This window comes from Vicugna pacos, chromosome 5 (assembly GCF_048564905.1).
Source record: "Vicugna pacos chromosome 5, VicPac4, whole genome shotgun sequence".
NCBI classification, from domain to species: domain Eukaryota; kingdom Metazoa; phylum Chordata; class Mammalia; order Artiodactyla; family Camelidae; genus Vicugna; species Vicugna pacos.
This window is the reverse complement of record NC_132991.1, coordinates 8,742,167-8,803,114: the sequence shown is the minus strand read 5'-3', so window position 1 is coordinate 8,803,114 and position 60,948 is coordinate 8,742,167. Positions and strand designations below refer to the sequence as shown.

The following is a 60,948-nucleotide window of genomic DNA, read 5'->3' as shown; positions in this document are numbered from 1 at the left end:
CTGGTCCTTGTCCTCCAGGAGCCTGAAGCCTCACGCAGGAGACACACAGGTGAAGAGATAAACAGCCAGTCACTGGACTGAGGGGCTTAATCTGGCAAATAACTATTAAGGGCACAAGAAGGCCATGGAAGGCTTCACCAAAGAGAAGAGATTGGGTTGGGTCTTGAGGACTGAGAATGAATTTGTCCAGTAAGTTGGTGGCTGTGATGATGGAGAGAACCAGAAGACCAGCGCATGTGTTCCTGGTGGAAGATGCAAGCAAAACCAAAAAGGTGGGTCCAGTCTAGCTCAGGGCCACCATGCAGAAGGTGCTGGGCCAGGTTGCCCAGGAGACAGAAGTACCTTCTTTCTGCCCAGGGATCACAGGCTCTGGGAGAGGGCAAGGAGTAGAAACCCCAGGGCACAGAGTGCTGTGTATTTGAGAGTGGTCGAAAACTGGGATGTGGAGAAATCCCTATGGAGTCAGAAGGGCTGTCATCACGGAGACCCTCCTGGGCCCCTGCTTTTGACTTTGGGTTGGTAAACCCAGACCAGCCCCTATTTGCACCGCGGGAGCGGCCCTGCGCACCTTTGAGTCGGTTCCTCGGATTGGGAGGGAGGGGGCGCTCCGCCTCCAGACTTGCGGGCCTCAGTGAGGCTGCGGTCCGGGATGAGCTCCCACAGCAGCCCGCTAGCCCTGAGAAGCTCGCGATGAGGAGCTGCAGAGCTGCGTGGGGTGGGGGGAGCCTTGAGCCGGAGGCTGAGGTCCACCTATGTCGTCCTGGGTTCCCACAAGACCCTAAGAAAGCTAGAATGATCTCTCCTCCTGCTTTGCTTCGCAGTGCCACTGTTATGGGGTACGGTCACGGTGGGTGGAGGTCCGGGCAATTGCGGGGAGAGGGCAAGGCCATGTTCCCGGTCCGGATCGCTGCTCCTGGGGCGCACTGTCCTGCTTCACATCCAGGTGCGGGCATGAGAAGGGTCAGGGGGAACGGACTGCGCGCTCGCGGTTCCGGACGGGGCTCGGTTGGTTTCCTTTTGACAGCGTCTCTTGTCTTGGTGGTCTAAGAACAGCGGCTTCGGAATCATCATTTCCTGAGTTCTGCGAGGTGCTTGGTAGTTGTCTAGTTTGGGGTTCTCAACCAGCCCGTGTGAAAATAGGTGTTATTGTGCCTCATGTACAAATGAGAAAGCAGAGACTGGAGAGTGTGAAAGCTCTATCCGAAGTCACTACCACAAAGCTGGCAGTGGCTGGGCCTCGACTGGAACCCGGGTTTGTCTGAGGCCAATGTTTGCCAACTGGTGTGGGGGTTGGGGGTGGGGGGTGGAGGGTGATGGAGACCTCGCAACCCTGCCAAAGCCCCGGAACTCGGAGGCTTCTCGGCCTCGAGGCTGGTTCCCCACACAGTCGAGGAGTTCCTAAGGCTTGGACCGGCGGAGGCAGCGGCTCGACAGGCCTCCAGCCTGCAGGGCCCACGCCTCGCCCAGTGCGCTGGCGGCCCGGGGCGCTCGGCTAGGGCACTGCAGCCCGGGAGCGACATCCACCGGCGGAGCCAGCCCGCGGCGCCCGAGGCCGCATCGCCGCCCCCGCCTATCCGGGGCCCGCGAGGGAGCACCCCAGGAGGGCCGGGGGCGGCTGCGGCTGCGGCTGCGAGAGTTGCCTCTCCTGGTCCCGGAGGGCGGCGGCAGGGAGGAGGGCAGGGCCTGCGCGGCCGAGGGGAGGAGGCAAGCGCCGGGATCCTGAGCCGGGAGCCCGTCGGTGCCGCCCGCCGCCCAGCTGGGCGAGGGTCCGGGGCGCCCACGTGGTGAGAAAGTTTCGGGACCGCAAAAGTGGCCCGGCATTGCGGGGGTGGGGGGGAGGGGAGAGGACCTGCTCGCTCCTCCTTCTCGCGAAGGCAGAAAGGAAAGAAGCGGAGGGAAGCGGGGGTGGGCGGGGGGAGCGGGCAGCACCGACCTGAACAGATTCCGCCTCCCCCTCCCCCTGCCCCCCCTCCCGGGAAGCCGGAGCGGGGAGGCACGGACAGTCTCCTCCCGCAAGGCCAGGACGAGACTCGCCCCCCCTCCGCCTTTTTTTGCCAACCTCTATCTCAACGCGCGCGCACATACGGAGATTGTGCGGCTTTTTTTTTTAACCCCCTTGGGAGAAAAAACGAGGAGTAAAAGAAGAGAGGGCAAAGAGAAGAACTCCTCCTCGGCGGGCTCTGCACTCTGTCGTGGTCGGGCGCGGAGACGCGGCCGCCACCCGCCAGCTCTCTCCCGGCCCTGCGGCTTGTGCCAGTGGGAGAGAGAGCTAGGGCATCCGCACCGGGGACGCTGAGAGACTTTAAGGCGCTCGAGCCGACATCGCCGCCGCGGCGGCAGGCAAAGGAGACAGGGGCGAGAAGGGCCCTGCCTCCGCCTCGCCTTCCTCGCCAGGCGCCCCGCGCCCAGCCGGCCCGCGCAGGCGGGCGGAGGGAGGCAGGCAGAGAGGAGGCGGGCGGAGCAGAGGGCCCGGCGAAGCGCGCAGCGGCCGGCCCGCCCGCCGGTGGATGCGGCGCCCCGGGAGCCTGGAGACAACTTTGCGGTGTGACGCGCCGGGAGGACTGCAGGGCCCGCGGCCCGGGGCTCCGCGCCGCCTCTGAGCCGGCCCGTGCTCTCCGGCGCTCCCGGCACTGCGCTCGCTCCCCTCCGCCGCCCGCCCGCCGGCCCGCGGCGAGGACGAACCGCCCGTCACCGCCGCCAGCGGCCCTTCCTCGGCGCGAGGCGGCGAGGGCGAGGCGCTCAGGTGCGAGCGCGGGGCCCCGCCGCAGCGCCCGCCGCAGCGCCGCGCCAAGCCGCGCTCGGCTCCGCTCCGGGGGCTCCGGCTCCTTCGCTTCCGTCTCGGCCAAGTTGTGTCGACCGGCCGTTTCGCCACCTTCCCCGCCCGGCGGCCAAGCCGCCACTGCCACTGCTTTCGCTTCACCCGAGCGGGGGCTGCGGGGCCCCGACGCAGGGAGGATGTGGAGAAGGCTGCAGATGCCGAGGCGCCCCGAGACGCCCGTGCGGCAGTGACCCTCCAGCCCACGCCTCGCCCCGCGCCCCTCTCCAGCCCCCGCGCCCCTCGGCGCCCCTTTCCCTCCGCGCAGGAACCCCCGCGGCCCGGCCGGCCCCCTCCCCCTGTGAGCCGGCGGCGGCCCTCCCGGCGGGCGGGCGGAGGCCCGGGCGGGCGCGGGCGGGGGCGGGGCGGGGCGGCGCGCCGGGAGCCCGGAGCCCGGCCCTGCGCTCGGCTCAGCTCGCCTCGCGGCGGGCGCCCTCGTCGCCAGCGGCGCACCATGGACGGGCTGCCCGGTCGGGCGCTGGGGGCCGCCTGCCTTTTGCTGCTGGCGGCCGGCTGGCTGGGGCCCGAGGCCTGGGGCTCGCCCACGCCCCCACCGTCGCCCGCCGCACCGCCGCCACCCCCGCCACCCGGAGCCCCAGGCGGCTCGCAGGACACCTGCACGTCGTGCGGCAGCTTCCGGCGGCCGGAGGAGCTGGGCCGGGTGGACGGCGACTTCCTGGAGGCGGTGAAACGGCACATCTTGAACCGCCTGCAGATGCGGGGCCGGCCCAACATCACACACGCCGTGCCCAAGGCCGCCATGGTCACGGCCCTGCGCAAGCTGCACGCGGGCAAGGTGCGCGAGGACGGCCGGGTAGAGATCCCGCACCTCGACGGCCACGCCAGCCCGGGCGCTGACGGCCAGGAGCGCGTCTCCGAGATCATCAGCTTCGCTGAGACAGGTGGGTCGGTCCCTCGGGCGGCCAGCAGTGGCCCTCGCTCTGTCCTCCACCCCCTTCTTGCCCGCTCTGGCCGCCACCGCCACAGCAGCCAGCGCGCCCTGGGGGGAAACCCGGACTTCTCGACCCGCCGGCTCGCCTCTGGCCCTTTGCGCTCCGCCCTAGTTGCCGTCCTCTTCCCACAAGCAGCAACCCCTTCTTGCTCCCCCTACCCCCGCCGCGGTGCGCTTTGCCCTCCACCCTGCTCTCCGGAATCGGGCCCCAGTGCCTCTGGGAGCGCGTCCCCCTCCCGGCAGATGCGTGCGGCCCTGGCTCCGCGGGCACTTGCTTGGTGATTGCCTAATGTTTTTGTTTCCCACGATCGGAGTGTAGGCTTAGCAATGTGGATGGAGATGTGTGTGCTTGTTGATATCCGTGGGCCGGAGGAGTGTGTGTATGTGTGTGTGTGTCTGTGTGTGTGTGTGTGTGCGCGCGCGCCTCCGTGAGAGGCCCCTGGGGCCGCTTCCATAGCCGGGCGGCGTGGGCTTGCCAGGATTGCTGAAGCCTCACTGGGGAGAGCTAGGCAACCTCTCTTCCGATTGTGTGGGCACCGGAATCGGGCGGAAGGCAGGCTTCTCAACAGGTCCCATCATTTACGCAGAGAAAGACGCGGCTCGGGGGCAACCCCGTGCCCCTGGGCTCGCCTGGCAGCGACAGCAGCCCCCTCGCCTTAGAGCCGTAGAGTTCTTAGTTAACAAAGGGTCGGAGTTCTTTCTGGAATTTTCTCCCGATTCTGGATTGCAAATTTCTACCACTGTCTAAATATAAAAATCAAGAGAGAGAGAAAAAAATCTTTCAAACTTTAAAAGAAGAAAAATGTGCTCTCGCTGAAATGTTGCAAGTGCTTTCGACTCCGCTGTCCTTTTCAGGACTTGAATGAGCCAGGCTGGCTTTTGTGCCTGGAGCTCAGCCCCATTTGTGCCGAAGGGACTGCGGAGAAGGTCGCAGGGGGAAGCCCTGGTGCAGGCAGGGCGGGGTGGGCAGGGAGCCTGGTGGGGGTGTGCGTGCTAGCGGTGGCGGTTGTGTCCCCAGGCTCCAAATGTGCACCCTCCTTCACAAGGCTGCAGGCAGACTGTGCTGGTGCCGCTTGGGGATGAAAAGGGATGAAAAGTTTTGCATGGCCGGGTGTGGAGAAAAGCAGAGACAATCAGGGGCTGGTTTGTGCTTAGAAAGAAATGCATTGCTGTTTTAGCTGTCCGACAGAGTCAGGGAAAGCTCGCCATGCAATTAGAGGGCTTGGATTAAAAGGTGCTTTGGGGCCCAGAGTAGAAATATGATTCTGGAAGGTCGAGGAGGCCTTTTGGTCCCGGTGGCACAAAATGACAGCGGGGGCTGTTATATTTCTGGTCCGTTTCACGGAGCCAGCTCTTTGACTTATAAATAACAGATTCAGGTCACAGGCAGCTCGTCCAAGACCAGCTTTTAAGGCTGCACTTTCCCCCATTTCAAAGTCAGATGTCAGTGTTATTAGAGGAGCCAGGCGAGGCCTGGGGAGGGGGCTGGGGGGTGCATTGGTAGGAGGTTTGATAAAACCAGCCGAGGCTACACAGTTGCCTTATTTGTTCTTCCTGGAAGAAAGAAAGAAAAAAGTAGGGGTTGTCAGAGACAAGATTCACTGAAATGTAGGATGAGAGCGGAGTCCTCTCTCCGTTGGCATGGCCTCTCTTCTTGTGGAACTGAATTATTGAGAAAACTAACAAGCCAATTCTTCTTATCCGTGGAGATTTCGAACGTGCCGTTAATGGGGAGCCAGGGTCTCATGAAAGGGGTGGACCTCAAGTTTCAGGGCTGAGTGTCCTTTCCCCTGGAACAACTGGGAAACGAAGGCTGCACTTTGCAGTCTGCAAAGCACACGTTCCTGTGTCAGAAATTTGAGCAGAGCTGGCTTGTTTGCAGTGGAGGTTCCACTGGGGGTTGGATCAGATCATGCTTAGGTAAACACTGGAAAGAGGAGGTAGGTGGCTCAGCTGGATTTTGCAATGCCCTAAGTTAACCAAAAAAAAAAAAAAAAAAAAACCAACCCCCAAAATGCTGCTAAAACAACCCACCCCCAAAATCCTTGGTGAGATCCTGGTTTTGTTTTTCAGATTTCAGATACCCATAACAACTTGTTAAGATCTTGGCCTCCTGACAAGTTCCTCTGTTGAGCTTTGAGGCCTGACAGCCTGTCTCCAGGGAACCCTAGCCTGGGAGAGGTGAGGCTGGGTTTTATAGGCCTGGACCCTCCAGCTCCAACCTGGTCCGGGTTTCTCAATGGGAAAGGATTTGCTCTGCCTCTCCCAGGTTCCAGTCAGAGGCCCTGGCCCCAGGAACGGTATTTCTGGTCAGTAACGTCTTCCAGCTGCGTGGCGAGTGCGCATTCCAGCATCATGCAGCAGAGTCTTTTCCCCCCATTGCCTCGTGTTCTCCCTGCATTAACTTGGCCTGCTCTCCCACTTCTCTGCAGATGGCCTCGCCTCCTCCAGGGTCCGCCTGTACTTCTTCATCTCCAACGAAGGCAACCAGAACCTGTTTGTGGTACAGGCCAGCCTGTGGCTTTACCTAAAGCTGCTGCCTTACGTCCTGGAGAAGGGCAGCCGGCGGAAGGTGCGGGTCAAGGTGTACTTCCAGGAGCAGGGCCACGGTGACCGGTGGAACGTGGTGGAGAAGCGGGTGGACCTCAAGCGCAGCGGCTGGCACACCTTCCCGCTCACCGAGGCCATCCAGGCCTTGTTCGAGCGCGGCGAGCGGCGACTGAGCCTGGATGTGCAGTGCGATGGCTGCCAGGAGCTGGCCGTGGTGCCCGTGTTCGTGGACCCCGGCGAGGAGTCGCACCGGCCCTTTGTGGTCGTGCAAGCACGCCTGGGCGACAGCAGGCATCGCATTCGCAAGCGGGGCCTGGAGTGCGATGGCAGGACCAACCTCTGTTGCAGGCAACAGTTCTTCATCGACTTCCGCCTCATTGGCTGGAACGACTGGATCATCGCGCCCACCGGCTACTACGGGAACTACTGTGAGGGCAGCTGCCCAGCCTACCTGGCGGGGGTCCCTGGCTCTGCCTCCTCCTTCCATACGGCCGTGGTGAATCAGTACCGCATGCGGGGTCTGAATCCGGGCACGGTGAACTCCTGCTGCATCCCCACCAAGCTGAGCACCATGTCCATGCTCTACTTCGACGACGAGTACAACATCGTCAAGCGGGACGTGCCCAACATGATCGTGGAGGAGTGCGGCTGCGCCTGATGGCGGCAGCGCGTTGGCGGTGGGACTCGGGGCTGGCCCTGGTCGGGCTTCCTCCGGTCCCTGCGGGAATGGGGTGCATGAAGGTGGAGTCCAGTTGTGCCATTGGGCTGCCTGGGAGGTGCCAGGGGCAGGCCTGAGAGAGTTTCCTACTTCTTCATCAAGCAATCAGTCAAAACCAGAGGGAGAACCCTCCACGGATACGAAAGACTTTAAAATGCACACGTAGACACGCACAGCCAAACGCATCCTGCCACCCACACAGCAGCCTCCAGGATACCAGCAAATGGATGCGGTGACAAATGGCAGCTTAGCTACAAACGCCTGTCAGTCGGAGAGAATGGGGTGAGCAGCCACCATTCCCACCAGCTGGCCGGGCCACTCTGAATCGCGCCTTCCGAGCACACATAAAAGCACAAAGACAGAGACAGAGAGAGAGCCAGCACGGGAGCCCCGGAGTGGAGAAGCAGATGCGGGGGTGGGGAACGTGTGGGCAGGCGGAGGGCTGTGTGTCCCCCTTTGCTTGTGCAAGGCCCGCCATGCCCCAGCATCTCTTGGCTCCCACGTGTCGCCTTCCTCCCCCGCCTGGGATCCTTGCTGCTGTGGGACCAGGGCAGCCTGTCCTTTCCCGCCCTTGGAGAGGGAAGGAGACCCCAAAAGGACATCACCTGCCAGAGACCAGAGACCACAGAGCAGTGGCAATGACTGTTTGACTGTTGCTTGGGTCCCTGGTGTGACTTCTCCATGTGTTTGTTTTGGGGGTGGGGAGGGAGGGAGAGAAGGGTCTTAATTTGATGCTTTAACTGATCACTAGCAGTTGAATGATCATTCATTCCAGTTGTATCATTGAAAAGGGACTTTTCTACCAGGTGTGACCTTTTAAGTTAAAATCTGAATTGTTCTAAGTGGAAAGAAAAAAGTTGTAATTTGTGCCCTTCATGGGGATAGTCCTCTAGGACTGATTTGTGGGGAGGGGGGGAGAAAATGACTCTTTCCAAGGGGATGAGCTCCGAGGAGGAGGAAATAATGGGGTGGAGGCATTCTGGAAATGCTTAGGGGAGGGGAGGCGGTGGGGTTGCCCCCCTCAGCAGGGGGTGAGGGAGAGGAGCAGTTGAACTGGTCTTGGGGAAATAGGGGAGGATTTCAGCTGCTTTGCAGAAGTGGCCCACGCGGGCCCCAGCCACCAGGGCCGGCCACGGACGTGGCCCCCCGCCTGCTTGCCCGCCTGCCCGCCCCTCCTAGCACTTGCAGACCTGCCTGAACGCACATGATATAGCACTTGCCCATCCACGTGTGTCCAGAAGTGGCCCTTGGCAGAGCAGTGAACTTGCTCACCCCTAGATGTCTGAGCGCCACGTGAACTATGCAATTTAAAGGGTTGACCTACACTAGACGAAACTGGACTCGTACGACTCTTTTTATATTTTTTATACTTGAAATGAAATCCTTTGCTTCTTTTTTAAGCGAATGATTGCTTTTAATGTTTGCACTGATTTAGTTGCATGATTAGTCAGAAACTGCCATTTGAAAAAAAGAAGTTATTTTTATAGCAGCAAAAAAAAAATACAGTTAAATGTATTATACATAATTTTGGAACCAAAGAGGCCAAGAGATCAGTTTTAATTTTTATTAGATGGTGAGGCCATCTTATATGAGGTAGACGTTCTGAACAATCCCTTGAGTGGCCTGCCAACGTTTCAGGGTATAAATGGCTTTTGTTTATTCAGTTTGATGTGTCTTTTCTATCCTTACACACCCAGAAGGTAGAGTAAAAAAGACGATGGTAGAATGCAGGTGTGTATCCTTAAATCCTCATCTTTATGTTTATTTAATAAAGCTCCCCTTAGGTTCTGTTTCATAATAATTTAAAACCAAACAATTTTCCCATAGACTTGCTGTTAAAGTATTTTACATTTGTGTACAGTTTAAGAAAATAAAAGATTGAGTGCCACGGGCTTCCTGCTTGTGTGATGTCTGGGGTGGGGGCTTGGGGCTGGAGGTGGCCTCTGGGAGGAGGGCGGGTCCAGGTGTCCAGTTCTGATGCTGGTTGCTTTCATGTTCACCCCGGGCGCTCTGCGTCCTTACCACAAGCTCAGTGGCAGGAAGAGAGTCGAGGAAAAATGGCAGAAGATCAAAATGAAGGACAATGAGCAAATTCATGAATTACACATGTGTTTACCCTTCTAGTCCCCAGACTCATTATGTTTCACCAAGGCTGCATTTATTACCATTTGAAAGTACCGGTTAAGCCCCCATTCCCGGGATGAAATGAAAACCTGGGCGGTTGAAGCCCACCTGACCCCATGCCCATCTCCAGGTACAAACAGACACAGCTATCAGCAGAAGAGGTTAATATGTTGGGGTGGAAGCCAGATGTAAGGCCATGAGGATGCTGATTATCCTTTCCTGTGGGGATGTTAACTGGTGGTAGGTGGTGGTGGTGTTAGCAACGACAGTTGTCCAACCACAGCTGCAGGTAAGACTGGAGATGCCCACCCAGTGCCATTATCATGCAGCCTTTAGATCACGCCTTTGTGGGAAATGATTTCATCTTCGTTTCCCAGAGTTTGGAGTCTGAGGCTCAGAGAAGTTCAGGGCTTACCTGAGATCACACAGCCAGGATAGGTACCCTGGGCACTTGAGCCCAGGTGCCACGGCTGGTCCACCTGTTCCCCTGGGGGGCACTGCAACACGAAGGCCTTGCCTTCATCTGAGCCCCTACAGGGCCACTGGGGCTGCAACTTGGTTTTGGGGTCATGTGTGGTCTTCCCAGAAAATCTCAGGACATTTAAACAAGTGGGACCTTAGGGATCATCAAACCCCATTAAGACAACCATTGGGAAACTGAGGGAGGCTCTGGGCAGCTGGAAGGGTCTATCGCAATTCACATAGCTAGCTGGTGGCAGGGGCAGCCTCTGGCCTGTGTCTTTTCCCATTCTTTGCCTATCCAGGAGAGCTACCACCTGCCAGGCTTCCATCTGAGGGGAGGATTTGTTAACCGGTGAAGTCTTGGTAGAAAAATTAATGATGGCAAAGAAGACACTTTCATAAAGACAGGCCTGACCTGGGCATTTGGGGGTGGGGGGTTACGACTGAGTGGTCCCAGCCCTGCGGTGGGCTAAGCCCTCAAGCCAGCCCCTGCCTCAGCACAGAAATTTTTGCTGGCAGCCTTCAAGAAGGCCGGTGTGAGAGTCACCAGGGCACTTCTGCTGGCTGGATATTGAGCACCTGTAGGCACCCTCCTGGGGCAGAGCATCACACGCTGGTCCATGAGGCCCGTGCTAGCTTCAGGAAGGGCTTGAGACTACGAGGTCAGGAGGCCAGTGGCTGGCAGTCATGGTCCCTGTATGGCGCCCTGCTGCCCTGTGCTGGCCTGTGGCCCAGTGGGGTCAAACTCCCCTCCCCAGGGCAATGGTGGTTGTCACCTATTCTCTGGGCCTGCAGTGGGGGGCTCCTGGCGCATCCAGGGCTGGGTATGGCAGGGAGAGGGACCCCCTGTGCAGACAGTAGAGGTGCAGTGAGGCAGGCAGGCATGCCTGTCCTGGGGCTGGGAGCCATGCAGCTTCCTTCCTGTGCTGCTGCGGTCATTGGCTTCCTTGTTTTTCCTTTGCTCATTCAGTCCCCAGTCCTTTTCTTCCAATTGTTTTTTTTTCCCATTCGCTCCCCTTATCTTCCCAGTGGGCCTGGCCTAGGGTCCCACCTCTCCCCGGAGGCACCCCTGGAGCCCCGCCAATCCAGGCCCAGAGGCCAGGCCTCCCACACTGCCCACCAGGTCCAGTGCCTCTGACCCAGACCCCTCCTGCTCTCCTTCCCTCTGCCCCTCCCTTCCTTCTTGGGCTACAGGCCGGTAGCCTCTCACAGGACCAGTGGGTCAGGCCGGGCCAGCCGGAGCCAGAGGCTGCCGGCCCCACCCGCCTCTGATGTTTCCACCGCGCTGGATTTGTCCTTGTCTGACCTTCCTCAGAGACTCAGTGGAGTCTAAGGCTGGGGTGTGGCAGGAGAGGGGACCCTCCCGTGTGCAGACACTGCCATGCTCACTGCCTGTGGCTTTCCCCCATTCCCCAGACTCAGGATCCAGTAAGCCAAGGCTCCAGGAGTGTCCTGTGTCTGCTTTCCCCCCCACCCCCAGCTCTCTCAGGAGTGATACCATTGTGCCTGGTGCAGGCGCAGAGGGTCCCTACCACAGGGAGAGCCCCTTCCAGGCAGGGGCCGGGACGAGGGACTAGGACAGCTCTTGCACTTTGGCTGGGCCCCCGACCCACCTGGAACTCAGGCCGGCCCAGCATCATGCCTTCTGCAAAGCCCTGTGGGAGCTCTTGCTGAGGACCCCCCCAAGGGGCCTGGCAGGCTACCTGCCTTGGAGAGTCTGGCAGCTTCCTACGCCTCCTGTGAGGGCAGGAAGGGGGCGGGGAGGCCACAGGTTGCCGCCAAGCTTGGGAGACTGGTGGGCTGAAGAAAGTATGCCTTTGCAAGCAAAGAAGCAGAAACAAAACCCCCTTCCAGTGGGCAGAGGCCAGGGGAGCAACCCCAGCCCAGTTACCAGGCTTTCAATGGGATGTTGTGAGCAAATGACAAATTACCTACGAGCTTTGCAAGAAGGGCTGGGCCTGCCATATGTGAGGCCTGGGGCAGGAGTGGGGTGGGTGTGGCAGGCTCTGGGAGCCCCTGGGCGACATGAGGGCTATGGGTGAGCAGTCAGTGGTGTTCTTGGCTGCCTGGGGGGTGGGGATGGCTATTAGTGGGAGTGGATGGGGAACTGAGGGTGAGGTTGAGTGACGGGCCGCTTTGTGATTGTAGGTTTGACTTTCTGGATGCTGACCTGTGGGGAGTGTGAGACTGTGACTGTGGCCTTGTGTGATTGGCTGTGTGTGGGTCTGGGTGTGTGGTTGGCCGTCTCTGAGGTTGTGAAGGTGAGCGGGCATGTGTGTGGTTGAGTGTGAGACCACGTGGGTTTGCGACTGTGATTGTGGGGTGTGGTTGCATGGTTGGCTGTGTGTATTTCTGGTCATTTTGATTTTCTTCCTCATCGAGAGGTGATGCGCCAGACTGGTTATATACTTTGTGATTGGGGTAGTTATATTTTAAAATCTGGGCAATTGCTGGCAACCCCCGCTGCAGTTAGACTCTACGATCATCCTCTTGCCAGGCAGGTGCTGACGGCTGGACTTAGGAGGCAGGGGTTGTAGGCACCGTTTCTGTGGTCTCTGTGTTTGCCCTCAGTGTGGTTTCACAGCTCCCACTGCCTTGCCCTGGCCTCTCAGTGCCAGGGGAGTCACCACAGTATCCCTGTAGCCCCAAAGCCCTTTAAAATTAGAATGGCACCATCTGGTCAGTCCCTTAGTCACTCAACAAACATTTCCTGGGTGCCTGCTCTTCTGTGTTGGGGTCATGTATCATCTCAGTGTAGTCATTATTATCCCCATTTTAGAGATGAGAAAATTAAGGTTGAGAAAGCCATTCACTGAAGTTTGCACAGCTTGTAAGTTGCAGGGCTTAAAGTTGCTCCCAAGAGCTGTTTCCAAAATTACTCCTAGCCACTCAGCTGCCCAGGAGCAGGTATAAGGTGGGGGGACTTGGCCGTTCTGGGGCCTCCCTGGAGGAGAGGAGTGACTGGCGGTTTTCTCAGCTTCTAGCTGGGAGGGGACTGCTCCCTTACTCATGCCATGACTCCCGCCTGGGGTATCAGTGGCATCTGTGCACTGAACTGTTCCTCTCTGGCTGCAGGGACAGCTACCAGTGCACCAGCCCCACTCCCTCCCTGGTCAATTGGGTGGGATGGCTGCTGGGCCCTGTGGCTACAGGGGATGACCCGGACCATCTTCATGAAGAAGAGTCACTGGGACGCATGGGCTCAGGGCCAGCCCATCCAGTTCTGCGATCCTGGCTTACTTAACCTCTCAGTTTCCTCATCTGTAACATGGGAACCATGACACTGCCCAGCACCGGGCCCAAAGGCTCAGGAGGGTGTTGGGTGCAGTGAGGTGCTTGGAACAGGCCAGGCTGCGGTGAGTGTGGCTTCATTGTTGCTGTTTTCCATGTGTCAGGAGTGGTGGCCCTTCCAGAGTCCCTCCCTTCTGCCCAGAGGCCTTCCCTAGAGCACACCTCCTTCATTCTGTTATTCATTCAATGAATATTCACAGAGGCTAAGATGATAAAAAGGGGGTGGGGGAGGAGGAGGGTGGTGTTAGCTAACATTCATTGAGAACTTCCTGCCATCAAACAGAGGGCTTCTTTGTAACCTTCCTGCTGGGCAGGTGCGATGTGCCCATTTTACTGATGGGGAAGTTGAGGTTCAAGGAAGTTGAGTGTCCTGCTTGAGGTCTCACAGCTACTCAAGGGGAGGAACCGTGTCTGTGGCCTTCCAGATTCTGCCTCCTCTCCCTTCGATGTTCTCCAGGGAACTTCAGGGCCCTTGAACCCCAGGGGACTGGAGGAAACAGGAGGGAGCGGGGAGAGCTGCTGTAAAGCAGAGGGACTGGGGGCTGCTTCGTGGCTGCAGCTGGGTATGCCCAGAGGGGTCCTTTCGAAGTGCCTCGGCTGCCCTCCAGCCCTCCTCCTACCCCATCCTTTCCCCATGGGGGCTCCAGCAGGTCCACCTGTGGGGTGTTTACCACTTGCAGATCCTACCTGATGAGAAGTGTCACTCTGTCAGCAGGAATGGGGACCTGTCTGATGTATTGAAGACTCCTGAGAATCTGTTGGGCGTGAGGACTCATCGGGGTGCTGAAAAAATGCTGAGAAAAATACTGACCACGTTTGCAAATGGGATTTCAAGGATGTATTCTGAGACTCCTCATAGAGGCAGAGCAGGGAGGGGCAGGGGAGAAAACAGGGCTGGCAGGGATGGCAGAAGGATTCTTTGCTACCCGCCCACCCTTTACAGGGAGCTTCTTGTGCCCCGTGCATCTAGCAGGGTCCCACGACAGCGTTTTCAGACTTTGGAGGTGGTTGGGAAACTCATTAGATCCTGGTCTGCTCAGGATGCACAAGCAGATGGGGGTGCTTGCAGGAGGTGGAGCCCGGGTCAGCATACAGTGTTTTGCAGCCCTTGTCTGAAATGAGGGGTGTAGGGGGCTGGGTCTACCATCCTCCCCAACCCCCACTGCTGCTGAGCCTTTGGGTGGAGCACAAATCAGGTCCCAGGGGAGCCTCCTTGAGCCTACAGCCTGGTTTCTAGGGCACTGGGGAACCCTCTCACTCACCTGAGGGATATCTGGCTCTGAGCTGGACTTCAGGGCGATTTCACTTCTAAGGGAGGTAAGTCACTGGTATTAGCCCCACTGGGCAATGAGGCTCCCAGGGGGGCCACCTCTCCTTCCCAGGGCCACAGAGCTGCCATAGCACGTGAGTGGCTCTGAGGCAGCTTCCTAACTTCCCTGCCGTGGGAGGGGCTCCGAGGACGACCTGGGCTCCTTTGAGGCCTCCTCCTTCCCAGAGTGGGTCAAAGCACAAACAACACGAATGGCCTTGGCCGAGCAGTCCTGGAGGTGCTCCCTGAGGGCCGGAGGCAGCCTTTAGGTGCAGCTTTACCCCTGGGAGTTTTGGTAAGTCCTGCCTTTTGGGGACAGCTGGCAGTGGCAGTGGACAGGCAGTGGACAGCTGGCTGAAGGCTGGTCCTTTCACCTGTTTGATAGTGGCTGCTCTGCAGCTGGGGCATCACAGATCTTTTTCCAAAACACCCCCATGACCTTCTCCAGCTCCTCCTGGGTAGTTGAAGTAAACCTTGGCAGACCTCGTTACTCCCCTGTATAAGACTCATCCACAGCCCCACGGCTGCTGGAAGGAGTCTGGTGGGTAACAGGCTCCCCGGGGTCCCAGGCCTGGCTGCTCCCTCCCCACTTGAAGCCTGCAGTTTCCTACCCACAGCCCCCTGCTTTCACCTCTGTGCCTCCCAAATACCCTTTCTTGGCCAGAACACTTTCTCCTCCTTTTTACTTGGCTAATTGGGCTCCACCCTTCAGAGCTCTGGAGTAGGATCCCAGCTCCCAGCCTCACTTGTCACTTGTCACTGTCACTGATTAGGCACACACCCACCTCTCCCAGGAGGCTGCCAACCTAGATTCTAGGGGACCCAGGGTCTGCATTGTCCACCATGCCACCGTCCTGAGGCTGGGACAGAGTAAGTGCCCAACACACACTCGTTAAGTGAGTAAAGGAACAGCAGTCTCGGGGATGAGACATCTAGCTCCACTCACCCATTTCCCTGCTGGAACAACTGAGGCTGAAGGGGCCAGCAGGACCAGGGAGAGGCTCAGCCCTGGCTAAGACCAGAAGCTGGCATTCCTGCCTGTACCTTGTTATGTCTCTCCCTTTTAAGAGCACCCATGTCTCAGAGGGGATTCATGCAATAGCATTTTCCAAAATCTGTCATTTTCCCTGAATGTTCAGGCTTCATATTGAAGCTCAGCCTCATTTATTAGCTGCTGTGGGCAAAGGCAGTGCCAGCCCGACTGGGAGGTAACCCAGTGCCTGGGCTCCAATCAAGAGTCCGCGCTGGCATCCCAGTTCCTCCCTGGAACCTGTGGCACCTGAGCAGGCTTCCCTTCCTGCCTTGTCGTCCACCCCCAGAGGGTGCAATTTGCCACCCGAGGGTGTCTCATAAAAGCTCAGCTTTAATTAATCAATCACTGAGCCATGAATTGGTTAATGCGGGGCCCCACTCCCCCGTGGATGACCGGCACATTAATGAGTGTCAATTATCTCAGCATTAATAATTAATGCTCCGACCGAGCTGGGAAGGAGTGGAAAGTACACAAGGCCTGAGTCAGCTCCGCAGGCCGGTGCGCCACCCGGTGCCGCTCACTGACTCCCCGGAGGGTCTGAGCAAAGCCCATGGCGGTAAGTCCTCTGTGCTATTTCAGTGCGAGAAAGCGCCCTGGACTAGGATCAGGGGACAGGCCTCAGGAGCAGACTATAAGCCTCGTGAGGGCAAGGGCTCTGTCTGCTTGTGTCACTGTGTCCCCAGGCCCAGCACACAGCAGATGCTCAATAAACACTTGCTGATTGAAGCCCTTATCCAGGCCCTGCCATCAATTGTTGTGTGAACTCAGGCAAGCTTTTTGCCCTGTCTAGCCCATATTTTTCTCATTTGAAATTGGATTGGGCCAGACAGCTCACTCATTCATTCATTCATTCACTCATTCATTTCTCTAGTATTCTATTCATTTCTGATTTCATAAGTGCCTGTGTGAAGTCTGTTCCTACATAGAAGCCGGCATCCCTGCCTCTTTGAGGGCAGCTCCCTGCAGCCCCCATGGGTCCCTGCTGTGGCCAGTGGCCATTCTCATCCAAGAGGCAGGGCCCCTGGAGATTTCGATGGCATTTGGAGGGGCAGGTCATCCTGAGCTGACTTCATGTCAACTTCAGTTCCCAGGTAGAGACCCAGGCGTGCCTGCTGCCCTCCGCTCACAGGGTTATTCTATGTTCTTTGGTGGCTGGGGACACCAGGCCTCTAGCCGTGGTGGTTGGACAGAAAGTTGTCTTTGCATAAAGTTTTGCTCTTCTGAGCTCCAGGCTGGGATGCGCTCTCCCCTCCCATCTGTCCGGAGTGGGCAGGGGAAGATGGCTGCTGTGGGTAGTCAGTGGTGCACTGGGTTGGTGTTGGAAAGTCTGGTCTCCCCACTGGCGACATACCTCCCGGTAAAAGTTAAAAGAGAAAGTCCCTGTTCTGTTTTCTGCGAGTCGTGGGAAGGTAAGCCCTGGAGGCTTAGTGTTTTGGGGGTGGGGTGAGGGTGAGGCACCCGTTGCTGAAGCTGGTTGGATCACAAAACTGTAGAGGAGACCACCCAACCTCTCGTCTGCAGAAGGAAGCCGAGGTACAGGGAGGGGCTGTGACTTGCCTGGGGTCCCCCTGTTTATGGAGCCCAGACACTTGCCCAGGGCTCGCTCTGTGTGCAGGGCTAGGGGGTCCCTCCTAAGAAGAGTCAGGACCCCCAAGATGTGATCCTCACCCAGCACTGTGATCTCTATATATGAGTGCACACATGGCTCCTGAGGGCAAGAAGTAGGGCTGTGGGATCACAGAGAAAGATCTTCTGGAAGAGGCAGGTCCATCGAGGCTGGGTGGGCCCAGGGTGCCTTCCTACAGGGTCCATCCCGGGCCCAGGGCTCTGCTGCTGTGGCTCCCCAAGAGGGCCCGTGGACCACGGCCTGGGGATGGTCTCAGAGCATAGGGCTTGCAGGCGACTATGGCTTTCCAGACTCCAGCTCCACCCTGTCCTAGCTGTGTGCCCTGGGAGGACTTAACCTCTCTGTGTCCCCATTTCCTCATCATACATACTCCTAGTAATAGGAGCCAGCTCCTCGGCTTGTGGGGATGAGATGAGATGATGACAGCTGCCCCTGACTGACAGTTCATGGTGCGCCGAGAACTCTTCTAAGCCTTTGACATATTTTTAACCCAGTAGATCCAACATGCCTCTAGGGGCTATTTTTATTTCTTTTTCTGCAGAAACTGAAGTGCAGATAGCGCAGTGACTTGCCCAGGGTCACACGGTGTCACAGAGAGGAGCTGGTGTTAAACCTCAGGTCCTGGGAGTTGGGGAGGGTATAGCTCAGTGGTAGAGCGTATGCCTAGCAGGCACAAAGTCCTGGGATCAAGCCCCAGTGCCTCAAATAAATAAATAAAAATGAATACATGTATGCACATGTGCGAAGCATTATGCTGTACACCGGAAATTGACACAACATGTAAACTGACTACACTTCATTAAAAAAATTCAAAAATAAATAAATTTAATTACCCTCCCCAACAAAATTATAAAAATAAACAAAATAACATTTTAAAAAAAATCCTGGGACACTGTACTCTGGCGTGTGGGGTCTGCACTTTGCTGGCCTTGTGAAGTCTGCTGACCCAGGGGAGGGGGAGAGGGAGAAACTTCTCTGTCTTCTTGCCTGCCTCAGGGCTTGGAGAGCCCAGGCTCGCACTGTCAGGGCCCCCATGGTGGCTGTGACCCTGCTTCTCGGCCAAAGCTGAAATAGGGCTCTGCAGGTGTATTAGAAAATACTGAGGCAAGCAGCCCAGCACCCTGTGCCCCAGAGTTCCTGCTGTCTTATTCCTCATCTTAGTTCCAGCTCTTCTCCTTAGCAGATGCCCATGGATTCTCGCTGCCATCAACGGGGGCCACGGAGCAGTGCTCATGGGCATGGGCACCAGGGACACCTGCACCACTCACTTGTGTAGCCGTTTCATCTTGGAGTGTGATCCTCGGGGGTGTCTGGCCCCCTCGAGGCGCTCGGGCTGATGAGAGCTTGAGGAACATCCTGCCCTTGTTAGCGCAGCAGGACCCTGTGCCCTCCCAACGCCACTGCCATCAGTTCCAGGGCGAGGTCTGGTAAACTACGGCCAGGGGCCAAAGCCGCGGGCTGAGAATGATTTTCCATGTTTAAATTGTTGCAGGCAAATCAACAGAAGAATAATACGGCATGGCGTGAAAATTATATGAAATTCAAATTTAGTGCCTAATAAAGTTTTATGGAAATAGAGCTCCTCATTCGTTTATATATTAGTTGTGACACAGACCCATGTGGCCTGCAAAACCTAGAATATTGAACCTGAACTTCTACAGAAAAGGTTTGCTGACCATCCTTGGCTGGGCAGATGTCCCAAGAGACCACTGTAGTTGCCCCACACCCCAATCCTCCTTCTGGGAGCCCCTCCTTGGAGGCCACTGCACCCCCAGGACCTCCTAGTACTGATGTGGGCAGAGGTGGACGTGTGACTCCAGCCAAGACGATCATAGTCGACAGAACGTTGAAATTCATCTTGAGTGAGGTCGCTCCTGGACATTTAGAAGGTAAGGTCCTGGAGGGCAGAGGGTACACTTGTGGTCCCTCTGAGCCCGTGTAATGCCCAGCGCAGGGCAGGACTAACTAAATGATGGGAGCAGGCTGGTATTAAAACCAGCAACACCACCTCACACCCACTAGGATGGCTACTATCAAAAACCCCAGAAAATAACAGGTGTTGGTGAGGATATGGAGAAATTGGAACTCTTGTGCACTGTGTCTGGGAATGCAAAATGGTACAGCCACTGTGGGAAACAGTATGGAGGTTCCTCAAAAAATTAAAAATAGGTCCAGCAATTCTACATCTGGGTATATACCCTCAAGAAGAAAGTTGGGTCTCAAAGAGAGATTTGTACACCCGTATTCAGAGCAGCATTATTCACAATAGCCAAAAGGTGGAAGCAACCCAAGTGTCCATCAGCAGAGGAGTGAATAAACAAAATGTGGTGTATACAGACAGGGGAATATTATTCAGCCTTAAAGAGAAAGGAAAATCAGACACAGGCTACAACATGGAGGAACCTTGAGGACATTATGCTCAGGGAAATAAGCCAATCACCAAAAGACAAGTACTGGATGATTCTCCTACGTGAGGTCCTTAGAGTAGTCAATTTCAGTGAGACAGAAAGAAAGGTGGTTGCCAGGGGCTGGGAAAAGAGGAGGATGGGGAGTTGCTTAATGTACAGAGTTTCAGTTTTACAACATGAAAAAGATCTAGAGCTAATATAAAATAGATTTTAAAAAACAAATTTCTTCTGTATAATGCAGGGAACCATATCTTGTAGTAACCTATAATGAAAAATAATATAAAAATGAATATATGTATGTACATGTATGACTGAAACATGATGCTGTACACCAGAAACTGACACATTGTAACTGAATATACTTCAATGAATGAAAAAGATAAAAAAAGGTCTGGAGCTGGATGGTGGCGATGGTTGCACAATTCTATGAATGTACTTAATGCCACTGAATTGTACATTTAAAAATAGTATAGATGGTAAATTTTATGTTATATGTCTCTTTACCACAACTAAAAATTTAAAAAACTCAGTCACCCAGCAACTGAAGTGACTTCCCCCGCGCGCAGTGCTGCTTCTGGCCTTCCTGGCAGCAGACTTCCGTGTCCCCTAGCCCCACTGACTTTACCCCCTGCCTCAAGGGGGCCAGATGCTCAAGGCTCGCCTTGCCTCAGCCTCCCCCACCTGTGAGGTCTCTCTATGAGTGAGTGGGTGTGGAGAACTGCCCCTTCAGATTCTACGCCTCACCTGGCGCAGACTCCAGGAGCAGATGTCACAACCATCCCCAGAAACCCTGGAACTGGTGCCTGGGGTTCAAGGGTGGGCTCTGAAGGAGCAGGTTGTCTAAGGAGCCTCCCCAGAGAAGGCTGATGTTCCCATCGTGACTGCCAGGCCTGCCTAAGGCTGGGCCACCGCCAAGAAGAGCCTGGCCCAGCCTACCTGGTTGACTACAGCCCGCAGGACTCAGAGACTCACCTGGGCCCCATGTAGAACGGCCACCACTTTCTGCGTCTAAGCCAGGAGGGGGATGTAAACCTGTAGGCTCAGAGCGCGCTCTCTTTGCCAGGTACAGGATAGGCCTTTTCCCATCCCCTTTTTTCCTACAATAACCCAATGAGATGTGGGCGCTGTGAGTTCCTGCCCATCCTTGGGTTGCCTTGAGGCTCCAGACCAAGGGGCTTGATGGGGTTCGAAAAGGCCTGGAGGCTGGAGTCTTGCCAAGTGGGACTTTAAGACTAGGGGCCTCGGAGGGATCCATGAGCCCCAGAAATGCTTGGCATCCATCCCTAAATGCTTTTCGGAAATTGCCCTGATCGGGCCCTTGCTTGTAGGCCCTTAGCAGTTGATGGGTGGAGCAGTCATTGTTGACTGAGGGCTCTCTGTGCACTAGACATGGTCGCAGATGCGTGTGTGAAACATTTTCCATCACACCCTCATAGTCCTTTGGGACCCAAGAGGCTCCTGTGGGAACCCACAGAAGGGCAACTAATCCTGCCCACAGGCCTGGGGATGGAGATATCAGAGAGGTCTTCCTGGAGGAGGTGGTCCCTGAGCCAGGTCATGTAGGACAAATGGGAGTCGGCCAAGAAAGTAGGGCAGAGGGGAAGGTATTCTAGGAAGTAAATGCAGCAGGAGCAAAGGCCTCAGATTGAGTGGCCTTGGCCTTTAGGGCTCCCCACTCCCCAGGCTTCCCCCACCCCAAGCCAGGCCCCACAAGGCCAACCTGCCCAGGAGATGCCCACGACACCCTGGCCACTCACAACCTCTGTCAACCCCCTTCCTCCCACACTCCCTCCTCAGGGCCTTGCCTCAGGCGGTGTTCCCAAAACCCGATTTGTCAGGCCCTGTAGCAGAATAAATGATGTAAACTCTTCCAAGGGATAATCACGTTTTCTTTTTTAAAAAATTACATAATTAAAAAAATAGCACAATGGTTTCATTATCATTATTGTGAGGAATTTTCACTAAGAGAATTAGGAAAACACAGAAAACTAAAAGGAAGCATAAAAAAAAACCCTTAACCCCAGAAATCAGAGCATGCCCACTGGTAACGTGTTGAATGTGCACACACGTGGGCCTGTACTGAATACAATTGTGTCTGCAGGCCTAAGCTGGCCTAAGCTGGCCTTTCCCATTCATATGATAGTATAAGCTTTTCCCATGCAATCAAACATTCTGTTGAAAGAGCATTTTAATGGCTATCTCTTAATTTAGGACCTTTTCTTTTACTGTTGGATATTTAGGTTATTGCCAAAGTTTCTCCTTTGTAAGTAATGCTATCATGAAAACCTTGGAGTAACCGTGTTGTCAACAGGCGTGCTCAGGGGCTGCCAGGAATGGTGCTGCGATGGTGCGGAGAGACACTTCAGCAAGCAGACCGTTGGGGTGCCTGGGAGCAGGGCTTCCTCAGATCTAAAGTGAGACAGGGCTCCTGGGCTTTTTGTCAAAGCAGATCCTGGTAAGTGGGTCTGGGTGGGGCCAGAGCTTTTGCATTTCCAACAAGCTCGCAGATGAAGCCGATGCTGGGAGGAGGGCAGTTTGAGTAGCAGTCTCTTTGAAGTCCTCCGGGAGGCCACCGCCAGCCAGGGATGGGCTCTGGAGAAGGACCTTTAGACGGTTAGGATTATGTCCTCAGTCCTGGCACCCTGTGAAGCCCAGGCCCTTTGGGGGTTGCCTGAGGCTCCTGGGCATGTTTGCAGCTGTGATCTCCTCCCTGCGCCTCTGAAATGGCTCTCCCAGCTGCCAGGGTCCCTGACTCTCAGCCACCCTTGGGGGGTCCCAGAGGCCTCCATGTGGCCAGCCTTCTTTGGGTTCCATGGTCTGCCGTGGGCCGATGTTGGCTGTCCTGGTCACTCCTCTCCAGCCCCTTGGCCCACAGAGGTGTCTCATTTTCCCTGTTAGTAAAGTGTGTTAATACCAGGTCCTGTTTCTTGGGGGTTCAATAGGCCAGTCCACATATGACGGGGAGTACTGAGCAAGCACTCAGCCTTGTCAGCTTCTGAGCTGTGAGCAGAGGCAACCAAGGACAGGGGCACAGGCAGAGCCGGTCCACTCTGACTTTCCCTGTGTTGTCGCTGCATCTCCTCAAGGCGCATCCATGAATCTCTTCATTCATTTCACAGCTTCTGGAGTACCCTTGAAGCCTCCATGCTGGGGGAGAGGCCGGGGCTACAGGGGCCAAAAGACATGTCCTGTCTTCCTGGGGCCCATGGCTCAGTGAGGATGACAGATGTGACCAAGTAAATAACAACACTTACTAGAAAATCACACTAGTAACAAACCCTCACAGGCTGCAGCCAGGGACGTCTGCTTTAGATGAGGTAGCAGGGAAGCTGCCCTTCAGAGGGGACTGTTCAGCTGAGTGTTAAGGAAGGAACTAATAATCACAGAAGAGGTTGTGTCAGAGTGGGGTGGGCAGAGCATTCCAGACAGAGGGAATAGCATGTGCAAAGGCCCTGAGGCAGTACAAGTTTTGGCATTTTGGAGAAACTGAAAGATGTCTACCTAGTGGTGTCAAAGCGAAGTGATCAGGGAGGGGACACCACCACCAGCGCTCAGGGGTCAGGGCCCTGGCCAGGCTGGCTGGCATATGAGGGAGCACTGGGGAGTCTTTGGCAAGGGAATGGCATGACCTGACTCATGTTTTCAGAAGATCCTCCTCACTGCTGTGTGGAGAATTGGTCTTAGTAGAGTGAGAGAGGTGAACCGAGGCCAGCCAGGGCGTGGCAATGGACAAGGAAGGGCTTAGGACTATGAAGCTTGAGGCTTTGGTGTGGAGAGGGAGATGTGGGGACCCAAGCAGGAGGCCTGGCTGTTCTGGATGCTAAGCAGGGTCTCGGGGAGGCCTGGGATGGAGCCCCAAGGGCTGGGTGTGGGAGGTACGATTGCGGCTCTCCCGGTACCATGTGGGACCTGCCCTCACGGGCCTGACTTCTTTCCCTGCCTAGGCCACCCTGGAAGCCACACTGCAGACTAAGCTGAGGTGTCTCATCTTTGCAGGTGTAGACCTTCTGACCACGGGCTGGCAGGTGGGGGATGGGGGACAGTCAGTCAGGTCACCACATGAGCTCACAGGCTCCATCCCCAGCTCGCCCTCCCGTTGATGGAGGATAGAGCCTTCTGTGGGCCAGCAGTACAGGTACCAATGGCGCTGGTTCCCGTGAGAGACGAGGTTGGATGTGTGTGTGTGCAATGCTTTTGAGGGGCGCTGCGTGGTGGGTGGGCCGTACGCTGGGAGTGTTTGAAGGACGAGCAGTGGGCTGGTGGAAGGTTGAGCAGTGCTTCTGAGATTCCTTCCCTGGGTGAGGTCCCTACAGGCCTTGAGACAGCTCCCAGACTCACCAAATGATGAGAGTGGTTGAATTTTCTGTGCCTCATCCGTGATCAATGCGACAAAGTCTGCCTGACGGCAGCCTGGAACTCAATGGGAACGCCGTGCCAGGGACAGGGGGTGAGGGCCACTGGTCAGTATGGTTGGGAATGTGTAGAAACTGTGTGTTGTTGGAGGTGGGGCGGTGGTCTGGATGCAAACTGACTCTGATGGCCAGCTCCAGCCAAGTTCCCCTGAACGTTCCTGGGCCATGAAGGGTGTGTGTTCTCCAAGTCATTCTCCCAGAGGTTTGATTCTGTCTCTAGCCATCGCTGCCAGGTTTGTTCTGCCTGATTTACTTTGCAGAGAGCATTCCACGCAGCCCAAATGCAAGGCTAGGACCCAGGTAGGCGCTGATGAGTGAGGGGATGGGCTCTGGAGCTCCACCTGAGCCCCGCCCCAAACCCTGAGGAGGCCTTGCAAAGGCCCCATGCCTGGAATCACATCACAGCCATCTCAGGAGTTATGCAGCAGCCTGATCTTATTACCTTCTCACTGACTGCTGGTGGAAAGAGGCCCAGAGACAAGGCGTGACTTCCCCAAGGTCACACAGCTACAGAAAGACCAGCAAAAGTAAACCCAGCTGGCAAATTCAAGGACACTCACAAAACCAGGGGCCCCTAGAATCTCTCCTCCCTCCCTCCCTTCCTCTCTCCTTCCTTCCTTGTCACTCAAGGAACAAATTATTCGAATATCACTACAAGGCCGGCTGTGCCCTCAGAAATTCCTAACCCGTGAGCGTCTCCTCCTGGGGGTGGGGGCCCTCCACCTTCAGAAGGGCTTGTGGGTAAACGTGTGATGAGCTATTTCTAAGGTAGAAAAAGAGAAACTAGATCACAGAGCCCTGGGGAAGGGCTGCGGTTGGCACAGAAAAGAGCTGGTCCTGTCAGCAGGCGGGCAGGCTGGGGGCTCCTCCCCACAGCTAGGCTGGGGGAGCTGATCCGAGGGGCAGTTCTGGGGCCCCAGGGACAGGAGCAGGGCTTGTCCCAGGAACCTAGTTCTGGAGTGTGTGAGCTCAGACAGGTCCTCCAGAGGGCCCCAGGAGTCTACCTGCGGCCGGTGGGCCATGCGCACTAACCACAATGTTCTGTCTGTCTGTCTGTCTGTAGAGCTGAATGTCTGCCTTACTCATCAGGGCCTTGAGTCACCTTGTTTCAAAATGCTGCCCTGTTCCTGGAACAGAGCCGGGCATCAGTGAGTGGGCCTGAGTCATTTCTGCATGGGGACCCGCCTGCACTATGCACCCAGGAAGCACTGAGGATCTGAGTGGGCCAGCCTCTCGGGCTCCCAGAAGCCCGGGCAATTCAGGGGCTGTTTCAGCCTCCGAAGAGTCAGGGCATGGGTGTTGCCGGTCTGCAAGGGTGAGGGGAGAGAGAGGAGTGTGTAGGGGGTGAAGGGGGGTGGACATCCAGGGTGGGCACCAGAAAGAGGTGTTGTGCTGGGTGGGTCTGGAAGAGGTGTGGAGGGAGGAGGCAGGGAAGAGGTGGGGTGGGTAGCGGGGAAGGGGTGAGTCCAGCAGTCGATCTGAATTTGAGGACCCAGCCTAGTGTTTAAAGGTGAGGGTGCTAAAGCCGGCTGCCTGAGTTCTAATCCCAGCTCTACCCTTTCCCACAGCTGTGTGTTTTGGGGCTAGTGACTTCCCCATTTTGAGCCTCAGTGGCCTCACCTGTGAAATGGGGATAATAATAGTAGAGCTGGCCCCAGCAGGTTATGGTGAGAATTAAGATAATGCATATGAAGTGCTTAGCACATGATAAATGCCCAGTAAGAGTGAGAGCTGTCATCATCATTGTCGTCGTCATAAATGTCACTGTCATCATAACCAGGAGAGAAGGCCAGGGGTCTGGCACCTAGGAGCCCAGAAGAGAGCCCAGATAGAGGGGCAATTGGGAGCGCTGGGGGCATGTGCTGGGGAGTGGAGGCCCGGAGGGGCTGAGGTTACCCAGGATGACTGTGTGGAAAGGGCAGAGGGTGCTGGGGAGGGAACTCTATAAAAGGTGAACATTTCAGGATCAGAGAGAGTGAAAGGAGAGGGTTCAACTGAGGAGGTTTTGTGTCCACCCCTCCCCAGTGTCAGGCCCTTAGGAGACCATAGCCTCTTTTTTTTTTTTTAGTAATTATAAGAGCAGAATGGAGATAAAATTCACATACCATACAGTTCACCTATTTAAAGTGTACAGGTCAATGGTTTTTAGTAAACTCCTAGTGTTGTGCAACCATCCCCACGATCAATTTTAGAACATTTTTATCACCCCACAAACCCCACCCCATACCCATTAGCTATTATTTCCTTTTTCCTGTATTCCCACCCCCAGCCCTAGGCAATCACTAACCTCTTTTCCGTCTCCGTATTATGGCCATTTCACATAAGTGAACTCATGCAGTCCGTGACCTTTTGTAGCTGGCTTCTTGCACTCAGCATAATGTTTGCAAATTTCATCTGTGTTGTAGCACATGGCAGTATTTCATTTCTTTTTCTGGCTGAATAACATTCTATTGTATGGCTAAACCATGTTTTCTCTATCCATGAATTGTTTGATAGACATTTGGGTTGTTTCCACCTTGGGGCCAGTGGGATAAACGCTGCAGTGAACACTGGTGTGTAAGATTTTATGTGGACATGTGTTCTCAGTTTTCTTGCGTGTTTACCGAGGAATAAAGTTGCTGGGTCTCATGGGAACTCAACGTTTAACTTTTTGAGGCATTGCCAAACTGTCTTCCAAAATGGCTCTACCACTTACCCTCCTGCCAGCAACATATCAGGCTTCCATTTCTCTACGTCCTTGTCAATGCTTGTCATGGTCTCTCCTTCTGATGACAGTTACCCAAATGGATGAGAAATAGTATCTCATTGTGGTTCTGATTTGCATTCTCCTAATGGCTAGTCACATTGAGCTTCTTTTCAAGTGCTCACTGACCATCGGTATGTCTTCTTTGCAGAAATGTCTGTTTAGATCCTTTGCGCATTTAAAAAATTGGATTATTTGGCTTTTTATTTTGGAAGTGTGAGAGTTCTTTATATATTCTGGATATAAGTTCCTTACAAGACATGTGTTTTGCAAATATTTTCTCCCATTCTGTTTTTTCGCCCACTTTCTTGATGATGTTCCTTGAAGATGGAAGTTTCAAATTTGGGTGAAATCCAGTCTGTCTATGTATTCTTTTGTTACTTGTGTTTTTAGTGTCATGTCTAAGAATCCATTGCCTAATCCAAGATCATGAAGATTTTGACCTAAGTTTTCCTTATGAGTTTTATCGCTTTAGCTATGACGTTTAGGTCTTTGGGTTGATTTTTGTGTATAGTGTGAGGCAGGGGTCCAAGTTCATTCTTTTGCATGTAGACAGCCAGTCAGTCCCAGAGCAATTTGTTCAAAGCTTGTCTTTCCCCCATTGAATTGTCTTAGCACCCTTTTTTGAAAAATCAATTGGCCAAAAATGTAAGGATTTATTTCTGGACTGCCAACTCTATTTCATTGAACTATATGTTTATTCCTATGCCGGAAACAAACTTGTTTACCTTAGCTTTGTAGTAAGTTTTGAAATCCTCTAACTTTGTTTTGTTTTTTCTTGAAAATCCATATGAATTTTAGGATCAGCTTGTCATTTTCTGCAAAGAAGCCAGCTAAAATTTTGATGGGGATTGTATCAACTCTGTCCAACCCGTGGAGTATTGTCATCTTAACAATATTAAGTGTCCTGACCCATAGACATGGAATGTCTTTCCATTTGTCTAGACCTTCTTTTGCTTCTTTCAACAAAATTTTATAGTTTTCAGAGTATAAGTTTTCTACTTCTTTTGTTAAATTTATTCATAAGGATTTTACTTTTGATACTCTATTAAAAGTGGAATTGTTTTCTTAATTTTATTTTTGGAATGTTCATTGCAAGCATATAGAAATAGAATTAATTTTTGTATGTTGATCTTGCATTCTGCAACCTTGCCAAGCTCATTTTTTGGTTCTAATAGTGTTTAAATGGCTCCCTGAGGATTTTCTTTATAAAAGATCAGGTCATCTTCAGAGAGAGAGAGTTTTACTTTTTCCATTCTAATGTGGTTGCCTTTTATTTCATTCTTTTGCCTAAGCACCCTGGCTAGAACCTTCAGTGCATCTGCTTTTGCACAGAAAAGAGGTCCACCTGGGGCCACATGCCATCTGTCCCCAGAGTGTTGGGCTGCCCCACCCCACCCCTTGTACACCTGGAGAGCTCCAGCTCTTTGCCCCTCCCCCTTTCCTGACCTCTGACCTCACACTTCACCTGTCTCCCCCCATCCCTTTGCCTTTTGTTGCTGACCTGCGCTGATGCCTCCCCAGCTGCCTTGACTTCACTGCTGTCCTCAGTCTCCCAGATCCCGTTTCCTCCCAGTCCTCAGAAGGCTCCCCATTGGTTCAACCCAGTTCTTGCACCCTCCCACCCCAACCATGCCCTTGAGGGCAGCTGCCTCCTCTTCACTCGCCCTGGTGTCCCTGGGCTGAGCTGCTGGTCATGAGAACATGTGGTCACATTGGAAGGAATGAGCAGAGTCCCGAGGCCAGGCAAGGAGGCCATTCAAGTAGAGGTCTGCGGGGTCAAAGCTACCACGAAGTTGAGCAAGAGGCAGGTGCCAGGTGGGTCTGGGGCCCACCAGGGCTCGTCTTTCAGGGGCCCTGATGTGCCTAGTGGAGGATCAGCAGGGCAAGGGTGAGACTATTCTCAGCTGATCCTGATGGCAACTTACAAGGCAAGGCAGGTGTCAGGCCCCACCGCAGCCAATCGCCTCCTCCCGGGATGGGGAAGCCTGGCCCCGAAGGCTGCAGAAGCACTGCCAGGAAGCTCTGACGACTGCTTGAGGTCAGGAGTGTTGCCTGGAGAGTAGAGGCAGGCAAGAGTTCCGGGCTGGAATGAGGGGAATGATGCCAGAAACTACATGGCGGTAAAAGTCACATCAAGCTCTGGGCAATTCCAGTTCCCAGGTGAGGCCAGTGGTTTGGGAGCAGACAGGAGCTCGTACAGTGGTCAAGGGGAGCCAGCCAGCAGTTGCCAAGCACAAATCAGGTGGCCCAACTCTCATTGACTTTTTTGAGAAGTTAGCTCTGGAGACTGCCATGTGACTACTGCAAGGAGCTGCCATCAGGGCATGTGATAAATTCTCTCAAAGCACCTTTGTGAGCTTGATGGAGAAATGCGGAGTGTGGCGAAGTCAATTTAATGATGGTGGGTTCCTTTTTTTTTTTTTTTTAATTCAGAGAATGTGCTGGCTTCATGCTGACCTGGAAGGAACTCTCCAGGGCCATCAGTTGCTCCGCATGTAACTTGGCATGATGTAAATATCCCGAAGGCCTCCACGGTCTCCCAAGCCTGCCTCATCCTGGGTTCAGGGAAGTCAGTATGCTTCTTCCCTGCAGGGCTTTTCAGAGCCTTTATAGTATGATGTTCCCTGGGAGCTTTTAAGAGGGGGCTAACACGCTATGTTTCCCCATTCAGCCTGACTAGGGGATTGTGTTTCCCTTGGGGAATCTCCATCGCTCAGTGATCCCCATGTCTCATCTGTGGAAATACTGGCTTCACTGGAGGTCTCTGGGCTCAATTCTTATCTCCCAGTCCAGGAGAAGCCAAGCAAGGGCGAGGATCACATCTGCCATCCCAAGAAGCTCTAGCAGCCTGGAAAAGAGCAAGGAGTCAAAAAATTTTCCAACCAGATATCAACCTGGGCAGATGTCAAGTGAGATTCCTGGGGGAAAAGAGGAAGAGGAAGAAGGATGCCACTTGTGTGAGGGTGTACACACTCACACACACGTACACACACACACAGTTCCGAATGTTTCCTGTGGACACATATTTATGTATTAAAAAGAATAAACGAAGTCTGGCTGGTTCCACCTCCAATGCCTATGGTTATATCTGAGGAGGGAGCAGAAGGACCTCAGATGGCCTTGATTTCTAGGGGGATTTTAATCACATCCATGCTTCGGTTTTTTATGACAAGGAATGTATTCACAAATTCACTTGCAAAAAAAAAATAATTACAATGCAAACAGGAAAAGAAATTAAAGAAAAAGGAAAGATGTGCAGGGTCTGGCAGGCAGACTGCAATGACACAGAAACTCCCTCATGTGGGTCTAGAGAGATGCCAACTTTTCCTGGGACCCGATCCCTTCTAAGCCCGTGCTTAGCTCAACCCTTGGCCTGGGTGCTCCCAGGGCAGCAGAGGAGTTCTGCATGGAAACAGACTTTCTCTTGGACGTAGGGGAAAAACTGGCTGCCCAGAGGGAGGGGGACGGGATGGTCAAGCCTAGGGGTTGGGGAAGGTTGGGAGCTGGGGACGTCTAGTAAGATACGGCTTTATAGAAGAGGCAATGCCTGGGCCAGGTCCTGAAAGATGAGCAGGAGTTGTCCAGGTGAAGGAAGAGCATTTCAAAGCGAGAGAACAGCAGAAGCAAAGGCTCAGAGGTGCTAATAATAATAATAATAATAGAAAGTGCATAGAGTGCTTACTAAGTGCCAGTCTCTTCTCCAAGCTCTTTAAATGAGCTTCACAGCAATATAGTGTGGTATGTATGTTCTATAGTGTCCTATGATGAGAAAACTGAAGCACAGAGAGATTAAGCAACATGCCAAAGGTCACACAGCAGGCACCGACATCTGAACTCTTAACTACGCCTCTTGTAGGCGGCGGGACTTGTGTGAGAGGGTATGGGAGAGATGCCGTTTAAATAGTGACAAGGGGCACCAGATGGGAGCAGAGGAAGGGACAGCCCCTGGATGTAAAAATCCCCCTGGGGCCTGGAAGGGGAGGTGACCCTTCTCTTTGGGGTCTGCATTGTCTCAGAATGTGTGCCCTAACTAGGGGTACACTGAGACCCCGGGTCTTAGCACCTACCTGTCCCCAGCACAGAGTAGCCAGCAGGGAAGGCAGCCAGAAGTGAGGGAGGTATCAGAGGGGCTAGGGACAGAGAAGCCCCTGCAGGGGCAGCACCTGACAGACACGTAAAGTGGCAGGAGGCGCAATTGCCAGGTGACACACGCGGGGCCTGTGGGCCAAGCCACAAAGCACAGGAAGGCCAGACCTGCCCAGGCAGAGCCCCGGGCATGGGAGTGGTGGCCCTTTGTTGCAGAGAGAGTAGCAGCTTGGTGACTCTGGTGTCCTGGGCTGGCGTCACTGCCCAGGGCCAGGAGGTACAAACAGAAAGCTGCCGGTTCCCTCAGAGCCCCCTGGATCTCTGCCTGGAGGGGAGCCGGGTGGACGGCGGCCAAGGCCCAAGGAGCACACAGACCTGCGCTATCCCAGCCTCCCGGGCTTGTTTTCTCGTCTGGGAAATGGGAAGAGAAGCCTCTACCAGATCCCCCGCAGGGCTGCTGCACAGGCAGCCAGACTGTGACAGTGCTCGGAAAACACGCAGGGGCACAGGCGAGCCTGGGCCCAGGCAGAGCCCGGAGGCTGGCTTCTGGGACGGACAGACCCTGGGGGCTCGCAGGCAGGGAAGCGAGGAGGCCCCTTCTTAGGAATCACACCCGTCTCCTCTCCTGAGATCAAAAGGCACCCAGTCCTCGGCACCCTTGCTGCTCTGCCCCTTGGAACCCCGTCAGCAACCCTGCAAGTGATATGACTTTGTGAGGCTCTGACGGGGGAAGTGACCTGTCTGTGGTCATCAGGTTTGGCGAGTGGAGCTTGGATCCTGGGGGTGGGAGACCCCAGAGCTCCCCTGGGGAATTTCCCTGGCCTCCCAGTAAGGGATAGGGACGTCTTGGGGGACATCCCACTCCGGTCCAGGATTCTTCCTGGCTATAGCACCCCCACACTCCTAGGACATTTCTGAGGCTGAGGATGGACTTGGGGCTGATGCCCGTGTACCGTGGACGGCTCTTTCTCTTTGGCTGGGAGCTCACGGCCCTACCACCTAAGACACCCGCCCTCCAATGTCCAGACTGTGGCAAGCTTAGAATTTGGATGGTGCAAGAGTCTGGGCCACTACTTTGGGGGCATCTATTTCTAAAGGGGATGTCCCAAGATCACCCCCTCCTTGACTCAGCTACCCCAGGAGAAATTGCCCCCAAGTCCCTGGGCTCCTCGGGGAACTGGCAAGGCGGGGCCCCCCGGAGCCCGAGGAGGCAGCTGTGCGGGCTGCCTGCCCGTGCCCCCGCCGCCGCCGCAGATAGCGCCTTATTGCTGTTGTGTCCTGGTGCCGGCTGGGGGCTTCTCAGTCTCCAACTGCTGCTGTGAGCTGGCCAGGGCAGCCTCCAGCTCCCCTTTGCCCTAGCTCTTAGCCAGGCCCCTCTGCCCCTCTCACCGCCCTGCTCGATCCCGGGGGCGGGAGAACTAGCTCATGAATCTGATGAATGGTAAAGCCCTGGGCGCTGCCAAGGAGCGTGATGCCACCTGGAGCGGCACCCTAGACCCACTTTGCCACCACCGGGCTGCGAGACTGGGGCAAACCAGGTGTCTCCTATGCTTTCTTATCCGAGGCAGGGACACTGGGCTTCTTCCCGGCATGGAATGGGAGTGTGCGATGGGAAGGCGGGAGGTCCTTGCCTTCTGCCAGGGTCCCCCGAAGCCCTGCTGCTTCCCCTGCGGCTGTGTGGCTTTGGATGTCCTCCATGCTGGTTTCCACCCTGCCCCCTGAGGCACAGTGAACCCCTGATCCCTTCTGCAGCCCCCGGGGACGGGCAGGGCCAAGAGACCCGGTCCTGGGTGGGGCAGCCCCACCACTGCCCTGCTGTGTGTTCTCAGGCTGGAACCCCGCCCTCTAGGCTGCCCCCACCTTGGTTGGCTTCGGTTTGTAACAGCTGAGAAATGAGTAGGTCAGACTGGGTGGATTATGGAGCCTTTTCTGTGAGCTCCCCACAACCCCGACAATGACCTGCCCACCTCCCAGCTACACCCCTTCACACCCAACCCTTTATCCCAGGGTGCAGCCTCCAGGAGAAAGATCTGAGCTGCCGGCTCCCACCAGGCGAGATAGGAATGACAGAGTTGCCAAGCCCAGGGACCATCTTCCAGGTGGGCTCTTAAAGTGGGAGGGCTTTGGCTGGTGAGGGGTGATGGATAGTGGCTGAGCCCTGGGCTTCCGGGCAGGACCACCTGAGTGTGGATCCAGATTCCGCCTGTGGCTGCTTAAGCACTCGTGGAAGCTGAGGCATGAGTCAGACTGGTGGAACCATGGAGGAGCCGCTTTCCAGAGGGGTGAGGGGCTTCTGGTGCCCCTCCTCCTGGTCGTACCACAAAGGTGACTCAGCCCAGACTGCCAGGTCATATCTAGGTCTCTGGGTGGTCTCGGTGGCCCAGCCAGCCTAATCCTGGCGACCTTGGTGTTCCTCCCTTCTCTGGTCTCTAATCTCCCCTCTCAGTGCTGTGGCCCCACTTTCCCCTGCTCGTCGCCTCGGGGGAGCGCCCTCGCCTTCTCCCCTCACCTCCAGGGCCCCTGCCCTCCGCTCTGCTCCCTTCACCTGCTTCACTCTCCTAAAAATCAACCAACACAAAGAAATGGTCTCTTGGAGAGACTTGCCCCACAGGTGGGTGCTCCTGTCAGCCCAGAACGAGGACATAGCGCAGGCTGCAGGCCCATCACGTGGGCTGGGGCTACTAGGAGCTCACGGGCGCTGTGCTCAGGCGGCTTCCTGTGACCACATGGCAGTCTGAGCAGGGAGGGTTGTTAATCTTTTCACTTCCCAGGTAAGGAAATTAAAGCACAACTGTCCCATAAGATGAGCACCCCTGCTCCCTCCCCATGTGAGGGTCTTGCAGCTCCAGCCCCACCCACACCCTCAGCAGCAGACCCCTGAGGGTGGGGGGAGTGCTGCCCTGCACACCGTCCCCTCTCCTTCCAATGTGGCCCATGCCCAGCTGCCAGAGCCCTCTGTGGCCTCCATCCCTGCCCAGGAGTTGGTTTTTGGTTCCATCTGTTCTGAGGCTGGATAGGAGGAACCGAGTGCAGCGGGGAGGGGGAGGCCATGCCCTTGGAGACCTCCCACACCCCAGCACCACGCCCACCGTACTCCTCGCATCCCCTCTGCCTCCAGAGCCCCTCCCCAATGAGGTGCCCTCACTCTGGGAAGACCAGAGCCACTGGACGGCAATCACAAACTCTCTCTTCCCAAACCCCAGTTCACACACCTCCATCTGCTTCATCTCCTTCTGCAAGTGGGGAGGGGTCCCGCCTCTCCCAGGCCACCCCTTCCTCTTGGACTGTAGGCCCCCCTGCCTCCTGCCTTCTGGAAGACTTTGTGCTACATGGCCCCTCTCTCTGTCATTCCATGACATGATCCAGGAACCTCTAGCCATGGCCCCCTTTGCAGCCCATCAAGGCTGAACTTTTCCAAATGGATCCACGTCCTCTCAAACCTGACTTTTGCCCCCTAGCCTGGGTCAGACACCCCGCTGCAAGGCACCCAGGTCCAGTGGCTGCTTCTTTGCCCACATCTGGCTTCACCTCACTCCCTTGTGGCTCCAGCCTCCTCCAGGCAGGGTGTGGGCCCCAGTCCTGTCCTTGCTTTACAGGCACAGGGAGGTGAGCGCCGCCAGGCTTTACAGCTCAGCCTCTCCCCAGCTGTGATTCGACACCTCCACCGGGGTGTCTCCCAAGCACCCCAAACTCAACAGGAACCAAACGCGTTTCTCCCGAACCCTTCACCCCGCCAGTCTTTTCAGTAAATACTCCCCTGCCCCCAACTCTGTCACTTGTGCCAGAAATCCGGGCTGAACCTTGACTCCCTTGGCCACCTGCCCCACAACCAGCCCACCAGCCAGGCCCATGATTTCTCCCACTGACACCCACCATGTCTGTGCTGGTCTGCTGCCTGCCCGCCACCCCCACCTCCAGCCAGTACCTCATTACAGATCACTGTCTTCTGTCCCCTGGGCCTCCTCACTGGGGTCCCTGGTTTTCTGGTCCCCTCCAGCCAGTTCTCCTCCCAGTGAACAGAGGGAAGTTGTAAAATGATGAATGAAGTCACAGCACTCAGCCTCCGGGGGCTCCCATCCAACCAGGCCTGTGCGCGACCTGCCTGCATCCTGGGCTCTCCTTTCGGGCCTCACCTCACTTTTACTCTCACGTGGCTTAGAGGGTCTGGCCTCACTCCACTTACAGGCAGAACGAAGGAGGCCCCATGACAAAAGTCTCAAGAACCGAGGAGCCTCAGACCAGACCAGAGCCTGTTCTTTTGTCCCTGTTGGGGCTCCACTGTCTGGGGCACCCAAGGGTGGTCCTGTTGGGGAGAACGATAGGACGCCGTGCTGTGTGCTGGCGGCTTCCTTCAGCCGGTTCTTTCTCGTTGCCACGCTGTACAGAAAACCTCAGAACCACACAGGCCTGGGTTTGCCTCTGACCCTGCTGTATCTAGCTAGGGACTCTTGGCCACTTAGCCAAGCTCTCCAAGCCTTAGTTTTCTTGTCTGTAAAATGGGCTAGTGAGTACTTACAAGCAGAGCTGTGCGGATTAAGCCAGTTGGTATTTGTAAAATGCCTGATTCATGGTAGGCAGGCAACGAACGATCATTTTCATCATGACTGTGGAACCCTTGGTCAGGGAGGGGCCCCAACATGGGGAGTGTTTGGGCCTGGTGTGACCCAAGTGCCACATTACTTCGAGGTGATGCTAGGCAGTGATGTTGGCCTTTAATACTCGGCCAAGGGGAGAGGGAGGGAAGGGCAGAAGACCACAGCGGCCCTTTAACACACATAGTCTCCCCCACCCTGAGCAGAAGAGACCTTTACCACCAGTTATGATTAAGGAAATCAAGGCTCAGAGAGGTTAGGTGACTTGCCCAGGGACACACAGCTGTCCTCAGTTGTAGATTCCAGACTTAATCTGGAAAACAACAGAAATCTGAGATTTTCAGCTGTGGTGGGGCACGGAGAAAGCGGCCTGAGGTGGGCAGAGGTGAGGGTAGGTGGGCTGCAGAAGGCGGGGTGGGGGTGTTGGAGGGCTTGTGTGGGAGGGAGGGTGGGTAATTCTGGGAGAGGACTGGCCTCTGCAGCCCCAAAGAGGGCAGGTGACTCTGACTTCTTGGCTTTCGGCACCCCTAGCTCCAACTCTGTGGCCTGGGGGCTTTCTGCTCCTCCCAACCTGGAGCCGTGAAGCTAGGAGGAGCTGGGCCAGCCCTCGGGGCCCAAGGCTGATTTCTGGTCCAGACCCAGAGAACGAGGCCCAGGGCTGTGTGCTGGCGGCCGAGACTCTGGTTTCTTCACTTTTTCAGTGAATTCCTGTGGGTCCCAGGCTCGGCAGTGTGGCTGCGGGTCCTACTGCAGGCTGCGCGCAGACGGATCTGCTTCAAGGGGCCTCAAAAACTGTGCCTGCCTCAGGCAGCCTCCCAAACCTGCCACGGGGGTGGCTTCTGCCCTAGGAAGGTCACTGGCTTGTTGAACTTCACCCACGAGTTGGTTTGTAAAGAGAGAAGAGAGGCCGGGCCAGTGGCTGCCCTGCCTAATTCAGACACAACAATGAGCCCCCAAAAGCACATGGGTGGCAAAACTGGGGTGGAGCTCGGGGTAGGGGGATGCACACCAGGAAGAAGGCCAGTGATTCAGAGCAGAGGCCAGGCCCATCTCCTGGGTGGGCAGGGAAGTCAGGAGCCCACCACTGACCTCGTTTGCACCACTGGGCATGGGGCCGCAGGGCGAGAGCAAGAGCTGGTTAGGGCTGACGCCCTCCGGTCTCCAGTACCGTCAGCCCATCAGTGGAGCCGTCCTCCGGTAGGTCTGCGTCCATCCCTGGGCCAGAGGTCTCCCTGAGAAGCTGCCAGGGATGCATATGGACACTTAGACACCAAGGCTGGGAGAACCAGGCGCCCACACGGTGTCCACAGAAAGCACCTGCTGTGCGGGGTGTCCACATTCACAACAGAGGAGGAAGTAGCCATTCATTCATTCCAGAAACCTTTACTGAGCATTTGCTATATGCTAATGCATCCTCAGTACCGATGTTTAAGAAATAAAAAGGCAGAAGGAAAGAAACCCGTGTTTGGTGATCTTCCTGCTCTGCCCACAGGCGAAACATGTGCTTTCACGGCTCTGCACACAGCCCCGGTGCCAGCTCCTGTCCTCTGCGCCTTGGCTGATTTACCAGCTGAGTGGCCTCAGCCTGGTTGCTTCACTTCTCGGCAGCTTCCTTGCATGGTTGCACTGAGGATCAAGTGACTTGCTCTACATCCAGTCTCCAGCCCAGGGCCAGGCAGCAGGAAGGCTATTCGTGAAAGAAGAGCAGATAAAGAAACAGGTTCAGAGAGGTTAAGCTACTTGCCCAGGGAGTGGCAGAGCCTGGGTTTAAACCCAGGCCCAAGGAGTGTAAACCCTGGGAAACCTGAGCCCTCGCAGCTGCATCTCCATCTGGTGCCCTGGCCTGTCCATTTGGCCAAGCTGGTGGGCCTGGCTTTTGGGGGGCCATGCCCTGCGGCATCCAGCAATTTCTTCCGCCGTCCTGTTGCACCCTGATTGCTCCCCTGGCTGGCAGCTGGGTTTAACAGTGATGTTTGTTTTGAACTTGACTATGTTTGTCAGAGGAAAATGCTTTAAGGAGAAGGGCAGGTGAGGCAGTGAGTCGGGGAGAGGGACAGCCCGCCCAGTGCCACCTGTGTGCACAACACCCCCTGCAGGGCTCTCTCTACCTGGCGAGCCCCCCACTCCCAGCCACGTGCAGATCCTCTGCTGGCGCCACAGGGAACAGGTGTCGGGAGCAGCTGGCAGGTGAGCCGCCCCAGAAGGCAGGGAAGACGATTCAGGTACTGGCCAATTTCACTCTTGACTCGCTGGGCAATCTTAGGGGCAGACCATTTAACCTCTCCCCTTCAGCCCGAAGAGCTAAAACATACATGTCCAGTGCTTGTCATGGACGGTGACTGACTGTCCCTTTTTGACTGGGGCAGTCCCAGGTTTAGTACCAAAAGTCCTGCACCCTGAGGGACCCCTCAGACCTGGGCAAAGTGGGATATCTGGTCACCCTAGGAGTCTCATGTGTATTATCACCTAGGGCCCCAGAGCCCCATAAGGCTGGTTAAGTTGTGGGTCATGGTCCCATTTCATAGATGTGGAAAGCGAGTTTGGCAGAACTTCAGTTTTAGGGGGTGCGACATCCTCCTGTTGTTGTGAAGTAAAGTGCTTTGAAACACACAGAAAACCCATGGCAGAGTACAGAGCAGGCGCTGTGTGGTCCTGCTCACACCTTTCTGTGCCCTGCGGCCGCCTGAGGTGGAAGCAGGGACCCAGGAATGAAAGCTGGTTCCAAGCAGGCTATGGGCTGTGGGCTCTGGGCACCTGCCGTGCACTGAGCGCCTCAGGCCTGGACAGGTCAAGAAGTCCCGCAGAATGAGAGATCGCTCCCTCAGGCTCCCAGGACCCCCTGAAAATGTGCTCATGGTGGGTGCAGGAGCCCAGGAGCCCCACTTCCCAGAGAGCATGCTGCCTGAGCCCAGGGCAGCTCTGCGGCAGCACCAGGCTCAGTAATTTATTCATGAAACAAATACTCGGTGCCAGGCACTGTGCCAGGCTTTGGGGACTCGGTGAAGAGCAAGAGACACAGTCCCTGCCTTCACAGAGCTGGCACTCCAGCAGGAGAGCCAGAAGCAAACTGTCAAATAGAGACAGAGAGGTTTAATTGCAGTTGTGGTCAGTGCCATGAAGGAGAAAGGAAGTGTATGCTGGGGACCTCAGAGCTGGCTCTGGGGGGCAGGGGGGCCCCGAGAAGTACACTTGAGCTGAGATCCTGAGGATGAGCAGGGCGCCCTATGGGGTTGGGACGATGCTGGTCCCTTTTTGGCTGTGTGTTCTTGAGTAAGTTGCTTGGCCTCTCTGAGCCTTGGGTGCTTCCTTTGGAGATGTTCTGCACCTCCCAGTTGATAAGAGGCTCTGGTAGAGAATCAGCTGGCAGAGAGGGATACTTTATTAGAGGAACAATTACATTTAGTTAGCTACTTGTGTGCCTGGCTGTGCCTTGGGAAGGGAGACTCGGAGAGACCTGCTTTGACTCCCCCAACCCAAGGTCCTGGCCCAAGGGCAACTTCTACCCCAGAGAGGCACCTGGTGCCACTCCAGCCAACAACTGGGGACAGGGGACAATTACAATCCAGAGAGATAAGGCTAGTAAATGCTCAACTATTAACACAATTATTCGAGCACAACAGTTCAGGGAACAATTACGGACTTAATGATGCCCTTCTGCCTCTGGGCCTGCAAGGATCTCCCCACAGTTGTCTCCTCTGAGCCCTGCGGCCAGTGTTTCATTCTTGCCAATGGGGCTTTGTGTGAACTTTGTGAATTTCAAGTTCTGCACTGTGCACCGTGGTCCTTAAAGTGTGGACCCCAGACCAGCAGCCCCACCCAACTGGGAGCTTTCATAAATGCAGTTCCCACACCCCGCAACCTCCCTAGAGACAGTGAGCAGCTAAGATTTGAGAACCCCTGGGCTATGAGGTTTCTTATTTCCAAAGCTCCATTCAGTCTCTTTCCAGTAACAGTAATAGTAACAGCAGGAGCGGCTGTGCATTGAGTATTTTCTGGGTGCTGTCTGGTCCCAGACACCTTACATGCGTTGTCTCATAACAACCTGTGAGACTGTCATGGTCGTTCCCCCCATTTCGTAGACGATCACACTGGAACTTGGCAGGTCACGCATCTGGCGGTGTCAGAGCCGGAGTCTACACCCAGCCATTGGGCTCTGGGTTCACAGCTTGAGCCTCTAGGCCACCCTGAAGCTTAGCGGGCTGTGATGGCACGGCCAAAGTCATGGCTTGTGAGCTAACCAGGGCTTGAAGGTCCAGCTCTACCATTCACTTAGCATTGCGACCAAGGGCAAATGACTTCATTGGCCTCAGTTTTCCCATCTGTAGAATGGGGACGAGAGCAACTTCCACACAAGATCTCTGAGGATTCAGTGAGGTAATGAAGGAAAACAGTCGATAGTCAGGAGACGTACAACATGTGCTGGGACACCCCCTTCTTGGAGCTTGCAGAGAGAGGTAACTTGTCCCATTAGCACCAAGGGAAGGAAGTCCTCTAGACCAGGTTCTGTCTCCCCACAAGATGGATGAAACAGGTGTCGTGACTCGGCAAGGCAGTGGGGTGTGGTGGAGCATTCAGCCCTGAGGCCTGAGAGATGTGGTTTGAACCTCACTCTGCTGGTCCTACTGTGCAGCCCTCGGCAGGTGAATAAACCTCTCTGGGCTCAGTGTCCACGTTAGTCTAAAAGGGCTGAGCCCAGGTCTCCCTTTCCTCTCAGCAGGCTGTGGTGATGCACGGACCAACTGGCCTTCAGGCTTCATCTGGGTAACATTCCCCCACTTCATCTACCAAGAATCTGCAAAACTCCCAGGCATGAAACTGAATCTCTTGACTTCAGTTTCCCCATCTGAAAAATGAGCCTTATCATTAGCTCTTGAATATAGAGCCTAGAGGAGCGCCAGTCTGTATCGTGTGCTTGGCCTGGGACTCCCGGAGGCAGGCCTGTCTCTGGAGAGGGCACTGGGTTCCCAGGTCCTCTTGGGCGAACCTCGGGGCTCCTTCTCATCTCTCGTGGCCAGGTGGCCAGAAGGCAGAAGCTGGCTCCCCTGGGTCCTTCCCCGGCCCCTCCCCAGCCCTGACCAGAAGATGACAAGATAGCCAGTGGAGTCTACTCTGCCCTGGAAGACACAACAGAGGGGCCCAGCAGGGCAGGGTTGAGGTGAGGGGTGAGGAATCGCGCGCTGACCTCATCACGTCTATGGACTGATAAGGCCCGGCTGTGGTTTGGAGTGAACTATCTCTCCCCTCTCCGTACTCCCCGCCAAGCAGCTGGGTCTGGACTGGAGCGTGGCCTTGGCAGGGGTGGTGGGAGGGATTCTCTGCTAGGTCCTGGATCCATGCCTTCTCCTTTTCCTGAGGCATCAGGGCGGGGCAAGGCTGCAGGCTCCCGCTGACCTGGGTTCAAATCTAGGCTGTCATCTCCCGGTTGCAGACTTTGGACTGACTACATCACCTCTCTCTCTGTGCTGGTCTGTTTCACGTGCAAAGTGGGGCTAGGCCTTGTGGACTGCTGCCCCGAAGGACGCCCACCCCGTCCTGGGCACTCAGCACATGGTGGCTACATTTCAGTCTGAGAGCCAGCCGTGTGCCAAAGCAAGGAGAGGCTGGACCAACACGACTGTCATCCTCAGCGAATCCTCCCTCGCACTGGGCGATCTGGCCATCTCACAACCAGCCACACCAGGGCACTTGTTGAGCGGCCAGCTGGTGTAGGCCCTTATCGGTCTCCTTGATGTCCGTGTCCTATTGTCTGTCCACTCTGGGGGACTCGGGCTTGGACTCTAGGGGTTGCCAGGCCTCCACGTGAGGAGTCTGGCCTTGCAGGTCTCTGTGTTGGGCCTGCTGGGTCTCCCGCCAGGCAGTCTCCCCTCCGTCCTCCAGTCCCCCAGGTCGGGGAAAGGCCGGGGCTGGAAGGGCTCACTCCAGCCAGGAGAGGAAGCCACAGAGTCAAGGCCTCATCCTCCCCCAGCCTTTGCCAAATTGTCTGCAGGGACTGGGGAGCCCCAAGGCCTGGCCACAGAGGGAGTATGGAGTTGGACCGAACCAGACCCATCTTCTCATCTGGAAACAAGTTCTGACAATGATCAGCAAAGCTAACGTGGCACCATGGGGTCTGGACCAAAATGGAGAGTGAGTATGCCTTCTACCGGGGCACAATGATTAGAGCCTTGCACGTGCGCAGCAATACAGGGACGCCAGGAGTTCCAGAAGGAGGCCTGACCCACGGTCCCCAAGGGCAGGCCCCCCACTCGCTTTGACGAGGTCTGCAGGGAAAAGGACCACCTTGAGATTCGTGAAGCATTTCCAGCTCTGGGATGAGGCTTCCAGAACCACTGCTGCTAGAAAAAATGTCACTGGGAACGCAGATGCTCTATCTGGGAGGAGCGGTTGGGCTGGGCTGGGGGCGGTGGGGGAGGAGGCTGGAGGCCTGGTGGAGGGAATGCAAATCAGCATCATGAATTATGCATCAGCCCAAGCTTCTCACACGTTTGGGGCTGAATGAAATCATGTTTGCCTGGAGAAGGGGGAGGGGAAGATAGGACAAAGATGAGCAGGGCCTGGTCCCGGGTAGTTGTAAAGGGTGTCTTGCTAGGTTTCAGCAGGGGCCCTGGGAAGGTGCCTGAGCAGGAGTTGGGGGCATCTTCCTAATGTCTGCCATTTTGCTGTGTGACCTCAGGCCAGTCTCTTACCCTTTCTGATCAGTCCATTTCCTTATGGCCATAATCTTGTTGAGAGCCCCTGCCCTGTCTCACCATGACTGTGAAGGCCAATTCATTTGTACGAGTGAGAGTGATCTACGTGGGGAGAATTATTATTTTAGGAAAGTAAAAATTATTATCACTATCTTACTAGTTACTGAATGCTCACTGCATGGGTGCAGGGCTAAATGCTTTACATTTATTTTTTGTGTGATCATCACAACCATCCTCACACCCAGGAGCTGTTATTGTCCCTGTTTCCAAATAAGAGGAGTGGTGCTTAGAGATGTTAAGTCACTGACCTAAGGTCACACAGCTGGGTAAGGGGCAGAGCCAGCATTGGATTCAGTCCTTCTGGCTACAGGGTTGCTTCGCTGTGCTGCGGGCCAGGGCAGGAGGTGGCTCTCTGGTTTCAGAGGACGAGTGACCTCTCTTTTCCTGAGTCGTGAGAATCAGGGGGCTTGCTGGGGGCCTGGGTAAGGCTGATGTTATGGCAGTTGTTCTGGGTCGTTCTCAGAATGCCTGTCAAGATGCTAGCTCTAGAAAAACCACTTGGCTAGGACTCCCTAAAATGTGTGACGATTTCAACTAAAAAGAATAAAACCCAATGTTTATTGAGCAACTACTGTATTCTGGGCCCTGTGCTAGAAGCCCCCGGGGGGGTTAATAGACCACCACACTCTGGGGTGGGTAGCTACTGTCACACCCATCTCACAGATGCAAAAAGTAATTTCTTTACTCTCCACTCATTCTAAATCAGACCAACATTGTGTAGACAATTCTAACTGCTCTGTTATTTCAAGTCAAGGGCCTGGAAGTAATACAAGTAAAATTGAGAAGGGTAGGAGTGAGGGTAAAGTAGAACTATTGTTTCATTCTTAGATTGCAATTGGAAGAAGTACTTGAATTTTGTAACCAAGATCATGATGGTCAAATTAGAGGAAAAGCCTGGATGATTTTAAGCGACTTTCTCTATTTATTGGAAAACATTGTGTTTCTGATTTGTTTCAAAATATTTTTGTGATCACTTACTGCACCCAAAACATATATCCCAATAGTGTTTCATCCATCCAACCATCCGTCTAACCATCCACCCTCCCACCCATCCACCCATTCACTTATTCATCCAGCAACCCACTCATCCATCCATCCATCCACCCACCCATCCACTAACCTACTCATCTACTCATCTATTCGTCATTCATCCATTCATCCATCCATCCATCCATCCATCCATCATCTACCCACTCGTCCACCCCACTATCCATCCATCCAAATAATCGGGTGGGAGGGATGGGACCGGAGAGCTAGCCGGCTCCCCATCACCTCACCATCAGTAGAATACAGGGGAATCTGCTTTACAGTAGTTATTAAATTGCTACTAGCTAGTTTTGAAATAGTTCATTTTTCATGAATCATTAGGATTCCATCCATCCTTCCATCCACGCATCCATCTGGGATGCATGCCCCCGTCTATCTTCCCAAGTGCCCATAGTAACTTATGACATCACAATTAGAGCCAGACCTGTCTCAGGTCCTGGAGGACCAGTGCTCTGAAGTCATTCCCTGGTGACCTGAAAAGCAAAACCTGTGTCCTTGGAAGTGCCCACCCTGTCTTTGCAGGGCCGGCACTGTCTTCACTGGGGTCGGGTGGGGCCCCGCCACCCAGGCTGGGCCTGCATGCCTGAGAACCTGATGCCCGCAACCCCCGCCCCCGCCAGCCACCCGCTGCCTTATCGCTGCTGTTTGGTGCTACTAGTTATCTCCTCTGTGGGAGAGCCTTTCCCGCCTTGCCAGCTTCCACTCCTTTCGCGCCTGCCTCCTACCCTCCCACTGCCCCCACGGCCACTGCCAAGGTCACTGATGGCCTCCTAATTGCCAGATCTGACAGGCACTTCGGGGATCTTATCGCGGTTGCCCTCTCCATGGCATTTGACGGGGCTGACCCCTCCTGCCCGCCTGCCTCCTTGGCTGACGCTGGCTCCTGGCGTCTGCGCTCCCTGACCTGCTGTGATCTGCATCCCTCGTGCCTCCTCAGGCTCTGCTTCCTGGGCCCCTGGGGGATTTTCAAGACTTTAGCTGCATGCTCTCTTAGCAGGGGTGCATGCTCCAGTGGCTTCACCCCACCCCCACACCCAAACGCCCCGGGGCAGAGTCTCTGCTCCTGAACTCCCAGCCCCTCCCCACCCTGTGGCTGGAACAGGAGTCAGATCCCTGGCTTGTTACCTGGTAAAGCGGGTGTCACTAGTTCCATTTTACATAAGTTAAACTGAGGTTCTGAGAATTAAAATACTTGCCCAAAGCCATTTAGGAAAAAAGTGGTCCAGTTGGGGTGCAGACTCAGGCCTGTGTACCTGGGTACACATCCATTTCCTGAGACTCCTCCTTCAGTGAGAAAGGACATGAGACTCCAGATAAGCACAAATGAAAGATAGAAAGCCCTGGTGCTCAGGTCTCTGGCTGGCCATTAGGATTTTATAATCTCTGTTTCACAGTTGAGAAGACAGAGGCTGAGTGGGATTCAGTGACTTGCCCTAGGTGACATGAGAGTCAGGATTCAGAGCAGTTTTAAGATTCTGAACTCTGGGGCCAGGGGCTAGACTGGCCAGCTCTGACACTTAACAGCTGTGTGACCTTGGGTAAGTTACTTACCCTTTCTTTGCTTCAGTCTCCTCATGGGGATAAAGCTGATATTATCCTTAAATGGGGATCAAATGTGTATGTCCTCAGAGGTCACTGTGAGGATTAAATGAGCTTCATCACTTAGAACCTTGACTCACGGTGACACTCAGTGCTCGCTGTTATCACTCTTCCGAAGCCTGTCCTCTTCCCGCCACCCTGAAGGAGTTTCTGCTTTTTAAATTTTTATGCTCTTCCTCATGCTGTTCCCTTTACCTGGAATGTTCTTCCTTCCTTATTCTTCCAGCAAATTCATGCACGTCTTTTAAAACTCTGCCCAAACATCTCCTCCAGGCAGAAACGCAATCTTTCTGTTTTAGCCCCTATCAGACCGCATGGTTGCAAGAGGAAGGAACGCAGGAGTAGCTGGGGGAGGAGAGGTGGAATGTGAGCACGAAGTCAGGCACAGGTGACCGGGAGGAGGGGACAACAAGGGAGAGAGAGGAATGGGCGCAGGATCTGTTAGTGAGTTACCTTTTAATTTCTAATGGACCTGTCTTCCCCACCCGCACTGAACTGTTTGGCCAGGGATGGTGGGTGAGGCTGAGTCTTACCTCCTGTGCATTTGCCCTGCACAGGGCCTTGTTCACACAGTCACCTACGTGCTTGTGGGATAGATAAATGGTCTTCTAGTCCTTGGCTGTCAAGCAGGCATGCATTCATTCATTCACTTATTCACTCATTCATAGCTAGGAACACTTTCTTCAAATGAAATACGTTGCAGGAGACAAATATGAGGAACATACACGATGGAAGAGCTTTGAGGCCCTTGCTTGGCTCGCTCGTCCATGTCCGGGCGCCTCTGGAGATCCTGAGACAGAGTGTTTATTCTACATGGATGGGGCTCATGCCCCAGGCCTCTTGGTGGCCCTTGTTGGCTCAGATCCCTTCTTCCTGATGTCAGCTAAGAGCCCTGAGACCCAGAGGGGGCCACATGAGGCTGGCAGGGGAAGTGGGCTCCAATGGGTGATCAGTACGCACTGGATGAGAAATGGAGCAAGCCTGGCTACCTTTTCCTTGGGCTGGAGGAACAATACCCTCAGGCGGCTGCAAGTTGGCTTTGACTCTGGTCGGTTTGCCCAGATTCTGACACTGAGGCTGTGGTACCGAGGCCATTCTGTTCCCCGGTCTAGGTCCAGCGCCTTGTCTGAGGTGATGGCTAAACAGGGGTCAGGGCACATCACCCTTCGGCGAGAAGTCATCATGGGGCCTGTGTGTCTGGGCCAGACCTGAGGGGCCTTGTCTGCATCTTATGTTTTATCGCCTCCTTCTGAGGTCAGCCTTTCCTGGTGTTTTTTGTTCTCTTTCGGGTCCTTGGAGAGTCCATCTGGAGCCAGCAAGGCTTGTGAGAGAGAGGAGGATGCAGCTGAATCCAGCCCAGTTCCGGGGGTCGGGGGTGCAGAGAGGAGTTGCCCCCCTACGGCGTGGCAGCGCCACCGGGACTTGCCGCAGGCGCTATCCGGGTATGAGTCAGTCCCTGCTCAGGGCTGGGGTCTCCTCCCAATCTTCCCAGCTGGAGAGAGGGCGATGCTGTGGGGAGACTTGCTCTGCTGGGGGGACCCGTCTGCGGGAGAGGTGATCTGAGGGCAGATCCTTTGTCTATAGGCTCTGTTGATGGGGTGGTGATGGATCATTTTTTCCTATCCTTTGGGTACATGGGTATTTATTTTCTTTAATAAATGCACATATGCATTTAATACACACTTTTGTATGAGTAATACAATTTCCCAAATAAAATAATAGGAAAAAAAGTGATTTACTGCTCTCTAGATATTCTTTAGGTCTTTAGTTAAAATGCCAAGAAGGGGAGGTTGGTGGCCCTAACTCCTTTTAGAACACACCCCACCCCACACTCTTCCTTTTGCAGATGCTGCTAGTTTCATACCCAATATTCATTCTCCATATCTTCATTTTAAACAGAAACCTGATTTTATTCCAGGTGGCCAAGTTCCCAACTCAAGGACCACATTTCCTGTCCTCCTTTACAAGCTAGTGTTGACTAAGGAAACAAATAGATTTGTTGGGTGGGACTACTAAGCTGGAAGGTATGCTCTGTAATGTATTGCCTTTTTTCTCCACCCCAATTCTTTCTGCTTCTTGCCTGGAATAAAGACCTAATGGCTGGAGCTCCAACAGCCATTTTGGAACACAAGGCAACCTTAAGGGTAGAAGCTACATTGAGGTGACAGAGCAGAAAGATGGAAGAAGTCTGAGTCCAAGAGGTCTTTGAGGAGCTGCCCTGGGACTACATTACATGAGAGAAAAAGAAATCTCTATCTTGTTTAAGTCACTTACTTGTGTTTTCTGTTTGCAGTAGTCTGATTATGAAAACGACTGTATCATCCACACATTTCTATATGATGCGATGGAGATAGAGTCGGTTTCCTCACCCTTTGAATCTGGCTGGGCCCTGTGACTTGCTTTGGGCAACAGAATGTGGTAGAGTGACTATGAAACAGCTGTGAGCCTAGGTCTCAAGAGGTGTTGCAATCTTCTGTTCACTTTCCTGGAACCCTGACCAGCTGCTCTGCTGGAGGATGAGAGACACATGGCTCAGTCCCCATCCCTGCCCTAGCTGACCACCAGCCAACCGCAGACATGTGAGAGACACCATACTAGACCAGCCAACCCCCAGCTGACCCATCACTAATGCCTAACAGCACAGCCAAGGCCAGCCTACAACCTGCAGAAACCAGAAAGCATCCCAGCTAAGCCCAGCCCAGCCTACTGACCTGCATAATCTTAGGCTAAATAAGTGGTTATCGTTTTAAGCCTCTACATTTTGGGGTGGTTTGCTATACAACAGTAGCTAAACGATGCACTCATATCCACCCACTTGGACCATCAAAGATACAGTGAAATGCCAAAAAAGGCAGCCAGATTTGTCCCTTTCCTCTCAGCACCAAGGCTCCAGGCTACATCTTCCTCCCAGCTCTGCTTTTCTTCTTTCCCCCTTCTTTTGTTGTTCTTTTCTGCCTTTCATCTATTCATAGACTCCCCGAATCTTGGTGCTGAGATGGACTTTGTCATTTAGCTTGATTTTCTCAGTTTTCCCACGTGAGGGAAAGTCACTTGCACACATGGTCACACCCCTCTGTATGTCTTCTACACCTCGGAGCCTACTACAGGACCAGGTGCATTGGGTAAGTGTTGGAAATAGGTCTGCTTGCTGGAGAACTTGGCATCAGAGAGCTGGAAGGCACGTAATCTTCAAGGACTGGCAAAATCAGAGACCCACTGGAACTGGCGAGATGAGCACAGAAGCCAGATGTGGGCAATAGCGAGTGGTGGGGATTGTGGCCAGTGGTGTAAACCTCCCTATAGCAGACAGCTGTTATTATTCAACTGCAACAAGTTCATGCCTTGTAGGATTGCTAGATTTTCAGCCATCTCCTGATTCTTGAATGTTGGTAACTAGTTTGATTTTTGAAATGTCATTTGTGGACCACAGCATGTTGGCTAAAGAAAAGATACCTGAGGGTCAAATTCAGCCTTTAGGTCCTCGGTGTGTGACCTCTGATCCAGTGTCACACCCACCCCTACCATAAATACAAGAGTCCCAGCCCCAGCGGCTCAGTGGCCCTGACTGCTGGTATCAGCCTTCCCCCGATGACAGATCCTGGGCTGAAAAGGACACCAGACCCTCTAGGGGACCCATCCACGGGCCTTGCACTTCTCTGGAACCTGCCTTGGTTAGAACATCCTTTCTAAAGAGGTGCCCCTGGCTGTCCGTGGCCTCCATGTGCCCTCCCTGCTTTCTTTTTGGGATGTAACTTGGGCTTCAGAGTGTCTCACCCCCTCCTTCAGTGTCCGTATGAAACTCCCCAAACCTTGAGCTCCCAAAATAGTGGAGTCAGATAGACCCAGGTTCTGATTCCATCTCTGCGTCATCTCAGGATGTTGGTTAACCACCTTGGAAATGGGTGAAATGAAAAGCAATTAGGATAATGAGCTGACATAGCTATGAGCCAGCGCAGGGTCCAGCTTGAGATAGGGGCCCCTCGAGAGTTTGCTAAATGGATAGCAGCTGTCTGGGGAGGTTGAGAAGTAGGGTGTGGGGTGCCTGTCTGGGCATCAGTCTCCATCCACGGGCATCTCCCGGGTTTGTGCACCGGAACCTTCCCTCCACCCCCAGCCTGCAGACGTCTCCATCTTCATGGAGTCGTTCTGGCCACAGGCACGTGTGCGTGTGCGTGTGCCCATGCTTGTGTGTGTGTGCACACCTCTGGTGACAGCACAGCTCTGACTACTGCTAGGTTTTCATGCTTTAGACGGCTTCTAGACTGCCTCAGCTGAGTTGAAAATCTAGAAGCTTCCTTCAGGGTGGCCATTCCCAGTCCCTAACGGGGACTCCTCCCCGCTTCTCCCTTGGGGGTCCTCCTGGGACCTCTGTGCTAACCCCGGCCTGGCCCGCAGGCTCTCCTCTTAGTCTGGTGCGGAAGACCCAGGACACTTGGGATTAGATGCTGGCTCCGCCACGTCCCATTTGGGACCTGAGCCTCTCCCTCCACATTCCTGAGCCTGGGTGTTTCTCATCGCAACCAAGAGCCTGGTGAGCGATGAACGAATGCCTCTCTCACAGGGATGTCGTGTGGATGCAATGGAAGGTGTGTGTAAATCACTTGGCAAAGCGCCTGGCCCGCCGTGGGGCTGTTACCGGGGTGCCCTCCTGTCCCGATCCCAGCAGGGGCTTGGGAAGGTGGGAGGGTTGTTCCTGAGGGGCGGGCTGCTCCTGGGAGCCTTCAAATCATTCTCCAGAGGCAGCTGCCTGTGCATAAGGCTGCAGCTGATGCCGAGCCAAGAGCGGGGGGCTCTGAGTGAGCTCCAGGGACTCAGGCACCCACCCACTCGCTCCCTCGCTCACATGCACACGCGCGGGGCACTTGAGGAGCGCTGGTGGGGGGTGGGGCTGCATGTGCACACCACTGCGAGTATTTGTGTGTGCGTGAAGGTGGGCACGTGTGTTCTCCAGAGGGTGGACTCAAACGTGAAGTGACCAGCACAAATTCATTCTGCCACTCGGTGCCTGGGCCGACACAAACTTGACCCCCAAGATCTCACTGGGAGCCCCTCTTTCCTGGGCTTCGTTCTAGCATTCTCTGGAGAGGCTCTGCCCACCATGGGGACAGCACGGAGAACAGGGCTCAGCTAGGCTACGGACCATCCTATCCAGCTGCCACTTCTGCTTCTTGCCCAGGGAGTCAGGGATGGCTGGGGGATGGTTGTCATGGGGGCCAGAGCTCTGAGCTCTGCTTTCAGCTCTGACATTGGCCTTCTGATAACTTCGGCCTCAGTTTCCCCAACTGTCAAATGGGGATGCTGATCCAGGCTGCTGACCTGGCAGTTCTGCCATGATGAATGGGTGGGTCCTAGACCGGGAATTTACCTGCAAGGATGCTCCTTGGGATGTGAAGATGGAAGGGATTCTTGTCCTCCTGCCTCTGCCCTGACGGGGTCAGGAGAGATAGAGGTGAGCCTGGGGAAAGACCTCCTCTCTGGTTCCTGAGGCTGGCTGGATGACGGCCCTGTGGCCACCGGTGAGGGCCCCGGCCACACAGGGGATTGGTGCTGAGCACTTATGGGGCAGGTCCCAGGCTGGAAGCTGTCCCAGTGTCTGGGAACTGCTCACTGCAGTCAGGTGACCTTAGGGGAGGGCCAGGGGCTATGGGGTGGGGGCAAAGCCTTTCCCTTGCCTCATGAAGGCTCTGGCGAAGGGGTGGGGGTCGGGGGATGAGGGTGTTGTAAACCCTGCCTGATCCCAGGGGTGTCGCTCACAGGCACCAAACCTGGGCAACTCTTTCGCTGATTTAATCTTTACACTTGCTGCGGCTGGCCCGAAAAAGGCTCTGAGGAAGGTTATCTGAGCAGCGACTCCCCAAATGCCAGGCAATTCAATACTTCCTCCCTGAGAGCGCTCTCCAGTTTGTGAGGCACACAGGATTTACTTATTCATTTGGTGGCTGAGTTATCGTCCATGAGTTTGTTTCTGTACAAAGGCGGCTCTAATCACCACCCAGGGGAGGGGGTTGCACTCTCTGGAGCCCCTGGGTGCCCTGCGTCCCTCGTGCACTTCGTTCTCTGTGGCAGCTGCCTGCAGGGACTTCTGCTGGGCTGATATGTGGCTCCTCGTCTGCAGGAGCCTTTTTCTTTCTTTCTTCCTTTCCTTCCTTCCTTCCTTCCTTCCTTCCTTCCTTCCTTCCTTCCTTCCTTCCTTCCTTCCTTCCTTCCTTCCTTCCTGTCTTTCTTCCTTTCTTCCTTTCCTTCCTTTCCTTCCTTCCTTCCTTCCTTCCTTCCTTCCTTCCTTCCTTCCTCCCTCCATTCATTTCCACAAGTATTTGTCAAGCTCTGACTATGCGGTAGGCCCTGGGAAGCCGTTGAAAACAAGATCCTCCAGCCCCACGAAGCTTGCAGACTCCAGCACAGGTATCTACTGCAGTAGCCACTGCTCTGAGGGTGATGTGAGTTCTGGGCCTGAACCTGATTTTCGAATCGCCGAGTGTTATTAACAAGGAGAATCACGAAAGCCAGGGCTGGGATGGGAAGCAGGCATCCTTCTCCCTGAATGCCTCCCAGCAGCTGGCTGAGGGACAGATTCCGTGTGGGAGGCGGGAGGCAGGAGACCCGTCTGTTGGGGCCACAGGTCCCCTGAATGCAGAGTAAATCAATATGGCCAGGGATGGGGTGGGTGCAGGCTGGTAGGACCGCTGTGGCTGTGAGGACAGAGATGCAGCCAGTTCCTGGAGGAAAAGGAGGGTTATGATGCTGACATGCAGTCTGGGCTGGAAGAACTGAAAGCCTCCAGAAGCCAGGCTGCTGAGGAAGTCTGTGCTCATCTTTGCCCCTCACTCCCCATCATCCTTCCTCCTCGGCTGGGGCCACCTCTCTGTTGATATCTCTCTTTCCCTTTCTCTGCAAGGATTCTGCCCACTCCCTCTGGGTAGAGGGACCCCCGATGGCAACTCATGGCCTTCTCCACCTTCGGCAACCAGCCAGCCCTCTGAGTGAATCGGTCCAGCCTCTCTCCCATGGGCGCTCCAGACCCTGCCAACTGAAGGCTGCCTGCCATCTGAAGGCTGCCTGCCATCCCCCTGGATGTCTCCAGCCAAGCAGGACCGCCCTGAAAGCCCCTCACTCCCACCACCCCACCTATCTTGCCGGGTGTTTAGGAGGCAGGTCCAGGAGAGGGAAGGTCATGGTCTAAACTCAATACTCACCAAGTCTCCCCGCCTTGCCTCCCCTCCCCAGCGCCCTCCCTCCCACCTGGGGCCAGGTGACTGAAATCTCCCTCTCCCTCTCTTAGTGAGGGTGGGATGCCGTGGGCACACAGAGCCGCTGGACATGACCCCAGCCCTGCCTTAGGGAGCCCAAGAGGCCAAGAGACCCTGAATGATGACATGTGTTCCGGGCAGAGCTGGACTCTGGGACTCGGGAGGCCAGGCCAGTCCGGAGCCCTGGCAGGGTCGTCCACCAGGCCTCGGTCTTCCTCAGCCCCAGGGGTGGGAGAAGCAGAGCCAGCCCTCCCGTACTGCTGCTGGTTCACAGGCCCAGGAACAAAGATGGGGAAGCATTGTTTGGCCTGGTGTTTTTAAAAGGAAACAATGAGATGCCTTAGGGAGTGCTCACACCCACTGCCAGCCAGGGGCTGCTGGGAGCTCTTGGCTTTCATGCTGGGCTTTTATGTCCCAACTGAGCAATCTTTCGCCCCCGCTCCTAGGTGAGGTCACATCTCCCCACAGCCCAAACCCAAGGCCAGCCACATCCTGGGTCAGAGGTTCCTCCGGTCGATATGAGCCTGGATCCGCCTTGGAAGGTTCTGCTTTCTCTCCCCGAAACTTCCCCTCCCCGGCTGGCAGTGCCCCTCTCGGCTGTGGGCTCCCCTTTGTCAGGTGGGCGTGCAGGTTATGTCATAACTGAAAGAACTGCTATCAGTTCAGATGAACTCCTGACAAGGCGCTGCCCCCGTGTGTGATGACACAGGGTTTATCATTTTGAGGTCACTATTTTAAAAAAAAAATTTTATTGAAGTGTAACTGATTACCATGCCAGTTTCAGGTGTACAGCAAAGTGATTCAGTTATACAGATACATACAAATATATATTTTCTTTTCAGAGTCTTTTCCATTATATGTTATTATAAGAAGTAGAATATAATTCCCTGTGCTATACAGTAGGTCCTTGTTGTTTATCTATTTTTATACATAGTAATGTGTGTCTGTTAATCCCCAACCCCTAATTTATCCCTCCCCACAGTTTCCCCTTTGGTAACCATAGTTTGTCTATTTCTATGTCCATGAGTCTGTTTTTGGTTTGTAAACAGAATCTGTATCATTTTTTTTGATTCCACATATAAGTGATATCATATGATACTTGTCTTTCTCTGTCTGACTTACTTCACTCAATATGATAATCTCCAGGCCCATCCATGTTGCTGCAAATAGCATTATTTTATTCTTTTTTATGGCTGAGTAGTATTCCACTGTATAAATATACCACATCTTCTTCATCCAGTTCTCTGTCCATAGACACTTAGGTTGCTTCCATGTCTTGGCTATTGTAAACAGCGCTGCTATGAACATTGGGGTGCATGTGTCTTTTTGAATTAAGGTTCTCTCTGGATATATGCCCAGAAGTAGGGTTGCTGGATCATATGGTAAGTCTATTTTTAGTTTTTTGAGGAACCTCCATACTGTCTTCCATAGTGACTACACGAACTCACATTCATTTTGGGATCGCTATGATCATAATTCTTACAAATGCTGTTGTTGTCACCTGGCAGGGGAAGCGTTACTCCAAGCTGCTCTAAACGACAATGAAAGTCAGCTTGTCAGGGTGGCATTCGTTCACTGGAAAGTATTTGTTGACTCCCTACCACGTGTCAGGCACTGAGCTGGGCTCTGGAGACCACAGACCCAAGACTGAGACAAGCCCTCGCCTTCCTGCTCCTGGTCAGACAGCAGCGTCAGAGGAGGCAGGGAGGTCTATGGGTCGGTGAAGGCTGACCATCCCAGAAGGAAACAGGTCAACAAAAGGACAGAGGTCCCTGCTCTTTCTGATCTGTCCAGTGGGAGTGACACCCCTGGAGGCTGAGCAGATGACTGCAGGTCAAGGAGGAGGGAGTTCAGCCAGTGGGGTGAGGGGAGGCCTGTATGTCTTGTCCTCTTGCCACCATCCCTGCTGCCTCTTGGGTCATCAAAGGTGTGTGTGCTGCTTGCATGGTCCTTCTAGGTCCGGCTGGGGAGCTAGGAACCTCAGACAAGGACAAGTCAAACCACTCTGCCAGTTCAAATACTCCTTCAGTGGGCATCGATCACTTCAGTGGGACAGTGGGGAGGGGGTCTCAGGCCCTAAACAGAGCTCTTTTTCTTCCTCCACAAATAGATTTCCCTTCCTCTCTTCCCAAATACAAATAGGGCAAATTCATTGATTTATTCACTCATGAATAAATGAATATTCATTCCTCATATGTTTGGTTGGCCCGTGGTGCCAGGCACTGGGGATTCGGCAGGGAAGATAGACAGTCGTCCCTGCCCTCATGGAATTCACATTTTGGTGTGTTGGGGGGGGTGGGGTTAGGAGAGATGAAACCCAGATAAATCCGGGTACCATGTGTCAGCGGAACCCAGGGGTCAGGAGAAGAGAGGGTGGCCAGCCCCCTGAGCTACTTATGATGGGCGCCTCCTGGCTCTGCCGACCTTTTCCCTGGGCCCCAGGGCACCCACGTCTGGCTGCTACCTGGGTGCAGGGCCCCTCACCTCCGGCTGCCTGGTTTACTCCATCCAGAAGATGCCCTCTGCTCCTGATGCTCTTCGATAGAAAGCCCCTGAGGGCCCCTGGTTTCCTGGTGGTCCCAGGCCAGCTCCTTGCGCCTCCCTCCAGCCTCACCCCTGCTGGGCCATGACCTCCGTCCTAGTCACACTTGACCTTTCCCCAACACACAAAACACCCGCATGCCCTTGTGCCCTTTTGGCTGTGATTCTTTCCATGTGGACTGGCTTTCCTCCATGGAGCTCCTTTAGGAACTGGCTTCTCTGAGCCTCAGTCTCATCTGTAAAATAGGGATAACAGGCTATCAGGAAGATAACGCAGGGTGCTGGGCAGAGAACATCTGCACAGTTTGTAGCTCATGGAAGGGGCTCGAGAAATGGTTGTCTCCTCCTCGCTCTTCTCTGTGAGTGCTAGGGAGCCATGGTGGGCTGAAGAGGAAAAGGCATCATCTGAACTGTGCGGGGAGGATCTCGAGGGCAGAGAGGCTGCCAATAGGCAGAGCTTCCCCAAGGCTGGGGCGATGGTTCAAGGAGGCAGTGAGCAGAACCTGAGCAGGGTGACGTTGGCAGGAGGGGAGGTGCGAGTCCCAGGGGTGAGCTCCCTCCCCTGGAAGAGGAGACTAAGGGGGGCACAGACAGACAATGCTTCTGAGCTTCCTGATGGGCACTGAAGTGGGGCTGGGGTTGAGCAGTGGTGCGGATGCAGTCTGGGGAGGAAGGGGGAGGTTTAGGCGAGTGGAAGTGGGGACTGTCACAGTGGAGGGTCTAGCAGGCAGAGGGCAACTTGGGTCAGGCCTCAGGAGAGAGGCCAGGGCTTTTCAGGAAGAGGTAAGTTCAGGTTTGAGCGATGTTGTGCCTCTAGACTGGGGGCTGAACAATCAGACGGGGCTATGTCCAAGGATGGAAGAAACCTAGTGTCTTTGCCATGGGAGGGTGTGGATGGGGTGGCCAGGCTAAGCGGAGCTCAGCACCCGAGTGTTTATCAGACGCGTTCACCCCACAGGCCCCAACGTGGACCTGGCAGAGCTGAGTCTCCTGGCGCAGGACAGATTCAGGGGATACAGACTTGGCTCAGGGAGCTCAGGGTCTGCAGGGGAGGCAGACGTGTAAACACATGGTTACCATGACAACACAGGCAGGCCCCAGAATGTGGGGCGCCCCAAAGAGGGGGGAGTGTCAGGGAAGGCCTTTTGGAGGAGGTGATGCTTGAGTCAGATCTTGCCACCTGTGCCATTTTCTGGTGCTTCCTATACCATTATTTACATAATATCTTTCTTTAGATTAATTTACTAAAAGAGAAGAAGAAGAATAAGAAAAAAAAAAAGAACAACCCAAACCAAAAAAACCAATTCATTTTAAAAGGAAACCTTACCCCTGCCATAAACAGAAAACCCTATCATCTGCCATTTGCAGAAGGCAATACAAACAAAAAAGCCTATTAAATTCTAGCGAGACGCTGCTGTCTGCCGGACGGCTCTGAACGTGAGGCCTGCCCTCTCTTTGTTCAAATGAGAGATTAATGAGTGTTAGAAGGATGTTCAAGCTGCCAGCACCAAACTCCTTGATATAATTAGCAGTTGTTGAAAAAGAACGGATTTAAGAGGGAACAACTTTCCTCTGGTGGAGGTGGCGTTAAGAGAGGTCCCAGCCTCACACTGTGAGCCAAAATGGCTTCTAGAGTGAGTTGATATTCTCTGGCTTGAGTGTGAGGGTGTGTATGTGGGAGTGTGTGTGTGCGTGCAACGGCGTGTGTACACCGGTGAGCGGCAGGATGTTAATGAGTGTGTGAGCGTACTGTGTGCGCACAGGGACACAGAGGTGACAAGTCCTCTGGGCGTGATGAAGGGATGGGGCTGCTTTGAAGGAGGCGGCAGTGAGGGTGCTGTGGGTTGTGGCTGGGGATGAAGCGGGATGCCAGCCTAGACCCCCAAAGCCACGGTTCCAGGGAAACCTTGTTCAACCTGAGGGAGCGGGGGCCCGTCAGCTGATGTGCTGATCCGAGGCAGCCTCATGGGCTGGAGGCTTAGGGGCTTTGCTCAGATGGCATGTGTGGAAAAGACTCCTTCTGACCTGCGCCTTCCTCCAGAGGCCTCACCTGGGGTCCCTGAACCCAAATCATGCTCCTCCCAGGAGGAAGCGCTAGGCTTCATGCAGCAGCTCCTTCAGCTGTGTCCGAAAACCCCTGGGATCTGAATGCAGATACAAGCCTGTGTGTGTTTTTCCTGTGTGCCTGCGAATGTGGCCTGCGTCTGAATGTGTACCCGAGTGCCTGCCTTTGGGAGTGCGTGTGCCCGCCTGTGCGCCCCCGTGTGCACCTCCCCCTCCACACGTGTGTGTGGGCACAGGGCCGTCTCACACCAGCTCAGACGGCCCAGCCCCGGGGGATGGAGAAGCCTTCCCTGGTTGGGAAGCCTCCCTACCCCACCTGCCTCTGTCCACACTCACAGAGGCTGCGTGACCTGCCCCAGGTCACCTGGCGCAGATGCCATATCTTTTTGTAGGCGGTTTATTTGGAACTTTCTGGAATTTCAGGAATTTGGGGGGTTGTCTTCTGCTTTAAGGCAGAAGGAGCAAGTCGATCTGAAAATTAACTCAGGACGGGGACATTCCTTCCCAGTGACAACCTCCCAGGGAGCAGGGTGGTGGGGGCGGGTGACGATCAGGGGAGACAAGGATCTCCCAGGTGCTGGCCCCTTCCTGCGCCAGGCCCAGGAGAAGCACCTGAAGTCAGGGTTATCAGACCCGTGAGGACAGAACTCGGCCGCTGATGCACACGAATTCTGCGGACTCCAGCGTCTAAGGGATGAGAACTTAATTCCCCCATAGCTCCAGCTCCCCCATCTATCAAATGAGGTGTAGTGGAGGCTCCTGTGACGAAGCTTGTGAGGATGGCTGGAATGAAGCATGAGGTGACTTAGCATGGTGCCTGGCATGCGGAAGTCACAGGTGAAAAACAGCCCAGAGAGGCTGAGAAACCTGGCCAGGGTCACAACGCCCCCAAGCGATAGCTGGACTTAAGTGTCAGCTTATCTGGGCCTCCTCGTCCACCCACCCCCCGACAACTCCCACCCCACATCCACAGCACCTCGCTGCTGGGGCAGGGATTCCTAGAAGCACACTGCAGGGTGTGTCCTGGACTTCCCGTGGCCCCAGCGCCTGCGCCCCGACGGAGAGCCCTGAGGCTCCAAAGAGGCTCAGAGAGTCTGACTCTGCCTGGGTCACTGCACAGAGGCTTCCTGTGGGGAAACCTTCAGGCCAACTGAGCTTTCTCTGGTATCAGGGTCCACATTCCGGGGAGAAAGGGCTCTTGGCAGCTGTCAGACGCTCTGGGCAAGTGGCTGTTCATCATGCCCAGGCCAGGCTCCTGTTCACCGCTGAGTTCTGCCGGCTCTCTCCCGCAGACCTCACTGATTGCCCTGGTCCAGCTTCTGGCCTGCATCTCTGCCGCTGCCCAGGTGGCCTTTCTGAGGTCAGAGGCCACCAATGGTCCCACTGCCCACAGGATGCAGTTCAGTCTCCTCAGCATTCTCTGAGTTCTCTGCGCCTCTCTCTTCCTATTCCCTTGAGCTTCGTGCTCCCATCAAAGAACCAGTTGGCGTTTGCTAGTAACTGCGGGATAGTCACACCTCTGTGCCTTTACCAGGCTGTTCCCACTGCCCAGAACACCCTTCTCCCCATCGCTCTAGCAAGTACATTCTTACCCCTCGAGACACAGCTTGCCTAGGTCCCTGCTCTGTATTTATTTCCTTCTTTCCTTTTAAGCCCCTAGTGCAACCCCCCACCCCAACACCCAGACGCCTCCGGGCAGATGTCCACAGAGTGTCTGCCGCTCCCAGTCCCCGGAAGCAGACTCCTCAGTGACCAGGGCCACCCCAGGCACACGGCAGGTGCCCAGGAATGCGTGCAGCTCCTGGATGGGCACGGAGTGGGGCAGGGCAGGGCGGAGTGGGGCGGGCCTGGTGTGGCATCGCTGTCGGCGACCTGGCACAGGGAGCCCGTTTGTACCTGTTCTCACCTCTGGGGCACCGAGCCAGGCCAACCTGGCTCTTCTGGCAGCTCTTGCACAAAGCCTTGCAGTGATTCCCTACCTACTCCGAAAACAGAGAGCTCCATTAAACACAAAAGACAAAGCCACCCAGCCAGCACACACCCGCTGGAGCCGGGCCAGGCAGGGAGTGTGCTGTGGAGGGCAGGCCCCTCTTTGAACCTCCCGTCCACCTGTCTCCTGGGCTGCCCCCGCCGGGCTCACAGTGAAAGAGGAGGCTGCTCTCCAGTAGGGATGTGCTGGGCCAGTGAAGGGGGTGCCTGGGAGCTAGTAGGCATGTCCCCACCCATCATTGCCACCCAAGCCGGGGCTCCATCTCCACCTAGCAGGCCTCACTCCTGTCCCGGCCCGGGGTACCTGAATCTGACTTCTACAGCACCAGGCCACGGCCCAGGGGGCCCTGGTTCCTCCTCTCCTTTATGACCCCTGTGGAGGGGGCTGGGCCGAGGGTGGAGGTGGATGATGGGCCTGGGAAGGGCCTGGGAGGTGCAGCCTGGGGTGGAGGCGCAGGGCTGGTGCTGGGTTGGTGGGGTGGGGACTGGGACTCCACGCCCTCTCTGGAGGCTGGAGCCTGGGCCCCCACAGGCTACACTGGGCCCACAGGCTTTCTCTGTTTGTCCAGCACTGTGTTTCACAAACCTCTGAATTAGTTGTCAAGGTTTTTAAAATTGATGGCTTCTCTGGAAAAACTGCGCCATGGGGACATGCTGGGGGCTGAGTCACAGCTGGGACCTCTGGAGTGGGCAGGGTCTCACCATCCGCATCCAGCTGCTCCCGGGCTTTCTGTACCTGCATGAGAGTTTGCCTCTCCAGGTTCCAGAATGTAAATTCCTCCAGGGATGGGTCTGGGGGGGTTTCATTTGTCCCTTAATCCAGGGTCGAACACAAACGTAGCACCTGGAGAACACCCACTAAGTGTCCACAGGACGTTTCTGCAGAAGGCTTGCTAAACACTGGGAAGGAATTGTTCCTCAGAGAAGGAGAGGTTGTGCTGAGTCCTGAAGGAGTGGCAGAGATAGGACCATCTGGAGAAGTGCCTTCTAAGGAGGAGGAGCAGCCTGGGCTCAGAGGTGGCAGAGAGCAGGGCACCTGGGGGAGCTGGAGGTGGCAAGGCCTGGCTGTGGTCCAGGTGTCTGTGGGGACACGGCGGTGGATGAGGTCAGGAAAAGCAGAGGTGAATCTTGAAGGGTGAGTGGGTATTTGTGAGGAGTGAGATAAGCCTCTGGAGAAAGTTCCGGGGGAGGAGTCACGGTGTGCAAACACAGCGAGAGGAAGTGTGTCCCTCAGGTTTGCATGTGGTCAGGAGTTCACGGCGACAGAGCGCGGAGTGTGTGTCAGGGAGGAGGCGGAGGATGCAGACAGAGGAGCCTGATGGAGGAGGGGAGTCGGGCCTGGGAAAGGAGGGCAGTGTCAGAAGCCTAGCTGGGGTTTCCCTTTTTTCCTTTTCTTTTTTTTTCCTGAAAGCACTGTGAGTGATATTGTTGGATTTTCGCATGAGAAAGATTGCTTTGGTAAACCAACAATTGCAGCTGGCCATTTTAACACATCCCTCTCAGAAACTGAGAGATCAGGTGGACCAAAAACAATATAGAAAATTTGACAAGACATTAATAGTAAATTCAAATCTACATAGGCATCTAAATGTCACACAAGCAGAGAATATAAAGTTCATCCAAGCGCATGTGGAGCAGTCACACAAACTGTCCTGTCCTGAGCCCCAGAGGAAGCCTCGATGCATTTACAGTAACTTACTTCATACCCACTATGTTCTCTGATTACCACGCAGTAAAATTCTCACTCAGAGACTGCAGGATCAGGGCAAACACTCCGTGTGTCCGAGGACTACATAGCCCCTCATCAGTTACACCTGGATCAAAGAGAAATCACCAGGGGAAATTATAAAGCTCTTAGATCTGAATGACCTTGAAGATGTTCTGTACCCAAATTTTAAGATGCAGCTAAAAAAAATACTCATAGGAAAATATATAGCTTTAGATACATTTATCAGAAAATAAGAAATAATGAAACAAATGACCTAAGTATTCAACTCAAGAAGTTCAAAAAGAACAGTAAAGCAAAACAGAAGAAAGAAGGGATGAGATAATAAAATTAAAAAGATCAAAGAAACAGAGAGCAAAAAAGATAGACTACTGAATGCCAAAATTTGCTTCTTTGAATAAATTAATATGACTAATCAAGGAAAATACAATAAACATGCAATATGATGTGTAATAAAAAATTAAAATAACTATAAAAATGATATATTAAGACTATAATAATGTGAAGAATAACCACATGATAATAAATTGATAAACCTGAGCAAAATGAGTGGATTCCGGGAAAACAAAAAGTGATGAATAAACTCAAGAAGCAATAGAAAACTTGAATAGACCAATAGTTATTTAAAACATTGAAATGATAATCATTGGGGTTTTTTGCCAAAAAAGTCTAGGTCCATACAGTCTTGCAGGTGAGTTTTACTAAACTTTCAGGGAATAGATGTGTTCTCCTACACAATTGGTTCCAGAATTAGACAAAGCAGGAAAGATGCCAATCCATTTAATAAGGTTCGTCAGTATAACCTGGATTCTAAAATGTGATTAAGATAGTACAGGAAATTATAGATTTATTTTACTTATG

At 54.5% G+C, this 60,948-nt stretch overlaps 1 protein-coding gene across 1 annotated transcript; it reads left to right on the top strand.

The window, feature by feature from the left end:
- Positions 1 to 3,241: 3,241 nt before the first annotated feature.
- On the top strand, positions 3,242 to 8,923 carry INHBB (inhibin subunit beta B). Its single transcript, XM_031678659.2, has 2 exons — positions 3,242 to 3,717; positions 6,200 to 8,923. The coding sequence occupies exons 1-2, from the start codon at positions 3,270 to 3,272 to the stop codon at positions 6,973 to 6,975; spliced, it is 1,224 nt and encodes a 407-aa protein (XP_031534519.1). The 5' UTR covers positions 3,242 to 3,269; the 3' UTR covers positions 6,976 to 8,923.
- The last annotated feature ends 52,025 nt before the right edge of the window (positions 8,924 to 60,948 follow it).

Coding starts and splice junctions, on each gene's coding strand:
- INHBB (XM_031678659.2), top strand. CDS start 3,270: ATGGACGGGCTGCCCGGTCGGGCGCTGGGGGCCGCCTGCCTTTTGCTG. Junction 3,718..6,199: donor CATCAGCTTCGCTGAGACAG/GTGGGTCGGTCC, acceptor ACTTCTCTGCAG/ATGGCCTCGCCTCCTCCAGG.